This window comes from Arvicanthis niloticus, chromosome 16, assembly GCF_011762505.2.
Source record: "Arvicanthis niloticus isolate mArvNil1 chromosome 16, mArvNil1.pat.X, whole genome shotgun sequence".
Taxonomy (NCBI): domain Eukaryota; kingdom Metazoa; phylum Chordata; class Mammalia; order Rodentia; family Muridae; genus Arvicanthis; species Arvicanthis niloticus.
In genome coordinates this window covers 31,554,422-31,626,510 of record NC_047673.1, presented here as the reverse complement: position 1 = coordinate 31,626,510, position 72,089 = coordinate 31,554,422, and the positions used below count along the sequence as shown (strand labels likewise).

At 41.2% G+C, this 72,089-nt stretch overlaps 2 protein-coding genes across 4 annotated transcripts in view; both read right to left on the bottom strand.

Annotated features, from left to right (window-relative positions):
• Positions 1-8,340, bottom strand: part of Pdgfrl (platelet derived growth factor receptor like) — a 59,338-nt gene extending 50,998 nt beyond the window's left edge. The window contains exon 1 of the mRNA XM_034519826.2: positions 8,138-8,340. Coding sequence (XP_034375717.1) covers positions 8,138-8,192 — 55 coding nt within the window. The 5' untranslated portion in view covers positions 8,193-8,340. The remainder of the gene's footprint in view (positions 1-8,137) is intronic.
• Positions 8,341-17,576: 9,236 nt separating this feature from the next.
• On the bottom strand, positions 17,577-71,782 carry Slc7a2 (solute carrier family 7 member 2). 3 transcript variants are annotated; one of them, XM_034520573.2, is made up of 12 exons: positions 71,598-71,782; positions 37,172-37,562; positions 36,016-36,171; positions 32,221-32,386; positions 31,099-31,232; positions 29,761-29,983; positions 27,298-27,437; positions 24,092-24,194; positions 22,543-22,748; positions 21,187-21,353; positions 20,243-20,351; positions 17,577-19,270 (listed from the first exon to the last, which is right to left on the bottom strand). In XM_034520573.2, exons 2-12 carry the CDS (start codon positions 37,545-37,547, stop codon positions 19,074-19,076), a joined length of 1,977 nt encoding a protein of 658 aa, XP_034376464.1. In that variant the 5' UTR covers positions 37,548-37,562; positions 71,598-71,782; the 3' UTR covers positions 17,577-19,073. The 3 variants fall into 3 exon arrangements, with proteins under 3 accessions (XP_034376464.1, XP_076770161.1, XP_076770163.1); XM_076914046.1 differs by lacking the exon at positions 27,298-27,437 and adding an exon at positions 26,960-27,096 and having other exon boundaries at positions 18,831-19,270; positions 71,598-71,733; XM_076914048.1 differs by lacking the exon at positions 71,598-71,782 and adding an exon at positions 71,087-71,222 and having other exon boundaries at positions 18,831-19,270.
• Between the last annotated feature and the right edge of the window lie 307 nt (positions 71,783-72,089).

Genomic DNA, 72,089 nt, shown 5'->3' with positions numbered 1-72,089 from the left:
CTATTCATTACTCTCTTAAACATATACAAACCAAATTCAGGAGCTTCAAATTTCATTTAAAAAAAATCAACTACCATATTTAAAGACAACGATTAACATCAATCCACAAATAGCAGTTGATTTCAATATCTCACTTTCTCCAATGGACAGGAAATCTGATAAACAGAAACATCAGTTTTAACTGACACCATACATCCAATGTACTTAACAGATGTCTACAGAATAATACATCCAAATACCAAAGAATACATATTCTGCTTAGCAGCACATGGAAGCTTTTCTAAAATAGATCACATCCTGGGACACTAAACAAATCCTTAGTAATTCAAAAAGATTGAAGTCACCCTTTGTGTTCTATCTGACCACAATGCAATAAAACTTTGAATCAATAGTGAACAAACACCTAGAAAATATAGTCTCATGGAGAGCAAACAACTCATTATTGAATGGCGAATGGGTCAAAGCAGATCTCAAAATAAGAAATTGCTAGAAGAAAATAGGCACTATAGGTGTAGAAAAGGACTTTCAGAAAAAAAAAAAAAGAGGTCATAAATTTGAAAGAGCAAGGAGGGGTATATGATAGGTTTGGGAGTGAGGGAAAGGAAAGGGAGAAATGTAATTATCTTATAATCTCAAAGACAGAAAAGGGTATGACTTCTGATGACCTATGTAAATAGTTATATTCCAAATGCCTTAAAGATGTAAGAATTTATATTTTTACATCTGGAAACATGGCTCAGTGGTTAAGAGAACTGGGTGCTCTTCCAGAGGTCCTGAGTTCAATTTCCAGCAACTACATGGTGGCTCACAACCATCTGGAATGGGATCTGATGCCCTCTTCTGGTGTGTCTGAAGATAGCAATGATATATAAAATAGATAAATAAATCTTTAAAAAATAGAATTTATATTTTAAGTAATTGAAGTGGAATTCATCACCATTGCATTATAGAGGTTGTTATAGAATATACCGTATAGAAAAATGGGTGGTAAATACTTCAGACTATGACATATTATTGCCACCAGATACCACTTAGTAGCTGACCAGCCCTGGGGAGTCATTCATGTGTCTTACTTAGTTTTCTTATACACATGTAGTGTGACAGTGATGGTAATAACCATTCATGGGCTTAAAGATACTTGTTTTTATTCCATGTGTACAAGTGCTTTGCCTGCATGTATGGAAGTGTATGTGAATATAAGTGCACTGTATACATGCCTGATGCCTGTGGAGGCTGTTAGTCACCATGCGGGTGCCGTGAACTGAACCCAGGTCTTCTGCAAGAGCAGCAAGTGCTTTTAACTGCCGAGCCATCTTTCCAGCCCCCATCTCATGGGTTTCTGTGGTAATTGAGTTAACATACTTTACATGTTGAGAGCAGCGTCTGAACACCCATGAAGTGCCCACTAAGTGCCCCTTATTTTATACATATCTCATGTACTCCGTATGAACTGCTGACGGAGGCAAAGCAGGCTAATCCCCCCCACCCCCGCCCCCCAATGCCATGTAGCTCACTCCAGGTTATCAGGAAGATGGGAAAACAGCTCCATCCTGTGCCTCCAAATCCAAAGTTTTTTTCTGCTCCACACCATTGTCCCTCCTCTCACTTAGAGATTAGCATAGTTGATGGTTAAAAACCTCTAATCCTGTAGAGGCATTGATGCCCCAGGGAAAGGGGATGCCTGGGTGAGGTGGGGTGTCGGGTGGGAGAGCATCTTCTCAGAGACAAAGGGGAAGGGGATGAAGAACTCTGGGAGGGGGGGTTGGGGGCAACATTTGGAATGTAAATAAATAAAATAATTAATTTAAAAACTCTTTATTCTCTTCACCTTCCCCTGTCTCCCCAGGGCACTGTACTGTTTTGGGTCTTCTAGTTCCTGACAACTCTATAGTCTCCTCAGGAGCTTTCCCTTTTCTTCTCAAGCCTTTTCTGAGCTCCAGGGCCTTAGGCCTGTTCTACCAAAATTTGGCTTTATCAAATTTGTGTGCCCAAAGCTGCCTCACTTCCACCCTGCCCTTGCCTCAAAATTCCTGGTCGGAATATTCTGTTTCTCAGAATACTCAGCCAGGTCACTCGGAAGACTAGCAGGCATCTTAAATTTAATGGTCCAAAAGTGAACTCTGAAAGCCACTCAGACCTCTTCCTCCCCCAGAGTCCCCCCTCTCTAAAAGCAGAAAGTTCCTCCACCTGGTTGCTCAAGACAGACATCCCAATCTCGATTCCTAGGCAGCAGCGAACCCCTTTGGTTCCATCTTTACAGTCCATTCTGAAGGCAGTCTCCCTCCATCTACTGTCACTACACATGCCTACCTGCTTTCTTCTAGATTATTAATGTCTCCCTAAGTAGGCAGTTGGCTTTCACTCTGGTGCTTTTAATTAAAAAAAAAAAAATGTAAGTCAGATCAGGGGTTCTTCTCTATTCAGAACCATTCGTTGATCTTCATTTAACTTGAAAGAAAGCATTGTCCTCCCATGCTCTATGAGGACCTGCACCCCCCTGGGTCACATTTAGGGTATCCAAGCTTCCTAGGTACTGGAAAAAGCTCTCGGGCAGCCTTAACTCTTCCTTAAGGCACCTGTAGGTGTAGCCTCTGTATCTCAGGCAGGCTTCTAACTCTTTATCCAGCAAACACCCTCAATCCACTTTCATATCCCACCCTGAGCTGTTTGTGGGTTTGTGTTCCTCAAGGAGATACATTGAAGTCCTGTCCTAGGTACTTGTAAATAATCCTCTTTACAGATATAATCCTGTTGAGATGAGGAGAAATGTCCCCAGGAAAAGAGTCCCACAGACAGAGAGAGAAAAATGCCATATAGAGAGACACACAGAAGACAAACCGACATGTGACGGCAAAAGCAGAGACTGGAGTTATGCTGTTTGGGTCACAGGTCTTAGTTAGGGTTGATATTGCTATGACAAAACCCCATGATCAAAAGCAACTTGGGGAGGGAAGGGTCTTTTGGAGGTACTTTCTTGATTGATGCTCCTTTAGGTGACACTAGCTTGTATCAAGTTGACATAAAAACTAGCCAGGACAATTGATCCCCTGTCAGCTCGACATACCAAATACAGCACTATTTAACAATAAATAACCTTTCCATTGTTTGCTCAGCCTCAAGATTTCATCTTAATAAATATTACGAGATAAAACATATTACAGAGCCTTTATAAATTTGACCACTTCAAAAGTTCAGTCTCTCTGTCTCCTTTAAAAAATATATAAGACTCCAAAATCTCTTTAAAACTTCAAAGTCTCTCAACTGCGGGCTCCTGTAAAATAAAAAGTAAGTTAAATGCTTTCTTACTTCAAGAGGGAAGAAGCCAGGCACAATCACCATCTGAGCAAGGCCAAAGCACACTCCAACAGTGTAAACAAATCAATGTCCGATGTCTGGGCTTCTGCGAGACTCCTTCAGATAGCTAGCCACACTCCATGGCTTTTCTCCTAGGCTCAGGCCCACATTCCAAGGCTGCCCCTATCCTTAGTGGCCCTTGTATGATACTGGTGTCTCCAAAATCTTTCAGTCTCTTGCTGTAACTGGGCAGCACTTTCACCAATAGCTTCTCCTGGGCTCTCTTCAGGGACTCCAGCTCAGCTGCAAAATGCCAGGCCTCAGGTGTTCTCCATGACTCCTTACTGCCTTCAAAACTAGCACCACCTGGGTGACTCCTACACTGTTTAGCTGACAGCACAAAGAACAACTGTGGCTGCTTCTGGGAACTTAATGACAGTGGCATCTTTTTAATCGCTGATTTCTCAGCTCTATTGGACCAGCATCAATCGTGTGGACCAATCGGTGGTTTTACCTCAGAAATGCTCACTTCTTATAAATCACACTTGATTCTTCAGCCCCAGCTGACCACAACCATAGATTCTTAATTCAAAACAGCAAATAGTTCAAAGATACCCCGATAGGATCTTTAAACTTCCCTTTGGACTTTGTAAGCCAGGCTTCCATCATCTGCACGGCTCTCAGCACTGTCTTCCAAGATGCAGAGAACAGCCCACTGAGCTGTCAAAACTCAACGCTTTTCTAGCTCCAAGTTCTAAAGTCCTTCCACCCTGACTTTGAGAAAGAAAAAAAAAAAAAAGTTTGCTCAACCTGCTTTCTTATAGAATACAAGACCAATAGACAGGATGGCCACGCCCACAATGAGCTAAGCCCACCCACAACAATCACTAATTAAGAAAATGCCCTCAGCTGGATATTATGGAGGCATTTCCTCAGCTGAGGTTCCCTTCTCTTAGGTAACACTAGCTTGGGCCAACTTGATATAAAAACTAGTCAAGATACCAAGGAATACCAGAGTATCTAGGACAGTTACAAAAACTAACAAGAGGCTGTAGAGTTCTTTCTAGAGCCTTTGAGACAGCAAGGCCCTAATGACTCCTTAATTTGTAGGTTTTTGACCTACAGAACTGTAAAGAATAGACTTTCATTGCTTTAAGCCACCTTATTTCTAGTGTAGATTGAATATTCCTAATCTGGGGAAACAACAACAACAACAAGAACAAAAGCTTTCAAATGCAAAACATTTCGAATACCCCACAAGTGGAAAATGCCACAGCCAACTGTGGGTGCACAAAAATATTGTCTAAAATCACCTTCAGATTATATATGCATAGGAGATTCACAAAACGTACACGAGATTCATGCTTAGACTCCAGTCCCACATCCAAGAAACTTGGTTATGCTTATGCAAATTTGCCAAAAATCTGAAAAAAAAAAAATGCTGGCCTGGCAACACGTCTGTTCCCAAGAATTTTTGAGAGTGATTGTCAGCTTGTTCTTGGTCACAGCCGCTCTAGGAAGCTGACATGCTTTGGCTAATGAAATCCATGTTGTCTTCACACTTGTTTGTTGCCTGTCCCCTCCTAGTCTTGGCCACAGAAAACCACCCTCTCTCTGGACTTTCCTCATCCCTCTGACAGCTCTCTCTCTCTCTCTCTCTCTCTCTCTCTCTCTCTCTCTGTCTGTCTGTCTTGCCCTCAGACTTGATTGGCACTAAGTGTAGAAGACAGTTTTACATGTTAAACACACAGGCCAAGACCCTACATGCTCTGAAACATCTAGTAATTGCACTTGTAAGCAAGATGTATTTTATGATTATTTATTTATGTATATACAGGTTTCTGGTCTACTGTCTGTTTCCAAAGAGTAAACAAACACAAAAAAGTGATACATGGTTCTTGCTGGAGGGTCACGGTCACTGTCTCATTCTCCTAATCTTCTTTCAGACCCAGTTTTTGACTCTAATGTCTTGATAGATCTTTTTTGAGTTTTAGAAGCTTTCAGATTATCTAAATCTAAATTCTCTGAAGACTTTAATGGGGCTTGTGTAGGTAAATGAAGAAGCATTAATGGATCAATATGCATACGTCAGCACTTGCTTGTCACATTAAATATACATATACAGGTGATAAGAAGTCAGTAGTGACTGTAGTTTTATACTTTCAAGTGTGAAAGTGGCAGTGCACCATTGCACAGAGGTGCTGGGGAACAGGTCCTGGGAGCAGTTCCTCACTAACTGGGATCTTGGCCTATTTATTCACTGTTTTCAAGCCTTCATTTCATGAAATGGGGAGACAACATGGTCTTCCAGCTTTTCTCATTATAAAGAGAAATAGCATTGTTTCTAAAAAAAACTTTACGATTGGGCAAGACAAATGCCACTGCTTAGGACAAATGTCCACTCCACAGATGCTTCCAGGGAAGGCTCTTCCTCTGAGGCTGTCTCCCAAATGTGATCACAAAATGGACAGGCTCAGGGACAGTTATAGTCACAGCTTGTGCCTGTAGTTGGTGCTGGGGGAGGGGTAGCAACCTGACCTGCCAATCAGATTGCAGCACCAAAAGAACTATGAATATTTGAGGCCTTCGGTTGTTCCTGTGCCCTTCCTGTCACCATGTCAGGATTCAAAACAAATGACAAAAATTCTTGATAGGGCTAGGAAAACAGTTAAATAACTTAATGAAGTAAGTTTACTTTTCAGAAGGTATGTTTAACATTTTGTCAGTGGCATATTAGATCATATATATAATATATATATCATAAATATAATATATCTCATATATGAGATATATCATATATACACACATATACACACACACATATATATATGATATATATATCTCATATATATGAGATATATCATATATCATATATGTCTGTAAGTATAAAGGCAAGACCCACAGTTTACCCATTATTATTATATTATGTTATATATATTATATTATATGTAATATATATTATATAATATATATTATATTATATATCATATATATGATATATATCATATATATCATATATGTCTGTAAGTATAAAGGCAAGACCCACAGTTTACCCATTATTAATTATTAAATACTTGACCTGCATTCCACTTTCTCTGTCTTAAAAATGTTTCTTGCTTGTAGTAGGCGTTTATTTAAATAGATGCTAATTCAGTTAGACCGATGTCTGCTGTACTTCACACACTCTGATCTATGTTGGCTCTTCAACTGGCATTGTAGGCATTCACAAAGTGAACTCCTATTTAGAGTTATTTTGTCTGGCTGTCTCTGCCCTATTCAAAAATGACACCAAACACTGCATCTCCACCATTTTAGCAGTCAGATACAAGGGCCTGCCAGGAACATTTGAATACTGTGCTGTGCAAACTGAGCTCAGGGCAGCTTCCTCAGGGCCAAGGGGAATTGCTGTCCCTTCCCCCAGAGGCTTTTTATTTACTAAGTCGGGGTCTCTCCTTTAGGAGTCTCATGCACAGTGCCATGAGCCACCATCCTGAACTTCTTCCAACTTGAGGCAGATGACTGTAGCTTTAGGGAATGGAGGATGGGTCAGGACTGATGAGTGATGAGTAGATCAATCACAAGCCAGGTTGAGCCAGCTCCAGCATGGGATTGCATAACAGCAAAAGACACTTTTCAACCAAATCTAAGGAGCACGGCTGTGGCTGTGACTGAGGAATTTTAAGGAAGCCTTGAAGTCCGTCGCCAGAAGAAAGATGTACTATGCAAACATCAATGATTAAATAACTGATGCAGGAAATAAAATAATTAGCAGTGATATATATATATATATATATATATATATATATATATATATATCTTGTAAATGTATAGTGTATAAAACCACAAACACACACACACACACACACACACTATAATAATAATAAAGCCTGATTCTACAGTCATGTCTACACAACAGGATGGACCTAGGGCAGGTATACATCTAAAAAAAACATTTTAAAAAGTGATTCAATGGCTGGTGAAATCGCTCACACAGTAAGAATTCCAGTCCCTGGAATTAGCATAGCACAAGGAGGAAGCCCACCCCTGCACGGTGCCTTTTGATCTCAATATGTCTGCTGTAGCATACACAAGCCCAAACACAGACAAACACAATAAATACAGTTTAAAAAAATTAAATGAATCAAGGCCTTCCTCTGTGGTACAAAAAAAAAAGTAGGTTTTTTTTTTCTATCCATCCTCTCATTTCTATGGAAAATATAACTGCGGTCTAGTTTAAAAATTTTTTTTCTTTTTTGGTTTAGTGCAGCAATTTTTTGTTGTTGTTGTTGTTAAAGACCTAGGCTAATCTAGCAGGATTTTAGTTCAGATTGGTATACAATAACAACAACAACAACAACAACAACAACAACAACAACAACAAGAAGCAAACAAAACAGGACTGTAACAGGGAAGGAAGACCCAGGGAGTTTTCCGCAAGAATCGTTTTGCTTAGGTGGCACCGGCTGCAGTAGTCCTGGGCGAGGACCCGCGGTATGAAGGTGGAAGCGAGCCATTGCGGGCGGGCGCGCCATCAGACCGACACGTTGACATAGGGGGTTGGACCAGGCTCTGATTGGGATGATGGGTTTGATAGCCTGTGGTTTTCTGATAAGGCTAGAGAAGTCTTGGTGGGCTCTTAAGGTCACCGTAACCGCTGCTTTCCCAGGAGTTCTTCAGGGAGATGGAGGAAAGGAAGAAAGGGGACCCTTCTAGGAGGGGCCAGGTACACCGGATGGTGATCGGCGCCAGGGACTATCCCTAAGGCCAAAAGTTAGAGGAGTAGCTGGGAGAATCTCGGGGACTGCGTCCTGGGCGAAGGTGGTCAGAGGCCAGAGTCACTCACCATCTTCCAGCGCTTCGTGTAGCAACAGAAGTCCGAGCAGCAGACAAAACTTCATCTTCAGGGCTGCTGACCTGCAGAACAGTTCAGGACTGCAGACGGCGCGACAGGCTGCTCAGGGCCCGGCAGGGGCACAGAGGGAGGCGGCGCCTGGGACACCACAGCTGGAGGATTCGGTTTCACTGGAGAAAACACAATTTGGGGGGAAAAAAGTAGACGATTAAGGAAAAAAAAAAAAAAAAAGAAAAGAAAAAAATTCCTGAGTAAGATGATCTCTCCTGCCCCCTGGTGGACTGGTGAAGAATAGCGCTATTACTATGCACCGGGGAGACGAAATGACTAACTAGGAAGGCCTAAGGTGACCCTGATGATGCAGCCATAGGACTCAGACCACCTGCTCTGGTAGGGTCTTGCTTCTCAGCAAAAAGTGTGCCTTAAGTTTCTCTTGATCGCCAGGGCTTCTCTCACACTAAAAAAAATTGAGTCTGTTGTTGCATTAAAAAAATATTGGTGGTTGTGGCTGCTCCTTTAGGTCTGGTCAGAGATGAGGTAAGTAAGCATCTAGGCCCAGACCTGAGGAACCTGTGCATCTTACTGCAGGTGAAGGAGCTGTCGTAGTGGTGGAGGGACGGGGCTGCCTGTTTGCAGTCAGAGGGGCTCACAGCCTGCCTGTTCCCTCCATCCCCCATTTGCTTTCCACAGATTCTCTAGATCCATGAGATGAACAACCAGGGGAGCATACCTCACACCTCACAGGATCCAGCTCCTTCCGAGTGTCCACACACACGGAGGGAGCTTGTAGCAACTGTCAGGGAGCCACCAGTACTCTTGAGGAGACATGGTTATTCACCTGAATGGGTTCATATTTCTCAGAAGAGCAGTACAGTGACTTCTTCTTTTCATTTATTCTTCTCATACAATATTTCCCAACTGCAGCTGCCCCCCCCCACTCCTCCCAGTTCTTCCCCATACCTCCCTTCTCTCCCAGATCCACTCCTCCTCTGTTTCCTTTCAGAAAAGAGCAGGCCTCCCAAGGATATCAACCGAAGATGGCGTAACAAGTTATGAGGAGACTGGGCACAAACCCTTGTATCAACCTGGGATTAAAGGCGTGCGCCACCATTGCCCGGCAGCATTTTTTTTTTTTAAAAGAATCTAAATATTGTGCATCTTTTGCCTGTTCCCTAAATAGATATTTAACTTTTCTTTTCTTTTTTTTCTTATAAGGACAGACCGAGGCAACCCTGTAGGAGGGAAAGGGTCCTGAGATCAGGCAAAAGAGTCAGAGACATTCCCTACTTCCACTGTTGTGAGTCTCACAAAAACCCCAAGCGACAAAACCACAGTATGTATGCAGAAGACCTAGCACAGACTCATGCATGCTCTGTGATTGTTACTTGAGTCTCGGTGAACCTTTATGGACCCCCATTAATTGATTGTGTGGGCCCTGTTTTCATGGTGTCCTGGACCCCTCCAGCTCCTACAATCCTTCCCTCTCCTCTTCTGTGTGTTTACCGGAGCTCCACCTAATGTTTGTGGGTGTGGTCTCTGCATCTTCCCATCAGCTGCCAGAGAAACCTATCTGGGGGACCACAGCAACTGCCTATGAGCTTAACAAATGAAGAGCTAGAGAGAAGAGAGAAGGGAGGAATGAAGAGGCATAGAGCGGAAACAGTACCGGGAAAGAACCGGACGTGGGGCTGCGGTAGAGGGGCTGTCTTCCCTGTCAGAACCCCTCAGATTACACTGGGAGGAAGTAAGTGCCCAGTGGAGGGGAAGCCGTACTATCAGCAGTCCTGGGCCATCAACGGTCATAGTGAATCTTCAGTCTTTCTCTTATCTGCATTTTGGCCTATGGATTGTTTTCCACACAGTATTTTAATTATATATCTTAGTGTTTTCTATGGCTAAGATTCTCATTGCTCCTTTTGGCCTTACTTTAAAAAAGAAAAAATCCCTTCAAAGTAGTGCACACCATTAAGAATTTGCTTAGAAAAATAAGCATTTTTTTTTAAAGAATCTAAATATTGTGCATCTTTTGCCTGTTCCCTAAATAGATATTTAACTTTTCTTTTCTTTTTTTTTTTTCTTATAAGGACAACATTTAATTGGGGCTGGCTTACAGGTTCAGAGGTTCAGTACATTATCTTCAAGTCGGGAACATTGCAGCATGCAGGCAGGCATGGTGCAGGAGGAGCTGAGAGTTCTACATCTTCATCTGAAGGCTGTTAGCAGAATAGTGGCTTCCAGGCAGCTAGGATGAGGGTATTAAAGCCCATACCCACAGTGACACACCTACTCCAACAGGGTCACACCTTCTTTTTTTTATTGGATATTTTGTTTAATTACAATACAGATATCATCCCCTTTCCCCATTTCCCCTCCCTAGAACCCCCTATTCTATACCCCCTCCTCCTTTATGCTTTTATACCTTTTGATTACATGCATGTATTAAGGTCAGTTCTAGGTTGAGGGTCTAGCAATACAATAGATGTGAATAGTTGAGGAACAAGCAATACAATAAACACAAATAGTCAAAGAAAAAGCAAGGCATTAAACCCAGTTATATGAACACTCCCGTGATCACTGTTTCTAAAGGCTTATCAGGATGACCAAAGTATCTGAGCTTACGATATTTAACTTTTCAAAACAGTCTTCCATCTAAATAGAATCAAGATGGATGTTTACAAAAATTACAAAATTATTTTTGTTTAAAGTCAGACATTTCTTCTTTGTTTGAGGTCTCTCTACAGTGCCCTTGCTGTCCTTGAACTCACCCATATAGAGGCCTCCAACTCACAGAGATCCACCTGCCTTTGCCCTCGCAACCCCCACAAGTGCTGGAACTAAAGGTGGGTGCCGCCATGCCTGTCAAAACAGACATCTTTGACATTTCCCAACCCTAGTCATCTAAGGTAACAGATGGTCAGACAGAGATCCCAGCTACATGACTTCCTTGAGGCAAAAAGAAATGACTGTCTCAACGCCAGGAAGCATCAGATGATAAAGATGCACCGTTATCTGCTGTGCACTGTTACTTGCAGCAAAAGCCTTACAATGCAAGGGAAAGAAAAAAAATCTGGTTTAAGATTGCCTGTCACTGCCTCTCCTACCTTTGCTCCAGAGTGTCTTTGATTTGTGTTCTCCTGCTTATCCAAAGAGTGCCCCTTAGGAGTTGTTTATATACCTTCATGCCAATGTAAGCCAACTCAGAAACATTCGAGCAAACCTGATTTCTCTTGGGCCGTGAAACTCATGGTGCTTACATGGGAGGAGGTTGGGGAAGATTCTGGCACCTTGGAGAATCACCAGTTAGAGAATAATAGAATCCTGAACCATGACAATTTCTCTTTGATTTGGACCAAGAGGTAGCCCTGGGTTTGCCTGGATAGCCTTTGTCTTCCAGGTGGCTGCTCCTGTCTTAAGTACAACAAAATGTTTTGGTATCTGAAAGTATTGATATAGTGTCTATAAGTTTCTAAAAGTATTGACATAGTATCTATAAGCTATTACTAGAAAGCTTCACATAGCGAGACAGTGTTTCTGAATACTTCTCTACTTTGACCTACTTTAAAAGACAAATGGAGGTAGTGGGAAGATGGGGAGTTATTTCTGTGCATTTTGGAGAAATTTTTAAGTTACTTTATGGGGAGTTATTTCTGTGCATTTTGGAGAAATTTTTAAGTTACTTTATGAAATATGTCCTCTCAAATGGAGATGTAGCAGAATCCCCCAGCAATGCAGTCTTTGAGGCCTTAGACACAGAAGGACACACATCTACAGATTATTCAGGAGGCGGGAGATAAAAGGGTCTCTTGGGCCCAAGTTCAAGACCACCCTTGGCGACACAGTGAGACCATCATGAACAAAACAAAGCCCCGCTGAAGAGACTTGATCTCTAGCTGTATAACGTCTCTAGGATATTTTGAGGGATATTTGATAACCAGTTGTTGTACTCCTCCCTGGGGGAGACTCAGTAGGAACTCGTGAGCTACACAAAGGAACTTCACAATTAAACAAGGCGTCCCAAAAGTCCTATCATTTAGATGACTTAGAACCATGTTAAGAAGCTCTTGGAGCATTCCCTTCCCTTTTGTTCCGCGCACCTCCCGAGCCCCTTTTCGCCCGCGAAAAAGGACACGAGAGACAGTAATCGGGTATTACTGCAGATGAGGATTTACTTCGTGTAACAGTAAAGCGGAAAGACGGGAAAGCCGGAAGAGGCACCACTTAAATACGCCCTAGAGTGACATGTTCACTTCTGATTGACTGTTCACTCATCACCCAATATTACGCCTCGGGATTGGCCAGTGACTTGGTGGGCTTTCTGCCTTTGCAGCTGCGCAGTTAATTGTTTACCAGTGGGAAGACACGAGGCCAGCGCCATCTTGGAATGGAACCACTAACTGCGGCTTCCTACACCCTTTGATAGGTAGAATTATTATTGGGAAATGTTTATCTACTAGGTTGAAAGAAATTAATTAATTTTTCCATTTCCATACTAACCATCAATTATTGTAAGCTGTTACTCTTTGGGTATTGCATGGCCCCAAATGTTCATGCACTCAAGGCTTGGCCTCTAAGTATGGGTACTATTAAGACTGACTGGATCACCAGGGTACTGACTTTAGCAACGGGTTAATCCATTGAGAAGTTAATAACCGAACAGGCTATAGGAGATGGAGCCTGGTTAAGGAAGTGGGTCACTGTGGATGTCTTTGCTTGTCTCTGCCCCTTGCTCTGTCTCTTAGCTTCCTGGCTGCCTGTAACAGCTTTTCCTCCTCCGCAACTTTCTTCCATGATGTACAGACCCAGAAATGTGGCCAAGAGAGCATGGTTTGAAACCTCAGAAACCATGGGCCAAAATGAGTCTCTTTTCCTATTGCATACATTGTGTGCATGTGCATGTATTCTGTAGAAGGGCACACACCTGTGCACTGCATTTGAAAGGCAGATGAACATATGAGTGCTTTCTTCCGTCTCCTCACCGTATTTCTGAGATAGTTTCTCATGGAACCCAAGATTACCATTTAGGTTAGATTAGTGACTTCCTAAGATCTGCCTGTCTTCACCCAGAACACTACGTCCAGTTCTGAGATTACAAGCACATGTGGCCACGATTAGCCACATGGGTGCTGGAAATTACTACTTAGGGCCTCACGGAAGTGCTCGTACCCACCAAGCTATCTCCACATTTGCTTATCAAGTATTTTCTAGTGATAAGACATACAGAGGAACTTTATGAAGATCAATGTCAAAGTGACTCGTCTATATACTAGCAGTTGAAATGATATTCTGAGACGTGGGATGTTGTGGTGGCATGCTTCACAAACAGCTGATTATTTTCGTTATGTGTCAGGAGGACTAAAGTTTTGTGTATATTTCTCTTCTATCTCATAAGACTTGGTAGCCACAATATTGGCCCTCCGAGTATAATAAAATAACAGGGAAGTAGACTGCATTGTGATTCTGAGCTTTGAAAGGCCCTTAGATTCAGAAAACAAAGACACACAAAAGCTCCCCAAATTTAAGTAAGTATGAAATGTGTCTTTGTTTTGTGTGATACATATGCACACTAAATTATTATAAGTTATAATAAGGTTTATTTAAAAACGCGTGGTTACATTATAAAGCATATATTACAACAGTTAAAGCAGCAAAAGTTTTTATTTACAAAGTCTAAAAAAAGAGTCCAACTTTGCATATAAAAAGGAACACCAATTGTCATTAAAAACATCAAAATTAGCTACTAAACAACACATTTTTTTACATTTGCACAAATACTTGCAATAGTGCACTTACAATGCTTGCAATACAAAATACTTGCAATAGTGTAGGGTTTTGTAGACATAGAAGTTCTAGATGGTTTTAGGTCTCGATGCACAACTGCTATTAAATATAACAATAACAAAAACAAAAAAAGCAACGAAGCAATTTGGCACTGCCAGTGGACATGAAAGGGAGGGGCCTATCGACGAGGTGTGGGTACAGGAGCCCGCCCTGCAGGCAGCACAAGGCTTTTTGCCGTCAGGGTCTTGGTGATGTACTTTTTACCTTGAGCCTATGTACTTGCAGGAAATACAGCAGGCCAGGCCCTGCCACATCAGTCCCAAGACATAGCCACCCCCTTCATGAGTCACAGATATTCCTTGGTCCTTATTCATCTTAACACACTCAGGTGCTATTTGCAACTCAAGTTAAGGATCTCAGATGACTTTATCCTCATTACTTCCTACTCTACCTTACTATGTAAGACACCAACAGAGTGTGACAGCAGATGCCCACATACCGCAGGCTGCCTGGCCGTGGCATCAAATGGGGTCCTAGGTAATCTCTATGGGTCTGTCAGTGGTCAGAAAGGCTGTTTGGAGTTCAGCAATCGTGGCAGTGGCTTCAGCTATGGGTCAAAATAGGCAGGTATAGAGCTCCTGGCCAGTAGTTGTAAAATTAGTTATGCTTACATAACAGAATACATCTGAAACCAGTAAGACCAAACTGTAAATATAAAGAATCACAAATACTACAAAAGCCAGCACCTACACCAGGAAAACAACAGTAGAAGCAGGCCTCTTAAAAATCCACAAAGCTATCTTAAATTCTTTAAATATAAGTATACAAGGAAAACAAAGTCTTAGTTAAACAATAAAGTTTAGAAGCCTTATTTTCACATCTAGAGCTAAGATGATCTTTGCTGGCATTACTGACTACATGAATTTCAGCACTTTTCCTTGATATATAAAATAGAAAATGTACAGAAGGCACTTCCTGTAGAAGGCACTACTTTGGTACGAGAAAAAGGACAGTTAACGTCACTTATCTAACCAGCCCCAAGCCCTGCACTTTAGGTGAACGTGAATCATTTATGAAGAACACTCTAAACCCAACCTTTTAAAGTGCTGTTGACAGTGTATTTTGAAGACTATCACTTGAAGTGTATCTGGAGAAATCCTTAGCAGTGTTGCCAGAAAGCAAGAGCTGGGGTTTCAGTGCAACTTCATCATCTAGGTGGCAATTTGGGGATACACTCTGATTTATTTTTACACCATCACACCTCTCTCTCTCTCTCTCTCTCTCTCTCTCTCTCTCTCTCTCTCTCTCTCTCTAGAGATATAAGAAGGGAGAAGGGAAGGTGCTGGTATTCCTTCTGAATCCTTAGCACTGTAAGGTAAGCCAATCACATTCCTTCTTCACCTGTGCTAAATGTTTAATCTTACAAAGCAATTTAGTGACAATTCCAACTCACAGTGTTTTATCAGAGAACATTTTTAAACAACTACCTGCAAACATTCAGGGCTTAGCAAAAAGTTTGGATGACATAAATACTTTGTAAAAGCTAAAATTAGATAACCTTTTATTCTTTAGGAAGATGATTCAGAAGCTGGGGTTGTTTTTAAATCAATTTCAGTTAGTACTAAAGTTAACATCAACAGTAGTTTCCATGTTGATTTTACATATTAATGCTGATATATACATTTATAGTATTTTGGTTATTTAGTTTTATTGACATTTTTTATCACTAAGGAAAACAAGATGAAGGTATTCGAGAACACCTTACAGGTTCTAGTAAGTTTTTCTCAGGAATTTCTAAACTTGAGTTCTCATAACCACCCTTTTAAATGTGTGGCTGGCATGAACATTATGTGCTAGCTCACAGGCCAGTTTCTTTTGTAAAGACTAGAAAGTTAAAGATCTGTTATGAGACACTCTCACTGAACGTACCAATAGCACAGCTTGTAGTGTAAGAAAAAGAAAGAAAAGAAGGAAGGAAGGAAGAAATCCAAGTTGCTTGTGCTCATCCTGATAAATAAATGTAACCATCTGAGATTCTGGGTATTCACTCAACTAGTCAAATCTACACAAAATATTTAGGTAATTCCAAGACACAGACTAGGACATTTTGTACAAAGTGTACTGGACTCAAGTGTAGCAGGACAGGGTTGGCAAAGAGCTGGTTGTGCTGGCATTCATGTGTGTCAGAAACAGTGCTACAGAAACAAACAAACAAGAACATCTCAAGGCCTCGGCTCCTGCTCCACTCAGATTCCAAAGCACCTGTCATAATATACTAGAGTTTAGTGACTTCATATTAGAAACATGATAAATAGGTCTTAAAGAATCTATCTATAGAAAATGTATAATATAAAACTGTATATCTTAAAATAGCTTAAATCTAAATTATCTATCAGTATAAAACATTAATCTCTCCCCACATCAATTGGGCTTTTTCTTAATCTATGTAACAATATCATATCCAAAGCTCATCATAAACTCAACTTACTTACACACTGATAACCAATCTCCCCCAACACATACATATAGACATCACACATACATATGTTAATGTGTTTCTCAACATTATACACACACAGACATGCTGTCATTTCGGTTCTTCACAGGAAAGAAAGGGCACATGTCACTGAGAAAGCATCTCTTCACAGACATTCATGTTTCCAACGTGTTCTGGTGTGAACATTGTGAACTAGATTCTGCCCCTGATTGAAGACAGTGGGCACAATAATTCAGGTTTGCCTTTCACCGTCTGAACGAATCTGTTTCTGTTACAGTAAGAAATCCAGGGGATTCATACATGAAACTGCTCACATTCCCTGTGTGAAGGGCACTGCTGTTAACTGTAAGGATTTTTAATTTAAATTAATTTTTTTGAGAATATTATACATGAATAAAGTATTCTGATAATTTCTACCTTCGCCTTTCCCCTCCAACCCCCCACTCCTTATGAAATCCATAACCTCTTTTATTATTATTATTATTGTTATATAGTGTCTGTGTGTACGTAACCTGTTGGGTCCATTTAGTACTGCTTGTATGTACAAGTGTTTAATGTTTACTATTTGGGATTAGATAACCTATCATGGGGCTCATCTCCGACTCTCCCTCTCTGAGCATCGATTAATGACATCAAGAATTTCTGATCATGCCTGCATTCCTTCCCAAACTATTTTAGCTCTTGTTTATCCCCTTCCTCCTCTGTAAAGCAAGCAGTTAGAAAGAGTGTCTGGCCTTCAGATTTTATCACATGCACCCTAGAAATTTTGGAATGTCAGTACTAAGTTCTGGGTCAGGGATGCATCCCTGAAAACCAGGAACACAGAACCTTTGTCTGCTTGTCTGAGAGCCAATCACAACGAACTCTTGCTTACATCGGAAGGACGACAGCTTGTTTTTAAACAGCACCAGGAAGATAAATGATCTCTTAGACAACCATGGGAAAGCAACCATCTTCCTTGTCTGTGGTTTTTGCAGGGCAACTAGCATCCGTGGTCTCCTGGGAGGCCACACCTGTATAAGGGTCTAGCTCTAGATTTATCCAACAAACTATTTAATTATTCATACAAAGTTTTCATGAGGAAAAGAATGGCAGGAGGTTTATAATCCACGATCAGAGAGCCCTATAAAGTAAAAGTGTAGCAATCAGAGAATCTTAAATTTAAAAGTTTATTTAATCATATACAAAGGTCACTGTGCTTTTAATTCAGTTTGCTTATTTAGCTCAAATTTTTATATAATCGTGTTCTGAAAGTAGTTGATGATTTATTGTTAAGAGGCTTGTGTGGTCCTTTAAAAGCAAATGAAATAAAAACTGCTAAATGGTCAGGCAGTGGTGGCACATGCCTTAAATCCCAGCACTTGGGAGGCAGAGCCAGGTGGATTTCTGTGAGTTCAAGGTTCAAGGCTAGCCTGGTCTACAGAGTAAGTTCCAGGGCTACATAGAAAGACCCTATCTTGAAAAACAAACAAACTAACAAATGGAGAAAACAAAATTAAAAAGTGCTAAACAATGGGATAGGGTGGGAGGTGGAAGAATCTCTAAACATTTCTAAAAGAAATTATCAGGGTAAATTAGGTCTAAAATCCTTAAACTGGGCTCCAATGCCCTGTGATACTGGACTAAGGGTATTTTCCTATACCCCTTCATCTGTGTCTTTTTTGTACACTGTAAAAATAGAATTTGCTACCACATTCATTGCCATCCAGATCAGAGGAAATATGAGAAGTAAAAACCGAGTTCTGCAGTTGATAAAGGAGCTGGCATTGAGCTATGATCAGGTATAAAGTAATGGGAAATAGCCGGGACCATTCTACCAAATGAGTGACATGGAGGCCTCGTCTGTCTTCAGTGTCTTTTGAAAACAGGAAACCTATCCAGGCAACTATGCTGATCTTTGGAGGCCATGGGACAACTTCCATTCTCTGGCTTAAAGGGTCCCAAGTAGGCCATGGTACCTTTGCTGAGACCTTCACAGGGTTGAGGGGTTTACCACTTACAGCAGGTGGAGGTGTTATATTTAAGGACCAAGGCTCTCAAAACCACGATTGGCCATCTCATCTCACAGACTACCTCTTCATCTTGTCATACAGAGGAAACAAACTCTCCCTGGTCATTTTAGAAAAATGTCTTAGCAAGTAGGAGAAGAATACATGTGTTATAGTATATAGAAAAGGCCCATTCCTTATCCCTTCCCATCCCTGACCTCTGATGGCATTTTCAGTATGTCCAAACTGACGGTCATATACCTAATAAGGAAAACCACCACTATGTCTCCAACCACATAGGGCATGTACAGGATACATCTGTATTCAGCAATATACTGTTTACTAGTATGAGCAGAACGTGCCACCAATTACCACACTGGAATTATGTCACAGAGTAATAACCAACAACATCGGACACTAACATTCCCAAACATACATGTACACACACGGACATACTGTTCGGGAATGCTCATCACTGAGGAGTGCTCTCAGGCAGTCTCCCCAGACACGTAATCCACCATCTGAAGAGAAGCTGTCTGGAGGAGGAAGTATTAAGTTAGGCGAGCCATGTCCGCAGCAGACCCATGACAACCCAGCATGATGGTGGCATCCTACCATAGTGTGCTCATTGTTAAGGTACGTGTGGTAAGACCGTAGGCCGGCATCAGCATTCACTTGTCTTTTCATGAAGTATGAAAGGTAAGCTGAGGTTTCTTTGGTGCTGGTCATTTGCTTGCATGGCAGATTTTTCTTCTGTTGCCGCGTTGATGTTGTCTGAATAAACATCTTCATCGTCTTCCTCATCCCTGGGGTTACCCTCCAAGCTGTGTCTAATGCCATAGGCGAAGTAAATCAGGAAGCCTATGGGGAGAGAAAGCGCATCAGTGCGTTAGGAGATGTTTTAATGTGGACAATTTAATACAGTAAGTCTTCCCCTTTCTTTCTGTGCGACCTGAGAAAACCAGAATGTGTGCATATAGAATATATAAATACAACCTGCTCAGCCTGCTTTTGTTGCCCATGCGGAGATGGTTTCAGGGCCGACGACTCTGCACTGGACAACCAATAAGGGGGCTCATCCCTGGGAGAGGCTAAGTCTCTTCCCAGCAGCCACTAGTTGTTGCCTATAATTGTAGAGGCTATCAACTTGAGAGGCAGAGGCTCACACTGCACATGAAACGCTAGCACTGGATTATCACAGTCATGGTCAGGTAGTCTGGAAAGCACACCCTGTGTTCACAGTGGACACAGAGATCCTTCTATCTGTTACTGTCAAATGGAGCCCTGAGGCCTGAGCACAAAGGACTCAATAGCCATGCTAACAGTGGGGCAAAGGAGGCAATGTTTCAAATGTCCTTACAAGATAATCACTTATAAATATGTATTTTTTCCCCACGCTTTGGTTTCATTTTTGAACGCCAGGTAAAACTTTGGCATTGTTACGGTGACTTCTTGAGGGCGTCCTTTTCTCATTCCTTAAGTTGGAGAAAATAAAATCTGCATGAACCCCAGGGTTACTGAGAGATCTGAAACAAAAACAGCATCTGGAGGGCTGTGGCCCAGTGGGATTCCATTAGCTCAGAGGCCTGAGATAGCATGTGTAGGGCCTGGGTTGAGTCCTCAACACAAAAGCAAAGAAGAAAGGAGAGAAAAATAAAGACAAGCTGTTGGAAAACATAAAGAAACAAAACACAGAGATGTTCTTGGTAGTCGGGATGAAAGGAAATTAACAGAGCATTTAGTTTTAGGGAAGGAGATGTCACACTCCTGTATCCACAGCCCACAAAGCAAGATGAACTGAAGTCCAAGAGTATAAGACACTGCAAGACCTACCAAGCACCATCCAGATGCTGAATCTGACCCAAGTGTCTGCACTTAACTGGACCATCAAGTAAATGTTGACCAGGATGCTGAAGGCCGGCAGAAACGGTAAGAACGGGACCTATGGGAAGAAACATCCTTTGAATACAGAGTTACAGAGTGTATTCTCCAAGTTATTTCGGGGCAGTGACAATATCTGACCTATAGTCATACTGTGTCACTAAGCGTACAGTCTCATAAAAAGGACAACCTGAATAAACACCATTCCTGTAGAAATTAGTGAAAGAAAAATCACTTTCATAGTACTTGCTGAAGCTGACAGAAACATGGACACCTGCAGATGCCATCAAGACAGCCCAGGGCTTAGGGATCAGTGTAGCTCAGAGTTCACTGGTCTCTTTTGTCCATCAGCAGCAAGTGCCTCTGGAACTCTAGGTACATATAGCATCCTGGGGACCCTTTGAGGAAGTGCTGTTCACATTCAAGCCTCCTCCTAGTTTCAGTGGGGGAGGGTACTTTAGTTTTCCAAGGGAGATACTTGGTGGGAATAAATCCTCATGAGAAGGCTCCAGTTTTCTGAAAGTAAATCCTCAAATTATCTGCCTTCATTCTATTATTTAATTTTAATATTTAGTACTTGGGAATAACCCAGAATTTCATAAATCATTTTCCTAGTACTATAGACTGTTCAACAGAAAATCTATTCACTCTATGTATATGTGTGTATGTATGCATGCATGTATGTATTATGTATGTATATGTGTATGCATGCTCAAGTTTTTGATAAGGGGAGTAAGACAGTTCATGTACTGTGACTAAAAGGAATTCATCAAAGAACTCTGACGCTTGTTCACTGCTTGGTCTTGTTTAGACAAATAAAACACAGAGAGAAAATGTACAGAAGAAGTATACATAGCAATTAGGATTTTAATTATTATTATTATTATTTCACATACCATGAAGGCCACTTTTTGCTGATTCTGTGGTTGCTTCCAAATGGTCAGAATGACAGCAGCACAGAGGACAAGAAACAGGGTGAGAAGAGCCAGGCTCCAGGCTTCTAGTCTGGCAATGGCCTGGACTCCATATGTAGTTAGAATACTCAAACCCAAGATGAGGAAAGCTGTGGTGGTCAGAACAGAAAGCACAGTGGGTACACATTCTTTCCTTCTGTTTCTCAGTTCTAGTGGGTTGTCCTAGTAAACCACAAGCTCTTCATAATCTTCTTTGCCATACAGAAGCCCCATTTCTTTTTCCATTGAGAAACAGAGATAGTCCACCACCCATCTAAGGATCACATACATGTTCCCATTACTGATTTCTATGAAGGCAACCTCCCCATTTGGCACTAAGGCCTTGCTTTATCTGTCATGTGACCAGGGCTCCTCATGTCCTATTCACAGACTATATGGATAGGACATTCTTGGTGGTGTACAGCTTCCAGTTTTATCAAATGAGAAATAGCAACTTTACTTATGTTAAGCTATTATAAAGATTATTTGTTAATGCAAGCAAATGATACCACATGATCTGAATCTTTCTCACATTCTAGGCTTCTTCTGACCATCAACTATGCAATGAAAACCCCTGCTACTCACTCTCAGAGAAACCTTCGCTGGCCTGCCATCAACTTACTGTAGAATCCTGAAGAACAAGGGGAGTCTCCCGCTACCCTGGGTGTTCAGAATAGCAATAGGCACACAGATAACATCCGGTAGATGTCATTCAACATATGGGTAATTAGGCAATTTCAGCTGACAAATCTTTCCTATTCTGCTTCCCAACACCATCTGGATTCAGTTTTGTTTCTTGGCTTGATTCTTTAACAAAAGGAATACCCTAAGCCAATGAAATGTGTCAGTTTGTAATTCTGCCACTTTTACTGTAGGGATTTCTTGCTCTCGTATGCATATGTGGGACTGTGTGCCACAGTATGTATGTATGGATCCAAAGATAACCTCAGATGCTGGCTTCCACCTTCCACCTTGTTTGAGGTAGAGTCCCTTATTTGTCACCGTCTATAGCAAGCTTGCTGGCATGCAAGCTAGTGGGGGGATTCTTTTCCTACCTCCCATCTGGCTAGAGCCTCACAGGCATGCCCTTCCTCGTGCAGTTTCACATGGGCCTTGGAGATCTTAACCTAGAGCCTCACATTTGAACAGCACATGCTTTACCCACAGAGCCATCTCTCCAATTCACAGATCAATTCACAGATCTTCCTACGTAATATAACATGATCCCAGGGCAATGGGAGGCCAGGCCCTTCTCCCTCTGCAAGGACTGGCTGTCCACATCCACATCTGAAGACTTACCCAGGAATCCCACCAGAAAGCTCACGAGGGATGCCGACTGTCTTGTGGGCAGAGCGGAGGGGTTGAAGAGGGTTCGCAGGCTGAAACCCTGTCCTTGCAGCATGGTGACCTGGGACTCGCTCTTCGAAGTTGCATTGGTACATGATTCCAAAATTTCTTTCTCAGGGGTGTATTTGGGCTGCTCATAACACAAGCCAGGTTGGTACCTATCCCCAAATAAATGTTGGTTGGTATTTTTAATTTCATCGGCCCAAATGAACCTATCACTTAAAAGTCTCCAGTGAGACAGTTTACAAAGTCACCATGTGTACTGTTGGGGGTGACACTTCTCATGACTCCAACACATGGTGTGCTGAACCAGGCTGCAAACCTCTTCCATAAAATACCCACAGCAACTCTGAACTCATTCTCATTGCTACTTAATTAGAAAGTTGTACATTAGATGGCAAAAAATAATAAAGAAATTAAAGGTGAGGCAATTATGGCAATAGGATGGTATTGGAAGGCGCTGATGCCCAGTGGAATTATGATTCATGGGAAGAGCACAGAGACAGCCACTGGCAACGGTGTCATGTCAGTCCCTCTGGCCATGTTTCTTTATTTCCAGCCTGATTTATCTAGCTTATTTATAAGCTCACACAGCTACTTGGCCACCTAACTATCCCGGGGAACCAGTTTCCTCTGTTATTTGCCCTGTTCCTCTACAGCTCACCAGCGTATCGCCTGCTTCACTTCCTAGTACCTTCGCCCCTTGCTTACTTCCTAAACACTTCCCCTCCACGTACAGGAGTACATTCACTAAGGAAAATGCACAAAGGGATACAGAAGGAAGTAACCACCACCCAACAGCACCTTCCTTAAGTCTTAGCATTTGAGTACGAGTTCATCCTGGATTGTATGCATACATAAACATTTATCATTTCTGAATGCAGATTTATAATGCTATTTAAACAAATTCAAATGCTACAGCTTTGTATCTTAAACGTTTACTGTCAAAGAAGCCACTGAATGAATGTCCCTTCATGTGTGTCACTGTTCGCCTATTGATACTCAAGCCAGCTGTGCTTTCTTCACACTTGGCAATCTACCTTTTTACGAGCATCCCTTACATCTATTTGTTGGTGTCTCCTTGAGAGGGTCTTTATCACACATATTTGGGAATAAGTACACACACATTAAGTAGATGTACACTTACTGACTCGGAAGAACATTCAGGATATTTTGCTAATACAACAAAGACTATCATGTAGTAGTCAAGAATGGGGCTCTATTGGTCAGTCTGCTAGCATTTGGAATTCTAAAAATAGAAAATGTTTCTGTAGCTGCACATACTTTAATAAACTCCTTTGTAGACGGGCCAACCTCTTGTAGGAATCAAACTGTACTTGATTCTTTGCTAAAGGACAAGTGTGCTCCCATACTCCATATTACTGATGGATTAATGGCATGGCCTCCGACTTTGGTGAAACTGCTGCCTTTTGGAGTTCTCACTGTCTCTCCTCCCCTCATCCCACCTGGTACACACTCTTTAGAACCAACAGAGACTCACCTGAGTATAAGCACACAGGCTGCGACCAGAGAGTAGGCCATGAGGGTTCCAATAGACATCATGTCCACGAGAGCCTTCAGGTCAAAAAGAAAGGCCATCACAGCTATTGGGAAACAGAAAGGAAGTGAAACCAAGGCCTCTGGTGACATTTCTTACAGTTGTTCATTTAGTCAGGGACAACTGACTGACACTTTTCTGTTTTGGTACCAATGACAGATCATGTTACATGATGAGATGTTTTCTGGGATATACAAACTGCTAACACTAAGACTTCAAAGCCCCTACCTAGTTCTTTAGGAAACACTAAACATGTCAGCTTTGATTATTTAAAACCTGGCTTGACCAAGAGTGAAAATATTATACGACAGAACACTGTGTTTTGAGGTCTCTCAAGGTAAACAAACACTGCCAAGAAATGCTAGAAACTGCTGTTTCCATCATAAGGAAAGTTAGGCTGCTGTATACAAGTTATGTAAGTCCTGTACCATGTCATCTATAACTCAAAATATTTTAAATAGTCTTTATAAAATAATACTCATTTTCAATGAAATTGCATCTTGGACCTAGAATAAACTCTAATCAAGTTAAAGCCACAAAATCTGGAAGGCTGATTAGATGTGATGGAGCAACTTATGACCCTGCACACAAAATCTCAGCAATGCCACAAAATAAAAATACCTTAATATTATGGAATTTACCACACAGTACTCCCGATCTTTGTAAACAGATAACACCACACTCAATATATATGATGTTCTAGATCTATTTACAAGTTTTATAGTCTAGAGTCATTTTAACTTCAAGTCAAGGATCCTAGGAGGCAGAGGACTTTTAGTTACATAAAATGGATAGTATTTGACTACTTCTTTTCTTTTCTCTTCTTTTCTTTTCTTTTCTTTTCTTTTCTTTTCTTTTCTTTTCTTTTCCTTCCTTCCTTCCTTCCTTCCTTTCTTTCTTTCTTTCTTTTTTTTTTTTTTTTTTTTTTTTTAGACAGGGTTTCTCTGTGTAGTCCTGGCTGTCCTGGAACTCACTCTGTAGACCAGGCTAGCCTCGAACTCAGAAATCCACCTGCCTCTGCCTCCCAAGTGCTGGGATTAAAGGCGTGCACCACCACCGCCCGGCTATACTTATTTCTTTATTATTTTTACCAAATCCAGCAACTTCTCATGGTTTGCCTTGATAGAATTATTCCTGTCTTACAGACAGATTGACTTAAGGTTTTAATAGTTAGAGCTTTCTTGGCCCTACAACCCTATAGTATCTCATTCTCTCTCTGACTCTGCAAACACTTCATCACTAACGTACTTATATAATGGATTACCAAAACTTCAGCATGTTTGTAATGACCACAGATAGCCAAATACTAATTCTTCATATAAACTCTCTGGCCTAAGTTTAAAAATGCAAATATGGGTGCGAGAATGTAAAATATAAAACATAATACTTTAGAAAGCATTCTACTATTGAAATACTTTTAATTATTACCTTCATTTTGTACTATACTGCTAAATTACATTTTTGCAAATGAAGGAGAAAGTTAAATTGTCTTTAAAATTCTAGACTCAAAGTAGAATCATTAATGGGAAAGACTGTTTCTTTATGAGGAAGTATTTATTATGGCATGAGTTATATTTACTGTCATAGCGAATGGTATAAAATGGACTTTAGAGCACCTACAGTAGGGGTTCTCACACTTTCTGTGACTCATTAATGTCGTGGTGATTCCTAGTCATGAAATCATTTCATTGCTACATCATAACTGTAATTTTGCTATTGTTATGAATCATATGTTCTGCAGGATATGTGATACGTGACCCCTGTGGGGTTGCAACCCTCATGTTGAGAACTGCTGCCCTAGAAAAATCTCATTTTTATGGGGGCAAACATTTAAGCCTAAGAAAAACAAGTAATTTGACCTTCCAACGCATGTCTCAAGTGTCAGATTTAGAAGATGCCTGCCAGGTGAAATACTTTGGCAAACGCTTCCTTACCTGAAAGAAAAACTAACTGGATATTTAATAAAACATGGTTGATCCCAACTTCCCAGCACTTTAGAGTCTCAACAAAGTCAAAATGTTCATTTGACCATCTATTTCCAGGACAGTTCTTCATCTAGCTATAAAGCTTGCTACATTCTTTCTCTTACTTCCTGTGTCAGGGACCTTAAGATCATTTTCTCAGTCTATACCACCCCTAGAAATTTCCACATGCTCTAAGAATCTGGCCAGAGGTAGTTGACATGGACATCATGGCATGTCAAAATGTAGGCAATCTGGATTCTAGGAGCAAAATGTACCTGTCCAAACTACTTAAAGACAAGTAGGTTCTGCATGAGGGCTGAGCAGGTGCAAGTCTCAACGCGTGGGCAGCCCACTGCACTGTGGGTAGTGGGGACAATGAACCACTTCAGATCATCTTGACATTTCTTAGATTAAGAATTGGTAACATCTAGCTTTCCAAAAGCCTTGCAATCATTATTTTACAATTAGTACTTCCAAAATTAGGCAATTATTTAGTTTAGGCATTTTTTTTCTGTGCCCAAACAACAATTTTATGTGCTCATTTGTCAATTAGAAGAGTAATACCTAGAACATGATGGAGAATCATTAACAACACTTTGCACATTTGTTAGAGGCCGGAATGGTTAACATAGTAAAATAATAAAATACCCAATGATTAGTTAAGAATGAATTTAGTGTTTCACCATCACCATAATTATAAGATGTTAATCCCAATATTCATATACAAATTTATCCATGATTTTGTCTTTAACTTACATGCACAGCATGCAGACCCTTTTTAAAGTCCACACATGCGCACAGCACGTTTTAGTCCAATGATGGAGAAACCCTTGTTTGTAAAGCTTACCAGAACTGACCCCTGCAGTCATCGTGGCAGCAACTGGTGACTGCCTCTTACTCACTCTTGAAAGAAATCTAAACAGTAAGCCATCCCGGGCCATGGCAAACAGAATGCGGGGTAAGGGGAACATAGAACCCAGAAGACTAGAACAGAAAAATTCATAATCCAACGTGAGTTGAGTATTATTCTCCAAGGGTACTTATAGGTACACAAACACATAAAAATAGGAAAGGCACAAAGATATTGAACTTCATGTTAATCAAAATGGAAAACCACCTGTCCACATTTTCAGAGTTCTTGATGAAAACATGATCCCCCTTTTCTTAGTAAAAGTCAACTCTCACCTGCCACTGCACCCGATGACAGAGTAGCAATTATTGGTGTCTTCGTTTTGGAATTGATTTGAGCTAGACATTTGAAAAGCAACCCATCCTCCGCCATAGCATAGATTACACGAGGCATTGGGAAAATGGATCCAAGAAGACTGAGTAAAAAGCAAAGACATGCAGTATGGCAAACACATTCATGCAAGACCACGCCCAGAATAGAGACACAGAGATCATATAACACGCCGCATGACAGGTGGGACTCACATGGTCTTAAATGGCACTACCGTTGGGCATGTAAACGTATCTGCCAGTAATGGGCACCGTGTTACTCTTTACACTGGCAGATGTTTGCCCAACTAAATTATAAGACCAAAGATAACACTGCAAGTCATTTGTTTCTATCCATGATTGTTACTGAATTAAAAACGAATTAGACTTTGCGAAATTAAATGAAGTGTCAACCACTAGAATGTCTTAGGGTTAATAATTGAGAAAACAGAACTCCCAAATTAACAGGAAATTAAAAAGATCAGTCAGTTTTATGCCACAGTAAGCCACCAATTTATGCAGTGATTACATACTTCCATATTATCATGATTTTGCATCCTGTAGATTGATCTTTTTGATAGATCTCTGATTTGATATATGTAATAGTTTTAAGCATCAAAATTATTAAGGTAAAGAATGGCTTAAAAATTGAACATATTATAGGTTTAGTATGTAGAAGGAGTGACAATTAAGTGTTAGTAACAGTGAGGTTCAGCGTACAATTTTTTGCTTAAGATAAACTGAATTATGTATGTTTCTTGTTTGTGTCATTCTATATAATATTCAGTTGCTAGAGTAACTAAGAAAAAGAGGTAATGTATTTGATTTTAAAAAGCCTATTGGGGGTTGTGGGGCAAGCATGTTGGCTCATGCCTGAAAACCCCATCAATTGAGAGGCTGAGCCAGATGACTGCTGAATGTTTGAGGCTAGCCTGGCCTTCATAGTCAACTGTGGCTACACAGCAAGACCTTGTCTCCAAAAATATCCCTTTTTCTTTATCCTTTTTTTCATTACTTCATTAGTTTTTGTCATTGAACCTACATAGATAAGACCATACATGTTTAATTCAGAGTGTTATGCTTGCACGAAAGGAAAAAAAAAAATAAGGTCAACATTTCTAGACCAATATGGCTGTTGGTCTCTGTACAATGCCAACTCAACAGAGTTAACTTAGAAACTTTTTTTTCCAAAATTGAGAGCATAAGTACAGTTTCTGAAATTCAAATTATATATGTGTACGGACCAACCATATTTGCATGCTATACATCAGCGATTGATGTAGCAACAGGGGCATCTTTTCACCCCTTCAAAGATCATGGTGGCATAGTAGCTTTACAGTTTGGACTAAAACTATTCAGAATTCTTCTTAATGGACCTCATCAACAGCAGATAACTAAAAAACCCAAATAAGTAATTCCCAGACTCACTTAGTATTATTGGGACTAGAAACGGGAAACATTTTTGAAAGAAAAAAATAAAACCCATGTTGATAAATTATATTGAAAAAAATTTTCTAGCTTAAAAATTTTGAAAATTATTTTCAATTTTTAAAAAAGGAAAAAAAATAATAAAAAAAAAGGAATGTTCAGACAAAAAAAAGCTTTTCTTTTTGTGAGAATATTCTGTTATGATGTGTGGCCTGAACGGAATATTCTGCTTCAGTTATGTTAACTAAACATGCGAGATGCTCTGGGAACCTGGGACAAGAGCAGTGACATATTAAGTAAGTAGCTACTGAAAATCAGAACATCTGACATTCACATTCCCTTGCCTTTTTACATAAGGAATTTCCACTGGCAATTTCAGAATGGTAATTTCTGTTTTTTAAAATACACCCACTCTGATCAACACTTAAGGAAGAAGGGCTCAGCTTGCCACAGTGAGAAGCACATTTACGTTTAAAAACGACACGGCATACACATGGCTTCTAGTCCCAGACACACTATTGCTTTATGGAGAATTGTCCAAAGTGTCAAGTCTGTGTATAGTCTCTGACTGACCCAAACAATGCAGGCAAGACTGATGTCAGTAGCATGGCCACCCCAAAGGTGTCTACCATTATATGTGATTATGTGTGACACAGATATTTATATGCCCCAGTGCTTTGCATATTACTACTACCATCATTATCCTGGGGGGAAAAACGGCCGACAATGATTACGTTTTTTGTAATCACTCAAGGTTTTTAGACAGCAATTCTGGGCAAATTGAGTACACAGTCGTTAATGTGTTCCTCATGCTAGGATATTTTTAGAATATACAAAATCAATCTTGCGGTTGCAGTGGCTGGGGCGCCCAAAGACTTCATAGCGCTAGTCAAACATTCTACCACTGAACTATCCTCACACCCCACAAAGGCAAATTTGAAGACATTGACTACACTTTGCAAGACCCCTAAGAGCCCAAGTCCTAAGGACAGTACAATGTACCTTGTTGATAAGGCGCAGAGGGAACCTGCCGCGACAACGTATTTGGCAGGACCCCATCCGACGTATTCAAATGCAACAGGGAGTGGGCTTTTCTCATCCAGGAGGTAGTAAGGCATCATAAGTGTTAACGCTGCCGAGACCCCAAAATAGGCCATAAAGCAAACAAGTAAGGAAGTTACTATTCCGATGGGAATAGCCTTTTGGGGATTCCGGACCTCCTCACCTAAGGAAACACAGAGATTTGCTCGGTCGGTAAAGAGTTAGACACAGGGACTTTCTGTGGTCAGAGTCTCCCTCTCCTCTGTGGTCTACTCTGCTTTTGTCCCTTGGGCCTTCTCAGCAGGTTCTTTATTTCATATAAAAGTTCCCTTCTGTTCTTGACAATACTTTGCTATTAGCAAAAACAATCCAGCCATCAGGAGAAATGGACAGGTCAGGTTTCCTAGCTGTAGAAACGGGGAAGACACGTGAGCATTCTTAAGAATTTAAGTCTAGAATGACAGTTGATGTCATTTGGAAAACAGCTGCACTGGTACTCTGTAAGCTTTTGAATTTGAGGGCTTCGCATAAACTTATTTCATCTATTTATATGAAACTTCAGATTCCATTTAAAACATCAGAATACCCTTCTTGCAAGACTGACCTTTAAAGCTCTCCAAATAGCTATGCAAGTGGAAAACTAGAAAGACTCTGACATGAGGATTTTGTCATTTGGAATACAAAGGGAAGACTTGGTATTATCTTCCTGGTAAATGATAGTATTAGAGGTTATATCTAGGGTTTCACACATTAGGTAAACATCCTAGCACTCCTTTTATTTTTTTTTTTTTAAGAATTATTTATTTGCTTTATGTATATGAGTAAACTGTTGCTGTCTTCAGACACACCAGAAGAGGGCATCTGATCCCATTACAGATAGTTGTGAACAACTATGTGGGTGTTGAGAATTGAACTCAGGACCTCTGGGAGAGGAGTCAGTGCTCTTAACCACTGAGCCATCTCTCCTGCCCCCTCCTAGTAAATGAAAAGATAATTTAAGGTGATAACTATTTGGAGGATACAGAATCTTTAGCTAAGAGGTTAAAGATAGAATTGTATGCAGCATTTAAGATTCTCATCAGATGAGCCAGGGTAGGTGCTGCTCTTGACCACACAGAAGCTAGCCTTCTGAGTATTTTAGGCAAGTGGCTTTTGTATCGTAGGCAGCACGGGTTGCAGGTGAATGAGAAGTTAGCATCCTTCCCACCCCACACCCTGACCTCTTCCCTTGATCCTCTGTTGTACCTGTGGCTACCCCTGTGCTGCTTTTTGCTTCTACCGAGGAGTCATTGCCCTTACCGGTTGTTGCAATGCAGTCAAAACCCACAAAGGCATAAAAGCACGTCGCAGCACCAGCCAACGTCCCTGTAAAGCCATAGGGCATAAAGCCGCCAGCCCCGTAGATGCTTGTTCCGTTTTCAGCAGGTGGCTCTCTGAAGACAAGGACATACATTGTCAGCCATTTCAGGGAAACTGCACCTTCCGGTGATGTCTCTCAAGCTTTCCAATCCTAGGGAGGCTGTTGTTGCTCATCGGCTTCTTGAAGCTAAGGTATATAAAACTAAAACTTTATTTCCTCATCTGGTTCTGGAGAATATGGTAGACTCCCTCACAATGGCAAATCCAAAAGACCTGGTCCGAACTCTCCCTCTCCCTCCCCCCTCTGTGTCTCTGTCTCTCTCTCTCTGATACAGGGTCTCACTATGAGTCCATATTAACCTGGAATCTGCAATATAGCTCAGGCTAGACTTAAATTTTTGTCAATCCTCTTGCCTTGGCCTCCTGCGTACACAACTGTGCTGATTTGCATAGACCTGCGCTAGATGAAACACACAGGCAAGCAGGATTTTGACATCAAAAATCTCATGTGTGAGCCATGCTCTACAATAAAGGCAAGAAGCTTTATCTTCATTTCCCCCTCATATGAATCAATTTTTAATATGAAGCAAAAAGAAAGGCAGACTGTACCTCTTTAAAATTTATTTAGGGGCTGGTGACATGACTCAGGATGTAAAAGCATCTGTCACCAAAACTAGCAACCAGAGTTTGATTCTCAGGACCAGAAGAATATCTCAGAAGAAGGCAATCAACTCTTACAAAGTGTCTTCCAACAACCACATACTCATCTCATCTCATCTCATCTCATCTCATCTCATCTCATCTCATCACACACACACACACACACACACACACACACACAGAAAGAGAGAGAGAGAGAGAGAGAGAGACAGACAGACAGACAGAGAGACAGAGAGAGAGGCAGAGAGAGATAGAGAGAGTGACAGAGAGAGGGAGAGAGAGAGAAAGGGAAGGAGGGAGGAAGGGAGACTAAACATTCAGAGATACATACACGCAGATACATAGTTATACATAGAGAGACACACAGATACAGATATACACAAGAGGGACCAAATATTTTACCTGGCACTTGCTGATATATTTTTGAGAAACTCTTCACTGATCTTCCAGTTAGCCACATTTCCTTTCACAAATCCAGCCACCATGACAAAGAGAAGGACCAGGATATTAATAGCTGTAAAGAATTTATTCACCCAAGCAGACTCTTTTACTCCAAAAGATAAAAGACCTGTGGGAAAAGAGAAGGCATCAGTGTAGGCTCTTTGCTCACAGAAAAGGCAATGCTATCCTTTTGCCAACACACACATTGGATATTATTCTATTCATACATTCACCTTACATTTCTTCAATCATATCACTAGCTCAGTAATTAGTCACTTCACTGTGAAGCAATGCCTTTGGGCACAGAACTGATTTTGATGTCTGGAAGCATACTGTATTGTGCTCACCCTGAAGAGATTCCACACCATCTGTGTAAGCCCAGTTAACTATGGTTATGATTACTATGGTAGGCGCAGACAGAAGACTTACATTTGAAAGGCTGTCTTTAAAAGCTATCTAGGGCTAATATAAAATGTCCAATCATAAGTCTGCCATGTACCTTCTGACCATATCACCAGAAAATAATTTTTCTAAGTGCCATGCCAACAAAGGTTTTTTTTGTTAAATCTATTCTTACCTGGATACATTTACTTTATATGAGGAATATAAATACCCCATTCAAGTAGTTGGATGAAACCAAGCAATATAAAGAATAAAGATCAATTCTGATATCTCTGCAGAATTCTACACATGCACACATATATATTTCTGCACCAACAAATTTATCATCAGGTTTGCAGCTGTATGACATACTATGTGGAAATACTTGAATCCCTTATTTATAGACAATTAGGTCACTCTTGGTTTTATATTCTATCAGCACTGATGTCATTGTCATTTTATAAATATCCTTCTGCATTTTATAACATTTTCCATGCAATTAGTCTTCTATAAATTAAGAGTGTATGGGAAGATTCTTCCCTTGAAGCTCGGGGAATCCCATGGAAGATGAGGAGGAAGAACTATAGGAACCAGAGGGGCTGAGGACACAGGAGAACATAGCCCACAAAACCAACTAAGAAGGGGTCATAGAGGCTCACAGAGACTGAAGCAGCAACCCCAGAGCCTGTATAGGTCTGCACAAGGTCCTCTGCATCTATGTTAGAGTTGTGTAGCTTGGTATCTTTGTGGGAATCCTAAAATTGGCAGCGGGGTATCTCTGACTCTTTTGCCTGATCTTGGAACCCCTTTCCTCCTACTGGGTTGTCTCATCCAGCCTTGTGCCTAGTCTCACTGTATCTTGTTATGCTGTGTTCAGTTGATATCTCCAGGAGGCCTGTTCTTCTCTGAAGAGGAAGAGAAGAGTAGATCTGGGGGAGAGAGGAGGTTGGGTTGGAGGAGACTGGGAGGAACTGGAGGAAGGAGAAACTGCAGTCAGGAGGTACTGAAAATGAAAAAGTAAAGGGTGTATGGAAGGGCATGAATTCATGTGTGTGCATGTGTGTGTGTGTGTGTGTACCACGTGTGCAGGTGCAGATGTGTCCACATGTGCATGAGTGTACGTATGGAGGTCAGAGGTTGATGTGGCTGTCTGCCTTGATTCTGTGAACTTCATTTTTGAGACAGTCTCCCACTGTAACTGGAGCTCCTCAGTTTGAGTAGGCTAATAAGACTCTAGGGATCCAGGGATCCACCTGCCTTGGTTTTCCCCATCTCCAGTGCTGGGGTTACAAATGTGTATCACCAGTCCCAGTCTTTAGATGAGTTCTGGGGATCCAGATGCACATTGTCATGGCAGGCAATTTATCCACTAAGCCATCTTCTGAGCCCCAGGCACGCATTTTTTTTATTCAAAGCAAAATTTGGCCTCATCTACATTGCACAAGTTTTAAGTCAGAGTATTTTATTCATATTGATTTATAAGAGGTATTTATAATATTAATATTATTAGCTGTCTACCAGTCATACATGGATTATATTTTTTATCTCTATCATTTAAAAAATTACTTCATTTGGTTTATTTCAAGGTTTCAAGCATACCAGAGCAGTCTCTACCTACGTTCTTATCTTCCACCCATAGATTAGACCCAAATATATTCTTCATCTGAATGCTATACATGCTTCCCTGGTAGCTTTTTTTTTTTTTTTTTTCCTGCATCTTTTTTTTTTTTATTTTTTATTTTTTTATTTTTATTTTTTATTAGATATTTTATTTACACTTCAGATGCCATCCCCTTTCCCCATTCCCCCCCCCTTAGAAAACCCCTATCCCATGCCCCCTTTTCCTTTCTGCATTTATACATTTTTTTTTAAATAATGTTAATCATAAGCATTATAAGTTTGGAATTGTTCAATCAGAGGTGTAACCCACTGACCAACCTAGATATAACAACTATCTTTGACTGGTGGAGATACATGAATATCTGCCTCCCTGTCTCCCCCCTCTTTCTCTCTTTCATCACCTAGCTTCTCCTCTCCTCCTTCTCCTCTTCTTACTCCTTTTCTTCCTCTCAGTACTCCTCCTACCTTAACTCCTCCTACACATCACCCTTCCTGTTAAAATGAAACTTTTCTCTCAAAATACAATTAGAGCATAATTATGCCAATTTGTACCAGTGAGGTACAAGATAGTCCTAATACCCCATCCATCCCCTGGTAGCTTTAATAAAACAAGTTTCAGCTAACATATGGCATTGCAGTTTGAGTGAATACATATAGAGATTTTAATTTTTAAACAGTCTAGGAACAAAATTCTAACTTAAGTTTAGAGAACATTAAAGAAAAGACTGGAGGTCAGTGAACAAAGGACAAAGGTTCAGGCTACAGCTGAGGTCTTGTATGGAATTTAACAGTTCTGAACACGAGTCATAGCTATCAGCATCTCATCATTAAGAGATTAAAGCTGAATATTTTAATTTTAATGGAGCCATCTATAAATAAACATGTCAATATTAACTAGGCTGCTTATTATATATTAGTATGTTATTTTATATATTAAAATGTTATATATCACATATTAGATGATATATAATGCTATATATAATAATGTTATTATTACGTAATATTAACTAGAAATATCTGCATTAGGTATCTGCATTAGAAAATGGCAGGTGATATCAATGGGAGGGGAGGCCCTTGGTCCTGTGAAGGCTTGATGTCCCACTGCAGGGGAATGTCAGGGCAGTGAGGCGGGAGATGCTGGGTGGGTGGGGGAACACCCTCATTGAAGCAGGGTAAGGGGGGATGAGATCAGAGGGTTTGCAGAAGAGAAACCGGGAAAGGGGATAACATTTGAGACAGAAATAAATCAAATATCCAATTAAAAAAATGTCAGGTGAGCTGAATGCTTCCTTTGTAAAGAGATGTCTATAGTGGATACATGGCAGAAAAACACCTTTTTTTTTTCTAGAAATAATATGTTTGCTAATGATCCTGGTTACATTTAACAGGATGAAACAATACCAAGGAATTCTACATTGTGTTTAACAGAAATGCCCTTCCCGTTCTTGTTCATCTAAGATTAGTTATTAAGAAATCTATGCTCTCAAAACAGAGACTGATGTCTTCATCCTATGACTTAGTGTTCCAGGTGCCTTTTCCTCAGACATGAGGTCTCACCCTTTCATATACATGGATGTAATCCTCTTGTGAAACACAGGGAAAATGAAGCTTACAGCGATTCGACACTGACTCTATGGGCATCGATACAAACGCTGACCTCACTTAGAGAACTCAGGCTCCAAAGCCTATGCAACCTACTCTTCCCGGCCCATTAGTGGGTTCAGTCCAGGGAGTGGCTTATGAATGTTTCCTTACCCGCCAGAAGTAATACAAGGCACACGGCAAAGAAGTCTGGATACTCTGCCAGACCAGTGTAATTCATTTTGAAGTATGTCTTGAAAAACTGGCCAATCTGTTTGTTAAGAAGTTCGTCGAAGGTGCCACTCCATGCTCTTGCGACGCTGGATGTACCTACCCAACACAGAATGTTAGGAGAATAAAAGGCTTCAGGTAAAAAATTAACGTAATATCTGCCCAGTCGATTCCCAGAGAAACCTGGCTTAGTTCACACCAGCTGAAAATTTTAACCACATTATAAAACCAAATTAATATTATAATAATAAAATCACAAAACACTTTCTTCCCTTCCCTTCCCTTCTTCCCTTTCCTTCCCTTCCTTTCCCTTCCCTTCCCTTCCCTTCCCTTCCCTTCCCTTCCCTTCCCTTCCCTTCTCCTTCCTTCCTTCCTTCTTTTTTTTAAAGGTAGGTTCCTGCTATGCAGTCCAGCCAGACATCATACAGGTGTGTATCCTCATACTCAGCTACAGCAGCAATTAAATGCTCACATCAGGCAACTTTATTTGAAATAAAGAGCTATTTAAGGGTTGGGGAGATGCTGAGCAGTTAAATGTTTGCTGCACTATGCAAGATGTCAGTTCAGACCCTTAAGTTAGTAGCACCGGGTGGCACAGCCTGTAAGTCTAGCCTTAGAAGGCAGAGACTAATACCCTACAGCAAGCCGGCCAGGGCTACCTGGCATGTAACCACAGGGCTCAACCGAGAGATCCTGCTTCAAAGAATCTGGTAGAAGAGCCAAAGAGGAGAAGTTGTGACATTATTCTCTGACCTTTCCATGCAGGAAGAAAGAAGCTGTACACCACCAGCATGCATGTGAACACACACACACACACACACACACACACACACACACACTCATGAAAAGAAAAAAAAAGTATTTTCAAAACTTTATACAGTTTTCAAAGCCGTTGAGAATCATGAATTCAAAGAGGAAGCAAAATCAGACTTTTGCGATAAAGATCTATTTTAGTAGATATGACAAAGTGAGACAGGGAACAAATGACTTCCTCCGGACCACCCCCCAGCTGAGAAGTGCAGGTTTGTTCCTAGTGCCGGGGCCCTCTGGAGAGCTATTTTTACCCTGTACGCTACTAATATTTGTTTTTGAAACATACCTATGACATATGACAGGATGAGATTCCAGCCAGTGATGAAGGCCCACAGCTCTCCGACCGTGACGTATGTGTACAGATACGCAGATCCAGTCTTCGGTACCCGGGCCCCAAATTCAGCATAGCAAAGGCCAGCCATCACCGAGGCCAGCGCAGCGATGAGGAAAGACACCACAATGCTCGGGCCAGAATCTGCTTTGGCGACTTCCCCAGCAAGGACGTAAACACCAGCACCCAGAGTGCTTCCAACCCCCAGGGCGATGAGGTCCATGGTGGTTAAGCAGCGGCAGAGTTTGGAATCTTCTAGGCTGTCCAGTGTGACAATTTTTCTCCGGATCAGACATCTCGCGAAAGTCAGCACTGCTCTGCAGGGAATCATGGTGAAGAGAGCAACCTATAGGAGAGAGGAGAGGAGGGGTCTGAGGCCATCTCCCCTCCCACTGAGCAAGAAGGACAGTGAGCCCTTTTATTTAATAGATACTTGGTTCAGAGCATCCAGGAGGGTTAAGATTTGATGGTGAGTTAATTTTTTTACTTCTATGTATTTCATCAATACTTATTATTATCTCTACATTAATTCCAAGAACTGTGTACAATCTATGTTCAAAAGAAATACTGCAATTTAAATGGTCTGTTTGGTGTTATCTACAGGGACATGTAGTTCAGCAGACTGAAGGCAGCAGGGGAGGAGGGGTACAGTGTGTTATGTGCCAGTCTGTGTAACTGTAGACATTAAGTCCTGTCAGCTTGTACTTCACGGGCTGCGCACCTGCACAATAATCTGCTGACCTGGGGTGCTGCTCCCTTCAACTTCCTCATACTCATCAACAGTAAGACAAACCCATGAGATGGCTGCTTGCAACCCTTGCCCTCTGACCTTGGTCTTAGGACACCTGGGCTCTAACATCTCTGTGGAATCAGGAATTCTGGTGATAGTAGGAATAGGTACATATCCCTTTTCAACAAATGATTATTTTTTTTAATTGCTAAAACAATGGTTTCCTTTGAAGAAGAAAAATACACGTTAGCTGAGACCGAAGAAAGATAATTAGACAACGGAGGCCCGAGGGATTCACACTATGTGCGTGCTTCAGCAAGGTTTTATTGAGGGTAATGATACATTTGAATCTTCCTTAGTCCACACTCAACCCAAAGAATGGCAGTTTCTAAGCACTTATACTTTGATGAACTACTTAATTTTTGCCCCAAAGCAGATTCCTTCTTTAGCAACCTGGAGATATAACTTATAAAACCTCCTCAATCCAGGTCAATATGACAGCAAAGAATTCTGGGTCTAGTAAACCCTCATACCTGACGGTATCATCATCAGGTTAGCACCTGGGGAGCAGACATCTCTCTCCCCCCTGGTCCCCATATGTACCATTTGAAATCTGCTAATTAGAGAAACATGTCTATCCTTGATTATAGCTTTACTTCCATATTTGAGACAAAAGTCACAGAAACAGATCTTTCTTTCCACTGCTACCCTATGTCAAGACTCATCTGACAAGCTTAGTCCCTGCATCATGACCACAGGGTCTCCCAAAAATACTACCGGAAGAACAAGAGGAGGCAGCCCCTAGGGCCTGCAACCAATTAGCTTGTCCCGGTTAAAACCCAGGTTTTTCTATCTCCTTCCTCTACCATTTTTGCAGTGAGCCACGTGCACTGCGCATTTCTGGACTGATGCAGAGAAATCCAGTTGCAGAGATCTTTGCCTGCCCCCTTTTCTCCCTCCAGGTTAGATATTGTGATTTTGTGATCTTTGAACATCAATTACATGCCTACAATTTTAACATCCCAATACAAAGTTTTAACAACAGGTGAGACAAGGTGGCAAAGGGGAAAATGCCACAGGGGCATGGATTACTGTTGGTAAGTCTTTTTACTTACCTTTGAGAGATGATTTTCTCAAAACAAAATATTATCCAATCAGAAAGGGTAACTGTTGAACCTGGACTAGACAACCACAACCAACACATGCCTTTGCATTGAAACCTGAAATCACTTTTTCTGAAAAACACCTTTCTGCACATATTTCTCCTAACAGCTTACCCGGTCTTTTCTCTATGTCAAATTTTCTGCACAACTTTTTGTCCTCTAAGGGAAGATAGGTGAATGGCAAAGTCCAGATATGTAAAAATTAAAGACCCAATTGAGCCTATTACAAATGAACAACCATAGTAGTAATAATGATATATATTTTCTTTCCTTTTAAAGTACCGAACCAGTATGGCCAGAAAGTTAAAGTAAAAAAAAATGTTACTATTTCAAATTTTCCCATGGGCAAGCAACTCTCCCATGGTTATACAACAGATGAACAGCTGATGCAGGATTTTGGAACGTTCCTAAAGACAACTGGTGGTTTGTAACACGTGGGTACACTCACCTCCATAAAAGCAAAACCATGGTTACCGTACAGATACAGCGGTTTCACTGAGATAGATGGACATGAGATTTTTAAAAAGCACGTTATCTTTGTTCCCAGGGCAAGGGAAAGCAGGATGAAGCAAAAAGGGAAATAAAGAAAGCAAAGCCTTAGGCGCTGGGTAACCAGAGTAGCTGCCCAGTCAGCACTCGGCCCTGGCTTGGTCGCAGCATAGGCACCAAGCAGGCGCCCGTTCTCCTCAGCAATGGCTGGCCAATAAATCACCCTAAATGCCACCGGGTACCACCTGTTCCCCTTTCCCAGGCTGCTAGCGCCAGTTACTCTCCACACACCACCGCAAACATCGCAAGATACCCTTCCCTAAATTATTTCAAACCTAACTCACAAGTGTTACTGTTAAAATGCCAAAGATCCGTGGTACTTATTTATTACATGCCTGGTACTACCTGACACCCTTTATTTTATTGTCTCTTTTATTTTTAATAATATTTTATTATTATATTTTGTTTTATAATATATTTTATTTTATAATATTTATAATATTTTATTATGACTTTCTCAATGTTCCTGTATAGATGGGGCCTATTATAAATTCCATTGTAGAGATAAACAAACTGAGGTACAGTATAGTTAGTCCACTTCACAGTCCACCTATGGTGGAATTATAACGAAACCCACTGCATGTGACTCTGGAACAGTAGTTCTCAAATCTGGAACAGTAGTTCTCAAATCAGGGGTCCCACGTCAGATGTCCTGTATAGCAGATATTTACATTATGATTCATAACAGCACAAAATCACAGTTTGGAAGTAGCAATGAAATGATTTTATGGTTGGGGCTCATGCAGCATAAGGAAGGTTGAGTAACAGCTGCTCTGGAGCCTTTCTTTGCAGGCACTGTGCAGTATCACCAGTTTGCTGATGTCCCCATCACTGGTCACATGTTCTTCCATCACTACAGCACTGTCCCTCTCCCCTAAGCCACAGGTAGCTGGGCTGGAAACAGATAGGCGGACTCTGATGCCCCCCAAACTCTAAAGAAAATGACAGAGCACACAAGCCAATGGTTTATGCTCAAACAGTGTCTAGGGAGGTGATTGGATGTGCTCCCCACGCCAGACATAGCCAGCGGGGGTGTCAGCTACATTTTCTCTTCCTCCAGCCCTGCTGAGCTTGCAGCCTTAGACACTTCTCTCTACTTTGTTTCAATTAACTCCCTGGTCATCCAAGCTGTGCTAAGCTGTCTGGTCACTAAAACCAGAAGTTACCAATGGAGGTCTGGGGTGCTGCAGGGGGCCACTCTACAGCCTCTGCGTTCATTCAACCCTGAACTATTTATCTCTTACCATGTGTGCTCCACTTCTTGCTAATTCATCTTCCTTCTGACCTCTGGCTTCTAGCTGGAATACCTTGAGGACATCCATATTATCCCAGTAAGGTATTCGGGAGTTTAGTACCCATTAGGCATTTATATATATTCTTTATATTACATCCTTTACACATATCCACCAACAGCTATGTTTGCTGTGGACTTTTTAAGGAAGAAGGTATTTCACAGGTGTGGGTTTTCTACATTTCAGAAGCTCAAAGCCCTAAATCTTTAGCTGTCGTTCACCGACTATTGCCACAGTCTGATCTTCCGTGCAAGCTGTCATTTTATGCTGGCCAGATGTTGGGGTGTCCAAATTGCCCCTCTCTGCAAGAAGGAGGCTCAGGCTGGGTGCAGTAGCACACCCCTGTAATGGCAGGTCTCAGGAGGCTGAGGCAGGACGATCAGCAAATGATGCCTAGGCCAACCTGGGCTACATGGGAAAGGTGCTGTCTCAGACCAAATAGAACCAAAGTAAATCAAAACAGTAAAATAAAGCAAAACGGGGGTGGGGGTCATTTAATATTGTTTCTCAAGGAGACTATAAAAAGTGACCATGATTGTTTTAAAAACAATCCATATGATCTTAACTCAACATTTAATGCTCTATTAATTCTAGGATGCTAAGAGAATTCGGATGATCTGAAGGAACCTGTGCACTTAACACTGTTTGAAGCAGCCACTGCTTTAATCGAACTGATTTATTTATTTCTGGGTCAGTCACCAAATTCTGGATTCCAGATGCTGTAGTATGGGCCTGGACTAGGATGGAGGCTGGAGAACAGCAGAGATCTTTTGTCTGAAGGCAGAGAACTGAGAAATGCATTAGGACACTCTAGTTTCCTCTATTCATTCTCCCCAGAAGTCAAACACTCCTTTTCAAACCCTGCACTTCCCCCAAAGCTACTTAGCCTAACCAGCTGCTAAAATTCTACCACTTTTGTTTCAGTGCTAGGCAAAAATTCCTCCCATCAAACTGTGGTGGGAAAGGAATTTGACAAGAATTCACACCCATTTTTAGCTCAAAAAAAAAAAAAAATGTAGCTGGATACCTAGTTTTGCTGTTTCGCTACAGAGTTTTTCTTGGAAAAAAAAAAAAAGGTCACTTTTGACACTACATTTCCAGTTTTGAAAAGAATGCTCTGATTTGGCACCTCTTAAATTCCAGGAACAATGAAGCAGAGACTGTTATCTCTGGCATCCTGGGAAGATCCTTGAAACACTGCTATTGATTATGGGAACTTTGAAAGTTCCTTTGGCTTCAGCTACTTCAGAATAAAACACTCCTATTGTGTGCTCGGAGGAAGCAAGGAAACTGATGCCAGCTCATCTTGGTGGCGCAGAACTACAAGTTAGATTTAGAATATGCAAATGAAGGACGATGTTAGAAATGAGCCCAACTTGAAACAACAGAGTTCTTAACCACAAGCCGAGCAGTATTGACACATTTTTAAAAGTGAAATTTGTCTTTATTTTCCCTATTTCTGTAAAGACTGAATTCAGCCTATCCAACTGCTCAACGCAACAGCGAGTCCTCTCAAAGGTCAAGCCTTGGAAATTTCAAAAATTCAAACTTTTTTTTTTTTTTTTTTTTTTTTTTTTTTTTGTAAGTGGAAATCCTTTAAAACCATTATAGAGAGCACAGAGACAGAAACCAGAGACAGGCAGGCAGACTGGTTATCACTGTAGCCTGTGTTAAAGGAGTTCCTGCACTACCAGAATGCACAGCAGGGGGCACACTGGTCAGACTCCAGCTGGAGCTGAAGACACTGAAGTCTTCAAGAGATGAAGAAAAGGAAAACAAAGAAACAAACAAGGCTAAGTGTGGTAATGAATTTCACTCATAGTCCCATCACTCTGAAGGTGGAAAGAAGATGATCAAGAGCTCTAGGCCAGCCTGGATCATATAAGCAGACTTTGTCTCAAAAACCTAAATAAATAGTAAATAAAGCAAGGCTGCCAACAACATAGTCTCTAAAGCAAAAACATTAATGGGAAAAACCATTTAGCATTCTCCTAACAATGAAGCAATGTCCACACTCTTCAAATTCATTTTGAAACTTTGATGAACTCATATCCTCCGCTACTTCTGAAACTGGAAGTTAAAGAATCTTTATTTTATCTGAAACAACCCTTTTCTTGGAAAAAGAACCTAAATTTTGCAAACTAGTAACAGTTGTTTCTATAATAAACAATAAGAGAAAAATTCTTAAAAGTCACTAATATATAAAATCTTTACCAAAAGTTCCTCCACCCATTGATTTAACTTAAACTGCAGCAGTTTACATTACTATGTGATTTAAAATTTAAATTATCTTATAACCTAAAACGTATCTGATAAGAATTCATCAATAAAACTTTTAAGGTATTTAAATAATGTGGGAAGAGTAGGTTTTATTAAAAAAATGACTCTCAAAAACAAAATGAGGGCTGGTCAGATGGCTCGGTAGGCAAGCACACCCAGTCTGCAAGTTTGAGAACCTAGTTTGAATCCCCAGCAACCACATAGAAAGGTGGGTATGCTCTGTAGGCCACCAACCCAACACTAGGTGGGAGGGAAAAGAAAGGTGACCCCAGAGCTTACTGGCTTGCTAGCAAAGCCCAAACAGAGAGGTTCCAATTCACTGAGAAAGTCACTCTCAAGGCCATATGACAGAGTGATAGACAAAGACATCTGTTATTCAACTATGGTTCCACCTATGTGTACCCCAAAATGTGCCCCCCCATACACACCATGCTCACATACATTCAAACCATACACTCACACGCAAGTGCACAAAAAAGTATTCAACACCCAATGTAAAGTATTTTAAAGCCAACAACTTACATTATAAGCACATATTTATAATGTGTTTATAGTGTTCAGTTAAGAAGACTGTAGGAAGGAAGATAAAAACTCTCTTTGACTCCAAACTCCTGCTGCTGTTTCACAAAACACCATTTGATTTGACTCCCAGGAGCTTTAGCACTAACATGCTGGGGGCGGGAGGGGGGGATATGAATGAATTACATTACGTTCTGAGTCCTGGAAACCAACACTGCTGTTCCCCAGCTCTCTGTTTAAATGATGCTTGAGAGAAGTAACAAAGACTTGAGACCATGCTGCCCAAAGGTTTGTAAATGAATTATTTGAAGAAAGGGGAATTTAGTTTCCCTAATTTTAAGAATGCTTGGGTATCTATCCAACTGCATGTACATCGGAACACTGATCTAAGAATTGTGAAGTACTACTAGTAACTTTTAATTTTAATGCTTTGAATCTTATTTACACTGGACTCTCATCTGCCCTTAGCCTGAGTTTCCAAGTCCCTCCTCTGTGCTCTTTCTCCAGCCTACTCTTGTAGCCTTGAGTTCTGCTCTCCGAGTGAATGTTGTGGTCTGACCTGCCCACAAACTATCCTTGGAACATTTGCTTTCTCGCCCACACACGTGAAGAGAGATATTGACCTGTGTGTTCCTGGCTGCTCCTGGCTTGTTTCCTGGCCCTCTCTTTCTGTCCCCATGCCAGGGCATCTGAGCCACTGAAGTCAATAAGACGTGTCTCTGCCTTCTCTACCAGCTCCTGACTCCTTTTCACTCAAAAGAAGAGTCAACAGTCTGAAGGATGAATACCTTTAGGTTATCTACCTACCAAGAGAACTGGGAGGAAGGGAGATTTTGAGAATAGGATCTCATTCAGATCCCCTCCAAGAGATGGGGTGAAGGCTGAACTTCCTCTTAAATATCTTGGGGAAATGTACTGTTATATTTGCTATGTGCTCTCTGGTTCCTTCCTCCCCAAAGAGGGTAACGAACGCTGCTTGTTTGGTATGAAACAAAATGTACATATTCACATGCCATCATTTCTACATAAGACAAATACTAGGCTTAACATAAATGTATTGCAGTAGTCTCTATAATCATGCTTGATAGAATGAGTGGATTACATAGCAGCAGCTGAAGGAATAGACAAGGAAGGGCAGAGAGAGATGCACCAAAGACTTGAGCTTAAAGGACTGTCATGAAGACTGCTATAGTGTGCCAGAAATGGAGGGCCTGGGTATGAAGGTATCTGTTTCCCTCTGTGCAATGCTCACTGCTAGAAAACCTTTCACCTCCTGAATGGGTTTCTTTACTTCTGTCCCTGGGTTTAATTCTGTCTTAAACAACAAATACAGATAAACCCCATTCAAATAAATTGAAATGGCTACCACCCAAACACAGCCTCAGGTACACACATCGATTCAAGTTCAACAAACACACTGAAAATCCCTGACAGAAGGCATTACACACCCCGCAAGGCAGAGAGTTCCAGATGTGGCCGAACACATACATTCTCATTTGCTTACAGCCCACTTCCACCCTACATAGCCCTATTAATTTGCTGTTTTTATAACCACCCTGACCCGAGAATCATGGTGTACAGGCTTTGGATCTGCTCCTATCTCCTTAGCCCATCTTCTGCTTCCTCCTCTCTGCCTTGAGTAACATTGGGTTTCCTTTTAACTTCCTCAGAACACAAAGTCTGGGGCTTTATGCTTGGTGTTTCTTCTTGGAAAATTACTTTTTCCTTTTTACCTGGACAGGTCCCTTTAAGTTAAATTAGGTCACTCTTGCTCTCCCAGTACTGGGTTTATTTTTGTTGTTGTGGTTGTTGTTGTTGTTTTCTTTCACTTTTTCTTTTGCTTTCTTGGTGCTTGGGATCCAAGCTACAACCTCACATATTCTCAAAAGTTTCCACGCCACCCCCCTAGCTTACTCTGTACTTTTATGTCACTTTGGTCTTTATAATAATTATAGGCAACCACGTGGATAAACACACTTTACTCCTTATTACAAGCCGAGTTGTGTTTCTCGAACATCTGTGAAGGTCTGGACTCTAGTATCCAGCTTGGTGGGACTGTGTGGCTAGAAGGACTTGTAGGCTTTAAGTCCATCAGGGCAAGCCCTATCAGAATATGACTTGTGCTCACATAGAAAAAGGAAACTGACACATGACACACAGGCCATGTGGCAACAGAGGCACAAGTCGGTGATACATCTCTTAACCAACAAATAGCAAAGGTTGAGGACCACCCACAACAAGAGGATAGGGAAATGGAAAGGGGAGAGTCCCTCGAGAGTCCTGGGGAACTGTGCCCCAGATGTCATTCTGATTTCTGGACTTGTGACTTCAGAACTGTAACACAGTTCATTTCTGGTAAGTTGCCTGATCTTTGATACCTTTGTAGAGCAAGCTCTAGAAATCAACAGATTCCTATAGGCTGTTAAGTTTCTTGAAACAACAGCCTATATTTTACTTTTTGTTGTATTTCTCATGCCCTCTCGGAGATTTTGAAATATAGATAGGCATCCATCAGCTCAGCAAAGAAGTGACTGATTCTTACCGGGTTTGAAGTCAACTCAAACACTGGTTTCTATCAAAGATATCTATGAGTGGATACTTCAGTGCTACAGTGTTTTACCATACCACTCCAAAACTGAAACAGTATTTCCAGTGTCCTAATTGAGACCGTTGTAATACAGATCCATCAGTCAAGTCATTAAAGAACCTGCCTATGTTTGTGTCACTGCCATTTAGACGAGTTTGTTCTCCATCTTTAGTAAGTTATAATAAAAACGTTAAGTCTGACAAAGACGAGAGCAATGGTATCATGTCATATCACCAAGAATGTCCTTCCCACAGGAAACTGGCCTTCTGACAAAACTCTGGGTACACCATACAGCTAATATCTAATCTATAATTCTCTCTAGTCTATTTCTTGATCTATATAGCCAAAGCTGCCACAATAAAAGAAGTTAAAAGCTTTGGAAAATCCTGATCTATTATTTTGGCTTCCCCCCTGCTTTTTATTGAGATAGGATCATATATATATATATATATATATATATATATATATATATATATATATATATCCTACAACCTATGATCCTCCAACCTCAACCTATGATCCGCCAACCTCAACCACCTTTTGAATGCTGGAATCACAGCTATGCACCACTATGTGCAGCATACATTATCTCTATACTTCCCATACCCACTGGTCTAATAACCACATAAAAAAAAGCTGTGGAGCTTCTGATGCATAACTTGCTCATAGGGAGCCCATGATGCCTTCTGGGGATCTGGTCCTTCTTTTCCGAGCACATACTAGAAGTCTTTGAACCTTTACTGGTGAATAGTGTGCAAGTGTCTGATTTGTGATTCCCAGTAGTCTCCAGTTTGAAAATAAGGGTAACTGGTTGGTCTCTCTCTCTCTCTCTCTCTCTCTCTCTCTCTCTCTCTCTTCTCTCTCTCTCTTTCTCTCTCTCCTTCATTTCATCAGGTAAAAGTTACACCTTAAAGAGTAATTCACCTGGACCTGAAATCACGAAGCAGGTTTAAGTGTTCCCTTTCTCTCCACCTTCGGCTTCAGGTTCCCCCTGGGTGATGTATTCTATCCTAGTCAGACTGCATTATTGTACAGACTCCTCAAAGGGGGATTTCACTGGTTGTTCTCTTTCAGTCACCTACTGCTTCCATTCTGGGTCATTCCATTCTTGGTCATTTATACGGTGAACCATTTCACAAAACTTCAATTCTCATATTATGTTGCCATTTTTCAAAAGTTCACACCACTTACTTTACTCTTGCATGTTTTAATATCAAACCGCTCAAATGAATTGCCAAGGCAGCCACAGTCTTTCTGGTATCTAGCTACCTGTCTTGTTCCCCCTTAGACTGAGGAATCATTATCTGACAGGATTCTCATATTTGATTTTTCTTATTAACAAACAACATTGCTATTTAGGCCTATACTCTATGAAGTCATAGCCAGATTTTTCTCTGAATACTTAAAGAAAACACTTTAAAGGGATTTTGTGGGGTGGGATACAGACTGAGTACACTGGCTAGTCATTACAGAATGTTATCAGGTACAAGCAAAATATTTCCCTGTCACCAAGAGACATTTTATGAATATTACCAAAAAGTATTTACTGCAAACTATACTTCTCAAACTCACACTGGTTAACTCTATTTCTTTTATTTCATGTCAACAAAGAATACATTTAAGAATCTTTTAAAGGAGGCTTAAAAACAAACAAATAAACAAACAAAAAAAAAACCCTGCTCACAGGAATGTTCTTGTTAGCAAACAGCAAAAATGATATTTCCACATCTGCAGCTCTAGAACCTTCTAGTTGGTTAATGTCCCTGAGTGGAAATCCATCTACAGCCCATCACTAAGGAGACAAACAGGGTTCCAACTTGGTCATTCAAAAGTAAACAGATGATTGTCAAATTAAGACCCGAACAAACAAATCCTTCCCGGTTGTCACTGTGCTTCCATCAGGACCAGCCCCTCTTTTACTTCACATGTTCCACACTGTTATCCATGGTGTCCCATTGTCTGGACATCCTTCTGTGGATGCACATACAATCCATGGAGAGACAAGAAGCAAATACAGAAAACACTAATAATTATAACTAAAATTTCCAGGTCCTTTTTTTGTATTATATTCTGGGCTTGAATAATTTTTGCTTGTTCTTATTGTATGCATTTCAGGTAGACAGTGTAGTGTTTATACTTCTTCATACTGGACTGGTTACTTTGGTTATGGCCAATCAAATTAACATACACACCAAATCAGTTACCCTTTAAAAAGAAGAAGTCCTTTACAATTGTTTCCCTACAAACAAAAAAATATCCCCAATGAAAAATATCCCTCTTTTAGTGATGTAGATAAACATCCTAGCCCATGTAAGACATAAGCAGAGGCACACCTCACCTACAGAGTCAAGGCAAACCTTATGGACTAAAAGGCTATTTTTAAAATCATACAATAAAGAGAAAACAGGGACAATATTTCACATTCATCCTTATCTACACACAGGGACACAGCTGACTCTGTGTCACCCTTGACTGTTGTCCCAATCAATACTTTTTGGTAATTTCCTCACTTCTGAATGGCGAAAGGGGACAGTGGGGGGACAGATTGTTTTGTTTTATTTTGTTCTGACCCTTTACAGAGGTAACAATAACAAAGCTCTTCTTCCAGGGGCCGCTCATGGGAAACCAAACATTTTAAAAGCTGGCAATAATCAGATGGCATTCTATTAGCATGTGTGTTCATTTGGTCTAACAAGTGACCAAAACAGCCCATAAAAGCAGTACCCAATGTGAACACAGCACGGGATTGCAGCTGAGATAGATTTTTTAATGCTGATATCTGCTTTTTTGACTGGCTAGACACTGTTCTTATCAGGCTGCTGTAAAGATCCTACAAGACACCCATGTTAAGTGTCTACTACAGACCAGGCACTCCATGGATGGTGGGTGGTTCGGGGGGAAAGGGGCTATTATTAATTTAATTATGTAACACACACTAAAGATAGATGTTTAGAAATTTTTATTTTGGAACACTAAAATTACTCCATTTATATGAACTTCCTACTTTTATTTAGAAAGAATGTAGTTACATAGAAATTAGGATCTCTGATGAAAGAGAGAGCTGATAACCCTTAAAGGAGAAAGATAAGACCCAAGGATTTCCCACCAGCCTCCCACTACCGTTTCTCTCCCTTCTCTGATGACAGCTGATGAGATAGATGACAGTTGATTCTTCCCAGTCAACCTCTATCTGGGGAGTTCTAAGGAATGCCCAAAGGTATTGCAGGGGACCTGGAGGGAGAGCACAGGGACACACTCTGCTTCCCTCTAGCTCACCTCTTCTTCTATCCCTGAAAGTCCTTTAATAGACATTAGCATCTTCACTGGATAAGGTAATTTAGTACCAGCTAAGTATCTGACACACTTGACACCAGAAAGTGTCTCACATTAAACAAGTTTGGAGAATTTGGAGTATTTATTGACTTTTATCCCTCCAGTATGAATATTTGAAATCTGAAATTTTTGAGCTCAATAAATTATAGATTGAGAGGATTTGGGATTTCAGAGTTTGAGATTACAGAGGGTCAACATGTATTTCAAATATCAGGAGACTTGAGAGTTTAGAGGCTCTAGCCTATCGACATTTGTCATTGTTGAATGTCACAGGTTGTCAGACCACCTTTCCCGTATCACAAGTGTATGTATGAAGCATCCACAGACTATTCATTCTTGGCAACTAAGTAGGGAATCCAATTTCCAGAGCTAGGGTGGGCTGGCTGCGCAGGAGACTGCTTACAAACCTCGGCTGAATTCTGAGGCAATCGAAGAGCAGTTTAGTGGCATTCAGCAAAAGGCAATGGAAGGTCCACAAGGAGGGGAGGGAACAGAGGAGGAAGGGAGAAAAGAAAGGGGAGGAAATCTGGGAGAGAGGGAGGGAGAGAATATGAATGAGGCAGAAGCAGAACAGTGAAAGTGCAGCTAATAAGGAGTCAGATGTCTGTGAAAGTGCAAGATCAGAGGGCAGAAACCAGAGTGTCAGTCCCCAGCATGAGAACAGGGCTGAGTGGCCAAGGTCAGTAGCACTTTTGTGTACCTAATAAAACAGACTCATGGCCTGTATTCTGCATGAATGCAAATCCTCCTGGGAGGAAAGCCTGCTCAGTTTAGGGCTTCAACATTTCCACAGATTCAATTAAGCAAATTAAGGGCTTACAACCAAAATTTTCCAAGCACACAACAAAATAAGCCAGGATGCTATAAACTAAACAATGGCATATAAAAGTGACTCTTCTAAAGCTTCAGATAATGGGAAATCACAGCTGAGTATAAAAATGTAAAAGATCAAACTACTGTTTAAAAATATGAATCAAGGCAGAGAAGTAATCAGGTAGATTAAAATCAAAAAAGTGCCAAACAGTCCTCTTGAAAAACATTGATTACAACCTAGACAGTATATGGTGACTTGCAGCTCTCAGCATTAAAAGAAATGGAACTTAGCACAAGTTAATTCACACAGGTGGAGGGGGAGAAATGGAACAGCAAATAGACACCCAATAATGCAAGGACCTAACATGTCAGAAACACGACACACAATAGTGACTAGTTAAGGCACAACCACCTGAAAGTACCAAAAATCATATTAACATGACTGAAAAAAATTCCCTTTAACAACAGTGATTATCCTCTGGATTTTTAATTTTCTGGTTTTATGTGTCATTAATGATTCTTCACATTAAAAAAAAAAAAACATGAGCCGGGTGGTGGTGGCACACACCTTTAATCCCAGCACTTGGGAGGCAGAGGCAGGTGGATTTCTGAGTTCGAGGCCAGCCTGGTCTACAGAGTGAGTTCCAGGACAGCCAGGACTACACAGAGAAACCTTGTCTCGAAAAACCAAAAAAAAAAAAAAAAAAAAAAAAAAAAAAAAAAAAATGAAAATTTTGGAGATAGATGGAAAAGGATCAGTCAATGTTATAACCAAACACATGATGGCAAAACAACCAGGCATATGACAATAATATCCCCCCAAAAAAGAAAAAAAGTAATTAAAACAACAGTAGCTTATGAGATAAATTCTAAGGCTAAAAGACTCATTATAGAATAGAATAAATACAACTTATTAGGGATAAATTATTCTTAAAATATATACATATGCCTATTTTGTGACTATAACAAAATGGTTGAAGCTGGGTACTTCCCACATGAAGGTATTAACTCAATTAACAAGAGATTCAGGAGCATTGTGTTAGCTTCATCATGAATGGCATCACGTGGGGAACATGAGGAGAGATCACATGACAAAATAAGCCATATTCATACTATTAGCACCAACATTCTTGTGAGAGCTAGTTTAGAACTGACAAGGACTACCCTTCAGAGGGTCATGACTCCAATGACATAACCAACTCCAGCCGGGCACCACTCTTAAATGTCTTATAGCCTCTCAACTTTGCCACACTGAGGACCAAGCTTCTCCCACAGAACATCACATTGAAGAGTCACGTCTAACATAAAGGACTAGTAAAACAGCTTCAACATACATGAAGTAAGAACAAAGAACCACAGAGACAAAGTGACAAATGCATGTCCATAAGGACAGGCTTCAACTTTAGTTATTGACATTAAAAATAAAAGTTGTAAATCTCGAACACACATAAGGCCATCAATACTACAAATCATGCAGACAGTTCACTTGATTAGATCCATTTCTAAACTGTCATTGTCCTGGGCACTGAGAAAGGAACATGAATGTCTTAGTTAGGGTTTTAGTGTTGTGAACAGACACTATGACCAAGGCAACCTTTATAAAGAACAGCATTTAACTGGGGCTGGCTTAGGTTCAGAGGTTCGGTCCATTATCATGGTGGGAGCATAGCAGTGTCCAGACTGACATGGGACTGGAGGAACTGAGAGTTCTACCTCTTGTTCAAAGGCAGCTAGGAGAAGACTGGCTTCTAGGCAGTTGGGATGAGGGTCTTAAAGTCATGCCCAGAATGACACTCTTCCTCTAACAAGGCTACACCTACTCCAAAAGGCCACACCTCCTAATAGTGCCACTTCCTGGGTCAAAGCATATACAAAACACCACAATGAATAACACAAAGTTTTTACCCTTACGGAAATAAAAACACAACTGTGGGCAGAAGCAATAAACAAATGTACCAATCAACATGTTTTGACATTTCATCTGGAACTAGAGAATCCACACACATCTCCAGCCCAGGATAAACGTGTAAAAACTTATACAACTTTGAAGCTGGAAAGGAAATTATTTATCAGGCAACTCTGACAATGGCCAGTAGCCAATTAGTTACTTTACTTACAAATTTACTTTAAAAACTCAAACATTTGGAAGCTTATGCATATACTCAAAAACTTCAGAATACAGTTCATAGGTTTCATAGAATTTCAGACCTCAAAAAAAAATTGCTCCAAGCTTTCAAATGTTCTGCTTTTATACAAAAATAACAAATATAAACTCCTAGAAACTATGTTCCGAGTGTCTTAATCCTTCATCCAAGAGCTTGCCAATACATTCTGGTCTTAACATTGTTCACTATCTTAAAAACTCTCCTATATTGAAAACTGAAACCTCTTTTTTTTTTTTTTTTTTTTTTTTTTTTTTGTCTTTATTTTGACCACAAAGTCCTTGTGTTAGAATTATGGTCCAATATCAATGTCAGAAAATCCAGAAAGCAGCAGTCTGAACCAGGGCCTCATTTCCCTGTCATGTTAGGCAGGTCTTAAGGCCATCTGCCTTCTGTCTACAGACCAGAGACATGAGATTCTTACAGCTTGCCTGCTGTTAGCCTGCTATACAGCCTTAAATTAAACTGGTGATTGGAAGAGCTCTTTAAACTCCAGCCCTTGTATCTGAATTCCCATCAGTTTGATATTGATGGGGGTGAGAAGAACCCCTCCTAGAAGTCACGAAGGCCACTGTGCCTCACAGAACATTAGCTAGAATTAGTCCATATGCAACAGTACCCTTAGAGGGTACTCTGCTCTTTTCTTCAGGTGTTCGTGAGCATGCCAGGGTTAAAACAGGGAATCAGACAGTGGGGACAAGCAGAACTCTCTTATTACATCACCCAAGGTAACATGATAAAATATAACAAACATCCTACCCAATCTCTCTTTTCAGTCACTTACCTAGGTAATACAGCACAGGGCACATGATCTTGCAAGCTCCAAGCCACGTTTGTGCAGATATATAGATACAGATTACATATATAGATATAGATAGATATAGATATAGATATAGATATAGATGTCTCCAAGATAGTTTCCAGATTATAAAGCAGATAATTTCCTTCTTTGTTTGAAGTTGAGTTTCTGCAGCCACTATAGTCATTAATGCATTCCCACGGATTTGTAAGTCTTTGTAATCTCCATTTAAATGTAATTGATTGACTGTATTTGTACACACCATGGCACACAAGTAAAGGGAGAGCTGGGAGGAGTTGGTTCTCTCCTTCTACCGAGTGGATTGAACTCAGGCTGTGAGTCTCTGCACCGAGGGCCTTTATCAGCTGAGCTGTCTCACTGGCCCCTATAGGCTCAGTTTAAAAACCATTCCAAACACAGTTTTTTAAGCTTTGCCTTTGGGCAACACTTCACTACGAGAGGTGCATAACAGAACACTTTAAACAGGAAAATGAAAGCAGCTTGCCTCCACATTTGGGTTTGATTTCTTCCTTGTACGACTAGATGGGCGCCAGGAACACATCACCCTGGGCATGGATACAAGAGCTGGTTTTTCTGGAGTTTTCCTCCTGAGCCAAGCATATCCCAGCACCCCATGCTAATGAGACAGTCACTGCCAGAAAGCTGAAAGAAGGCCAGAGCCCAGAGCCACAACTCCTCATGAAGAACCTCTTTCTGGGGCTACTGGCTCACACAGAGCCCAGTCCTGGCATGGCTGCCTTCACTGTGTGCTCTGACAGGGAAGTTTCTGAGGCAGTACATGGTGGTAGACAGGAGCTAATGTGGGTAGAAGGGCAGAGTCTACCAATGCACACAGGAGTGTCAAACTACCAGACCAGAAATGCGCCCTAAAAGGGCTATCAGCATCCTGCCAAATTAATCTGATGTAAATTTTTACAGCCACACACTCTGTTCCCTTACCATGAATCACAAAGAACAAGAACGGGTCATTTACAAGCTTTTTTTCTTTGTTTATTTATATGAGAAAAACACAAAGTGCACCAAACATTGCCTAAGTCCTACAAGTATTTCCCTCCATTTTCTCTTGAAATATAAATATTTCTTTGTCCCCCTTCTAGCAAAATATACAATTTCATATTTTAAGTGTATTTTTTTTTTAAGGCAAGTGTCTTAAGAGGGCTCAAGGGCAAAAGGAGGAAGAGAGTAGAATCAGCAAAAGAATTACAGTTACCTCGCATATGTTAGCTCAATCAATAATATCAACAAGTCTAGGAGCAAATACCATGATGGCATTATGTGTTTTCTTTCAAAATAAAAATCTAAAAAATGCTCAGCCCAACACAGGTTTACAAAAGGTCATTTCAGCCTCAAATATTTCAGCAACTTAAATACCTTAGAGCATATAGCCAGAAGGACAGGCTTTTCTGCATACTTTAGGAATGTTAAACAGTAGTTCTGCACTCACAGAGCAACAATAGAGTAGTAAGACAGTGATATATAAATACATTGTTTAATAAATATATGCATAATAATAAAATGAATATGATAAAATATTATATCCTCTTTATTAAAGATGAAGAGATTTATACATAGGATAATGTCACTACCACTGCTCATAGGAACCTCTGGCACTGCAGCCCTTCAATCTGGGGTTCTGAGCTCCCAGAACCTCTCCAGTTGTTCACTGATGTGATTCAGACACTCAGGTAAGCACCCACACATAAACTTGGCCAGCATTCAAAGTCTCGTCTATTCTGTATGTCTGGCATTAATCTCACTTAGGATTAAGTCAGTTAACACTCCTCTACCCCTTTTCTTCCTCCTCTGTATTTCTCAAATTTTGATTTCTCCATGAAGCTTTCTTGGTGCTCTGAAGAGGTAGCCAGCAGCACCAAAATAACATTAAAGACCTTAAATAGAATATACATTTAGTGTCTGTGTTTTGTGATGGCAATCACAAATTGTTTAAAAAACAAAACTACATTGTCTCTGAATTCATGGTTGGGCGATAGATATTTCATCCCATGCCTATAACTATTTAGCTTTTTCTATGCCTGCCCCAGTTCAAAAATGACCACACAGAGACTTATTTAAAATGAACCAGGGTTCACAGACGAGTTGGAGTGCTGTTCTTCAGTCATTTTCGAAGGCTTTATGGGGAAGATATTGTAGAGACTAAGCAAGCTGGGCCATCCGGGGAAGAAGAGAATATGTGTTTGGTGTGAGTAACTGCCTGTCCTGGCTCAGAAGACCTGAAGAGACGCCTTTTCTCTTCCCATTTCTAAAAACATACATCATCTTGAAGTAGATAGGTGAGACAAGATGGAGTAGCAAAGACAAAAAAGGAGTCTGTCAGCAATCCCACATCCGGGGTGAAGGCTGGCCTGAACAGACAGAGCTGGGAGGAATTGGTCAGGAATATAGAAGACAGACTTTGACAAGACTACAGAGAATTTAACCATCACTCTATAACTTAAGAGTTCTAGTAAATTCCTGGAATGAGATGGGTTTATAATATATATATCCACAGACTAGTGTGTCTATGTGAGCAACCTTCATCGGGGAGCATGAACTTGAGACTCCTAAGGGCAACACAACTACTCAGTGCTGTGGTTGCTATTATCACCTCTAGTTTATAGGTGACAAAACCAGAAAGACTGAGCACCAGCTAAGTGTATGGACTGTATCTCCCCGCAATTCACCTGAATGTTTTAACTCTGTGATGGTGTTTGGAGATAGACGCTTTGGGAGGGAATGAGGGTTCTGTGAAACCATGTGGGTGGGTTTCTCCCATCCTCCATGACGCAAGCGTGTCTTTAATAAACCCTGGAGCTGGCAGTCTTCCTCCACCATGTCAAGACAGAACAAAGGTACCGTCTACAAGCCAAGCGAGCCACGACCAGAGTTCCTGCCAGGCTGCCTCCCAGATCGTTTGCCTCCAGAATTATACCAACTTAATGCCCATGGTTTAAGCCCCCAATCTATGATTATTTCTTATGGCACCTTGAATAGACAAAGACACTGGGCACACCAAGTTAGGACACAGAACCAATTCTGTCTGACTGTTCACAATAGGCTGTAATGTGCACGTGATATGTATTAGCAGTTTAGAAAGAATGCAGGGGATCAATAGTGAATATAACCTCTCCCTTTTTTACCCTTTTGCTACCCTTGTATTTTGCTACAGTGGGTGAAGTTTTGGGGTGCACTATCTGAAAAGGTAAGCTTGAAGTCTGTACTTCTATCAGAGCTCAGTTTCCCCATAATGGGCACTAGCTTGAACAAACAGTGCTCAGAATGACCAAAGTGTTAGTTACCACAGTCCAGAAAGTAAGGCATGGGCAGTTCTCTACGAATAAATAGTCCTGTTATGAAGCAGGCCTTCTAAACTGAGATGAAATACTACCCGGAGCATGCCTTCAGGAAAGAAACTTGTCGCCATAGCTTGGTGAGGGGCCAATGTTAGCTAATGGTTACATCATCCAGCTGAGTATAGTAGCAGCAGAGAAACCGCAAGTCCACAGGGCTGACGGATATAGTGTTTTCTTTAGTTCTGATCCATGGGGATGAGGCAGGGGGATGAAGAAAAAGGAAAATAAAAGGAACAAATATCTCAGAGTATCATATGGGGAGAAGAGCGTGATTGAAGAAGGACTCCACTTTCTTTTCTTTTCTTTTCTTTCTTTCTTTCTTTCTTTCTTTCTTTCTTTCTTTCTTTTTCTTTCTTTCTTTCTTTCTTTCTTTTTTGTTTTTTCACAGCTGAGGACCAAACCCAGAGCCTGGTGCTTGTTAGGCAAGCGCTCTACCACTGAGCCAAATCCCCAGACCCAGGACTCCACTTTTAAGTAAGGCTGTCCTACACCAGACTTTGGGATAGAACTCTGGAAATAGCAGAGGCTCTTCACTCTTCTTACCCATTAAGGCTCCTGACGTGTGTACATTACTGTCTCCTCAGCACCTCAGCCTGTCTTCAGAGGATGAAACTCAAACTCAGCAATATTAAAGTACTCAAAACTATAGACATCTGCACTCAAGGTCTATATGGCCAGCAAGCCTCTACTGTTTGCTCTGCCCCCAAATAAACCTAGAAGCAATGGGAAAATGCCAAATTCTTCCTGTTCCCGGGCTCTTGGCAGCCCACCTAACACTTAGCCGATAGATAAAAAGGCATTTGGAGGTCATTGCAATGTTACCAACATATATATCTGAAAAGCTTTGAAATTTTAAAATTTCATCTGCATGACATTTTAACCTTTCAATGTTAAAATACCCAAAGCCACTACGGGCTGAAGGAGAATGCAGAATTTTGTCAGGCAAGCATTATAGAAAATCAGTCTTTAAAGATAAAAAAAAAATTTCTAGATAAGCACTGTGTCAAGAATGCTACTGTATATTGAAAGCCTGTTTCTTGTGGCTGTAAAATCCTTCAGTGATTTAAACTGAGGCTATTTGCAATAAGAAGCTGAAGATTTTTGTGCGATCACATCGTGCTTTCAAAAACCCTGTACACACGTCACAATCTTAATCTAACTTCTGGCTTCTCAAATATCGACTGTTCTGAACTCTTCACATATTTCTGAGTTACTGTTTGAGAGCAAAGTGTCTTGACCCTTCAAGGTTTATCTTTTATAGTTTTGCTTTGTTAAGAATGTCCCCTTTCTCTTGTCCAAAGGTTATGCTGGGGCTTTATTCCATTCCTGAAAGTAAATCAGTGTAATTCAGTTACAGTTAACATAATTTTCTTATTCCACAGAAGGAATGTGTTTGAAGTAATGGGGATCATTATTTGAAGTTTTCACATAGAATTATCACCGCTACTTCTTAACAGCCGTTGTGGGGTGTGGAGAACGCAGAAAGCTCTGCATGGGCGAAGTCCTTAGTATGTGCTGTGGACATGGGCACAGCCATGTTACAGATCCTATTAGGGTCAGGCTCAAAGGTTGGCAAAGTCTTCCTCTGGGAACAAAGTGAGAGTGCTGGCAGTGTGTGCCTAAAATGTCTATCATAGCTTTTCTCCATGTGATGTCTGCCACCTCAAGACTGCTCCCTACAGAACCTGGTCTTACAGAGGTCAACAAAACCAGTCTCCTCAATCCCACAGTGCACCACAATCCCTGTCTCCTTGTTTATCAGTATGGAGAACCCCACCTTGTTCAGCTGAATGTAGTAACACTGCCTCTCTTTTCAACCCTCCCTAATAAACATACAGAGCTCCCAGGATGCTGTGCTGTCTCCAGTGGAGAGCCCAGTTTACTCAGTCCCAGACATTTCTGTCAGCATCTACTTGAGCTTATCTTTCTTTCATTCCATTGTTGCTCCATATGGCCCTTCCCTGGAGGACAAGAAAGTGTGGCTAGGCCTGATGACACAGTATAAAGACCCTTAGAATGTAAGCTATACACAGGTAGGGACTTTGGGTACTGGCATATAGCAGGAACTCAAAATTATCCTGAATAGATACCTTGCTCTAGACCCATCTCCTTAAATCCTAATGAAGCATTCCAATACAGAGTTACCAAGATAGGTGGGAAAGCTGGGTCTGGAGACCATGCCCTTACTTAAAGATCAATGAGAGAAGGCAGGAGTTCAGTAACGACAAGCAGGGACATCCATCGTGTGGCTACAGGATGGGTGATCCTGGCAGGTATCAGAAGCTAGGGCTGCTGCTGGACAATAGTTCTTTTTGCGGCTGAATACAATATTGTTCAGCCCCTGGTCCCCTCTGCATACAGGCAAACCCACAGTCGGGTTGCATAGCAAGCGTTCTATTCTAAAGTACATAGTGCACCAAACTACATACCCACTCACCATCCCCAATCTTTCATTCAGTAAGACCATGGGGACTAGAGAATTTAAAAAAAAAAAAAAAACAAAAACTAACAGCCATGCTCTCACGACTGATGACTCTGGGAAAGGGTCAAGGGTCATTCCACCAGAGCATAACACTTAGATCAAGTAAATATTGATTTGGTAAACCTTTCTTAAGTTTAAAGGTTCAACTGACGCAACAACCCTTCCAGCGTTCACTGTTTACCTGCAACTTCCCATTCCCTCCCTTTCCCCTTTATCTCAGGGCGGCATGTAATTCAAAAGAGCAGGCACTGCTTTTACTTAGAGTTCTGACATGGTACCTACCAGCAAGGCAGAAAAACATTTATCCAAAGATTAGAGGAGAGTGCTCTACCCTTTACTCACTTGGTCCAGTCCATGTAGCCTCTGACGCTGGGATACCATCTGAACACACTCTTACTTTTTTTGCTTGGTGTTTATTTTCTTTTAAGACAGTCTTGCTAGGTATCCAAGGCTCTTGTGGAATGTGTAACCTGCCTGCTTCAGTCTCTTGCCCTGGTTTATGAAGTGCTGGGAATCAGACCTGGGTCTTTGTGCATGTCACACAACTTGTCCATTTTATCTTGAGACAGGATTTCACTAAGTTGCCCCGGCTGACCCTGAACTCAGTCCTCCTGTCCCAAGCACTCCATTTGCTAGCCTCACAGGCCTGTACCATCGGGCCTAGCACTACGAGTCCTTTACAAGTGTTTATCAGCCACTGTTCCCAGCATGCAATGTGTGCTTTTAGGACACAGTATTTTCTGAGTTGATTGGTCTCTGACTCACCTTAGTTGCACAAATTCCTTACTATTTTGCATTACAGTATCATTCACTTATATTCCTTTCTGGATCAATTTGAATTGGGGCCAAATTAGTAGTAGACCCTGGGATAAAGGAAGCAAGCATCACAGATATACAAAGGTGTTTCTGCTACCAAGCAATTCTACAAGGGATAAACAGATAACACATGTGGATAAAAATGAACATTACAGAATATTTAATGTTTATATGCTACTTATATGTTGAAGCAATCCTAGGAACCCCCCACCTCATGATATTCACTATTATTCAGACAAGATATCCTGAGAATAAGCATTTTAAATTTTGGAAAAATACCAGCAAGATATTAAATCTGTGTGTATGAATAGACATGAAAGGCTTGCTTTGTTTTTGTTTTTTTTTTTCAGACATTAGAGTAACTTTGTAATGATAAAATCCCTTCCAAAGACTGAGATGAGTCTGAGAGCCAAACAGCCTGCAAGCTGTTGTGGGAACGGGAAACAGTGCTGCCTCTCTGGAAAACAGAACTGTAAACTAAAAAAATCAAGACAGAACCACTACTGATGCTACTGATGCTACTGATGCAGCAGTTTTATTTCTAGGTATACAGCTAAAAGACAGCAGGGTCTCCAAGAGACAGCCACTTGTCTGTGCTCAGAGCAGCAGTATTCAGAACAGGCAGAGAGTGGAAGAACCCCTAATGTGAATGGCTGTATAACAGGATGAATAAGATGTGGGGTATTAGTAGTATAAAATAGTAATACTCAGCTATAAAAAGGAAGCAGATTCTGGAAGCTCAGTGGATACAGTGCTACCTTGAAAGTTTGAGGACCTGAGTTTGACCCCAAGAACCCTGGGGAGGGAGAGACAGGTGGATCCTCAGGGTTTCCTGGCTTCCCCTTCATAGTTAGCTTCAGGCCAGTCAGAGAGTCAAAAATAAAGTGGACAGCCCAAGGAATGACAGCAAAGGTTGACCTTTGACTTCCACATGAACATGCACAAGTCTGCAAGCACATACCCACAGATACATCACCACACAGAAAGGAAACAAATGCTGACACATAGTAAAACACAAATGAACCTTTAGGACACTACGCTAAATAAAATAACCCAGTTTCAAAAGGATAAAGAATAATATTCTTCTCACATACTCATAGAAACAGAAAATAGGGTGGTTGTTTCCAGGCTCTTGAGGGCAGGGATTGCTTATGGGTACAGTTTCAGTGTTTCAGGATTCAAAAGCATGGGAAAACTGTTTGAACTGGATACTTAGAGATTTAGACAGCAGAGTTTATGTTATATGTATAAAACTGTGGGATCACACAATTAAAGGCCAGGTATAATTAAAAGCCAGTGCATGTGCACGCACACACATATGCACACACATACATACATGCACATCCATTTTTAAAATTTACCTTTAAGCCAGCAAGCCAAAAATTCTTAAATGAGGGCATTTGCTCCACGGGCAGTAGATTATTTTGTGAAGTTAACAGGTGCACATGCCGTAGCTTCCATGAGGGAAGGACACCTTCCTTGCAGGAAGGACACAGCCTTTAGTGAACAGTATGAGTTCTCACTCTAAATTTGAGCTTTCAAAGGTCTAAACTGAAAATGAGCTCCTCTCGACTCCTCCCCAACCCACACCCCCAACCCCTGCAATGGGAGGTCTGATGTTTTAGATCAGTAGGTCTTCATGAAGCATCTATCTGCTGTTCTTGAAAGCCTTGGCAAAAAATAGGACCTGCTAGTAGACGCCATTGAATAATAATTCAGAGACAGAGTAGACAAAACAGAAAGGTAAGCCCATGAACTCCTTCTCTTCTGTAAATAACTACAACAATAATAAACACAGCAAGAGGAGAAAAGACTTCGACATGTGGTAACTGTTAGTCTAAGTCAGTGGTTCTCACCCTACCTAACACTGAGACCCTTTAATACAGTGCCTCATGTTCTGGTGACTCTCAACCATGGAATTATTTTTTGTTGCCAGTTCATCACTATATTTTTGCTACTGGTATGAATTAAAATGGAAATAACTGATATACCAAAGATCAGATAAATGACCCCCAGAGGGGTCATGACCCACATGTTGAGAACCCCTGCTCTAAGTGAATCCTTTACTTACAGAAGCAACCACTCAAACTGATAACCAAGAGGGAGCCAGGAAAATCCACCACTAACCCTTTTCTGAGTAACTGCAGACATCTGTCTCACACACTTAACATGATGGCATAAACTGATGGGATAAAAAGTTTCTAATGGGTTAACTTTTTCCTTCCTCCCATGTTCAGTTCAGCTTCTTTAGTTTTTATATGCTTTAAAAAGGGCTGTCAATGTATTAATATTGTAGTCAGAACTGAGAAAAAAGCAGTGGTGGTAACACAGAGGGAGGAAGGATAAGTATGTCATTCTTACGTTACAATAGATGGTAAGCTTAGAATCTTTACACAGCAACAAGACCCTTAGAGCCTGTGCCACCTTCATAGTCATAGAAAATACAATCTTCAGGCCAAGGACAACAGAGTCTTACTGAAGGGAACACCCCAGAGAGGGTGTACACAAGGTCTAGCATTGACAGAAGCTGGTTGTTCAGAAGCTGGTGAGGATTAGGCTTGGGTTTAGCTAGGCTACTCAGTAATTTGGGGAGAGGAGGAGAGGAAGAAGAGAACCACATGGGGTCTGGTGTCAGCACTCCACAGATCACAAACCGTGCAGCTGCACTGTGGTGTCTCTAATGCAAGAGTGGCATCAAGCACAATGTGGTCAGAAAGAACACCAGCAGAGAGGAAATCCTAAGGAACAATGAGCAGGGATGAGCCACTTGCTCCTTCAGAGAAGGAGCTTAACCACTCACTCTTCAGAGGTTCTAACTACCGCTGTTCCCCAGGCCCTGGAGGAAAAAGATGGAAAAAAAATCAACCATGCAGTGGTGAGCATTAAAACATTAAGGAGAAAATGTTGACCTTTTTCCAAAGATACAGCTACCCCCAACCATTCGTTATCTTTAAATATAAAAATGTTGCCATTTATAGTAGCAGTTTAGAAATATGATTTATTTTCCCAGATACATCTGCTCACATATATGATGGGCATTTCATGTTTACAGAGTATGTATACTTATGAAGAATGGTCAGGCATGATTCTACAATTGTGAATTATCTCATAATTCACCAATGCTAGCAAGCAATTGTCAAATATTTCATCTTTAAAGATGTACAAATTGCAGTCCAGGTTTTGTAAATGAAACTTAAAATATTGTTCTACATACACCATTTTATTGAAGGCAAAACCAGAGATGAATAAAAATTTTCCCATTCTGTTTTTCTCCCTTTACTTAATTCAACAAAATGAAAACTTTTTTTTTTTTTTTTTTTTTTTTTTTTACCAACTCTTGAAAAGAGCCTAAATTCTGATTCAAGCAAACTAGTGAGAAATGTGATCAGAGTTCATTTAACCATTCTGATTCTGTGGACCTAACATATAATACATTACAATCATACATGATGAAATAAAGTCCTATTCTTAAAATAGAAGATTAAAGACAAAGACGACAGTTGGTGTTTACACTGCCTTCTAGGGGAGCTACTCTACTTCAGGAACATCATTTGGTTTGGGGGACTCCGAGGCTTGCTATGTAGCCTAGGCTGGCCTTGGGTTCAAAATCCTCCTGCCTCAGCCTCCTCAATGCTGGTATTAGAGGACCATGCCACCATAGCCTGCACTTTGGAATATTTCTCATTCCACTCTCATGCACCTCCACCCTCTGCAGCTTTCAACACTGCACACCATGAAAGCTAAACACTATGAGAGGCTGGTCTGGTCATGCAAGAGATGAAAAAGACAAAGTCCTTTTAAGTTGTGTTAGGAGATGGGGGAATTGTAGCGTCTCCTACAGCTGGAGCTACTCTTGAACTCCTGACTCTCCCGTCTCCACATCCCAAGCACCAAGATTCTACAGGCACCCATCCTGTATTTACCACCACATCCAGCCTAAAAAAGAAAAATTAAATCTCTGCAAAAGGAATTTAGTACAATTTCTGGTAGTTCAGCGAGATAATTGACCACATTTTGCAGTAGAGACAGCAGGTACAAATACCTAGAGATGGGAACGTAGAAGAGCATTCTACATAATTTACAAGGATGTTTTTGAAGTGACAGTACTGGGTTGTTTGCTCTTCATATCTCCGCTGTGCTCTCTAGCGGGAACAATGAGATCCAGACAATGTGGCAAACGTGCCGCTCATTAAGCAGACAGTTCACAGGGTCCATTTCAGTGAGGCCAACATGCACTATCAACAGACATTTTATGCACAGTCTGCTCTTTTTTCTGTTTGGGTCACTGAACTAAGTGCAAACCAGCTGTTACCTAGGATAATCCGAAAAACATGAAAACTCACGCAGGTTTTTTTTTCTTTTATTCTGAACTAACACAAAACACTTACTTGCTCAAAAGTGCCATCTGTAGAGGTTTAACGCTTATTAACTTAATGCCTTAGAACACATACTTAAAAATGTTTTCTTTTTAAGTCTATATTGTTCATTTCCCTGTAAAGTGTGCCATTTATGAAAACTGTTCAAATCCTCAAATGCCACTCTACTAAAATATGCAAACATGTTAGGTTCTGATGTCCACTTGCAAAATTCCACATGAAGTGTACAATCTAACAATTTATGCTTTTCCTTCAGTAAACCAAATCAGTACTTTCTTCCACATCTAAATTATTATGTTCTGCTCTGGATCCAGTGTGTCAATTTTCTTTTCTTTTCTTTTTTTTAAAGATTTATTTATTTTATGTATGAGTACACTATAGCTGTCTTCAGACACACCAGAAGCGTTCACCAAATCCCATTGCAGATGGTTGTGAGCCACCATGTGATTGCTGGGAATTGAACTCAGGACTTCTGGAAGAGCAGTCAGTGCTCTTAACTGCTGAGCCATCTCTCCAGACCCAGTGTGTCAATTTTCAATGTCCTATTTCTCAAATCCTTGATTTTGGAACTATCAGGGCATTCTAAAATGTCATTCTCAGGTGTTTTCACGTTCCCTTCGAGATTTGTCTAGTTAGTGCTGTGTCTGAGACAGAAGTAAGTACCAGGAACTCAGCAACTGCCCATGGGGAAGAACTGAAGAAATGAACCCTGGGACACTTCTCACAAGACAGCTTTAAAGTTATGGGAGAGTTTGGAATGCAAAGCCAGCTACCACCATCCTGTCGTGCCTTGTTTTGTTTTATGTGATAAAACAAACTGAATCCCCAGGCAGCCAAGCCTTACACATGCCTGAATCCTGAGAATATGGTTGCTTTGGAGGTGAAATGGTCACTTTCACGAGTTTAACAAGGCACCAGCTTAGGATGTGTTTACACAAATAGTACTATAAATTGTATCAACACCCACCACTGTTCCTCAATGGCATGCAAATGCACTTTGTGCTCTTTGCTTGATGAATAGCACACATACAAGACTCCTTCCCCCCTATGTGAGCACTGGGCCACAAATGCAGTACATCAAACAGCCTTTTCTTTCTCTCCTCCACCCCCTTAACCAAATATTACAAATCCCAACCACACAAACTCTGCAAGAGATGGACTTCAGCAGAGAAACTGACTGTAAATATGGCTTTGGGGTTTACTGCCTTTGGTTCAGCACATTACTAAATAAATGTACCAAGTTACTGCTAAGAACTAGTCATTTGCTTCTTAGACACAGGAGAAGACATGGAGTGATGTATTCCTTCCTTGATAGTTGCATTTAGCCAGGCTCTGATTCAACTTAAGTTTGGGAGCTTCCAATGATTTCTACATTTGATGTACAACAAACCAGGAGAAAGGATCTCAATGTCATTTTAAAGACGGCCCAACATTACATACTATTCTTACCCTTTCTTGTTTGACCTGTTAATGGATATGATTATAAATCCTCAAATGAGATGATCATCAGATAAAACTGAGACAGATTCACTCCTTGATCCATAGGCACTGGCTGAAATCTGTGAATCTGGAAGTTGGCAAAAAGCCTATGACATTGGAGATTCAAGGGAGCTATAACGTTTTCACCATGACACAAAGAAGCCAGTCATCCTTAGGCTATTATGAAATCTCTTCTTGATAACTTGTATCAAGTTGAATATGATTTCCCCTGGGAAAAGTCTGTTACCAAAAACTCAGACTACTCTGTATTGTACTGTCTGCTTTGCTGATCACATCAATCACAGGGGATGGAAAAAAATGTTATCTTTCCACCAGTACATCTCTCAGTGAGTCCCCGACTGCTATACTTACCTTGGAAACTGAAGGGCATCTTAAACTAGCAAAGAGACAGAACCCCTGAGCAAAAACTGTCCCATGCACACTCAACAGAATCTCTCCAGGCACCTTCCTAAAGGCATTGGAGCAGCTTCTGTATTGTGGGATTCTTATCTCAATGTGTAGAAACTCTAGCTGTCTACTGGATGGAAATAGGGACCCTGAATGTCTTCTTTCTTCCACTGAATAAATGTTCCTTGAGTGGAAAGCAAGCCGGTCCACAAAGCAGGCAACACTGCTACAAAGAAAAACCTGAAGGTTCAGAATCAGGCTCTTCTCAGCGGAATTCATACTCAAGTTGTCCAAGTTGATACAAACTATCAGGATGAGTTTTTCACTTGGTTTTGCCTGTTTCTGCCTGACCAATTCTGGGAATGAAGATGGTCCACCATGCTCAGTCCTGATTTTTTTTCTTATGAAGACAACAGCTAGGGCAAATTACAAACATTCTGTGAACTCTTAGCCAAACATTAATGTGTGCGTGCACACACACACACACACACACACACACACACACACACACACACCAGGTATTAATGTGCAAAACATAAACTAATTTCTGACTATGGAAAACTCTACACATAATGTCTCAGGATATTTTGGGATCAAAGTTACAAAGCCTGATTTCCTATTCTAAGGGGATCCTGACTTAGGAAACTGCACTCAGTCATCTGGCTGAATATATCATTATTAAATAGCACAAGTGTAGAGGTAAATTTGGCATGTTAATTTCAGAAGCATATTAAGTTGCTTTCACCTGATGCAGACCTTCTATAAACTGGACAGCAGACATTGTGAGCAGGGAAGACAAACCCAGAAGCACGCATACTCTGATAAAGGAGGACATTTTGGGTGATACCCAGATGAGTTCTCAACCCCACTGCCCAAGAGGTTAAGTTTGTCTCTTGTTCTTATTTGCCTTTTAAAGAACTTGTACTGCATTTACAAAATCTGCCACAAGTTAATAATAAATAAATAAATACTGCTGAAAATTGAAAAGACACTCTCATTTTTCCTTTTGGTTCAATACAGAGCAGCCATTAATTCCACCAGTGATTACTGTTGTCAGCACTCTTTGCCAGGATGACAATAGCAGCTGTCCCAGCCAATGCAAGAAGCTCTCTCCCAATTATGACCAAGGTATCAACTCCAACACCATGTTTCCTTCCACAAAAAGTAAATAAGTAACAGGTGAGTTTTAAAGTTTATTACCTGATGCTATAGAAGAACACCTGTTTTTAATCTACAGTCGATCCAATTATCTTAAATATGAGCAGTCTGAGCAAAGTGCTAGAATAATGTGAGCATCTTGACTCTGGTAGTCTCAGTATCCCCTGGTAACAGGGCATCAAAATCCATATGCTGTGCCCACCAGGTGGACACTGGGAGGAAGGACATCTCCATGGCCCAGGAAGCACCATAGTAGACAAGATGGGATTAAAAACTAGAGTCTGAAAGCCAGCATGAGAAGAGGATTATCTCCCACAGCTGTGGGAACAACCAATAAGAACCAACATGGGCCATAAACTTTCTTTGCTATATATTGTTTAGCAAATATTTTTTTAAATAAAATTAATTCTTGGAGGGAAGGTCGTGGAGGTATTCCTTCATTCTCGGTGTTGCTGGTTCTCCCTGATCAGGGTCAGTTCTGAAAGAGAGGAGCCAGCACCCACAGCCTTGGTCTACTGCTCTAGCAGGTACCAGGCATGCTCTTCATTCTAAGCTCATTCCATGAATTCTACCTTTATCTTTACTCTTTTACAGGCAGGTGTGTTTTACGCATAAAGCATAAAAGAGAATACACAACAGCCTCAAGCTTGAAGGTGCTGCCTCAGATGAACAAAGCCCTTCCGTAAGAAAACCCAAGGTTTCCAACAACATAGAGCATCCACATCCAGCCAGTGAAATGAAGAACCACAGCTCTTTGTAAGGACAGAGATGCACACTGAAGGGTACAATAAAGAATGAAGACGCACAACCCATGCATTCAAAGTCGGTCTTTTAAACCAAAGCCACAGTAACTCAAATAGTTACTTTTTAAGTTGATACTAATCCTTTACCAGTAAGAATGTTGCCATAAGGGCAGGGGAAGTCTTCAGAAAGTGACACCTAGCATCTAAAAGTGTCCATAAGCATGTGAAAAATAGTACTCTGTGTGACCCCAGAGATTAGCACAGAACGGTTAGAAAAGAAAAGCACAGAGTTAGAAGAAAAAAAAACAAACAAACAAAAAAAAACGAACAGATGAAGTTGGAACTGGCTATTGCCTGTGCTGGGAATGAGTTCTCATTGTGTTCGGGTCTGAGAAAGTAGAGTTCACATTTTCATAGCCACGGCTACCACTTCCAAGACAAGAGCCAGAAAAGCACGTGAAAGGATGTCTGAGCATATTAACATACATTTGTAGCTATATATGAAACAAAGGTACCCAGCATACATGCTTTTGATAGCTAAATAGTAGCTTCATCTATGTAGGTCACAGCGCAGCCATCGCTTCGTTCCTGGACACAGCACTCAAGCTGTCCGCTAAGATTTGGCGTTACTTTCATATAGTAAACAACAACAAACTATTCTTAAAATCCATCAAGGAAGAGTTTCCTAAATGCAAAAAAAATAATAATAATAATTATAGAATCCCTCTATGATGTCAGTAATTAGTTTTCGGTCACCCAGCGTCTGGTGTACTGAAGGGACCCAATAAGTTTTCAGTGAAGGCATGAAAAACATTTAGAAGACAAGACAAAACACATTTTTTTCAAGTTGTTGGAACCATTATCAATTCTTTTACAATAAAAGTACACTGAACATGTGTTAGGTCACACAGGTGAGGGAACAGAACAAAATCTTATTGAAATGGAAGACCTGTGAGAAACATTTTGTTGGTTTTTATTGTTCAATGTTTGATCTATATAATTCTGAATATTTTCATAAAGGTTCAGAATTAGTTAGAGATTTGATAGTGCTAAGGTGTTTAGGGAAATGCAATGAGAGTGGAGACAATGTTCCCTTAGCTTTTAGTCTTGTGGAGAAATATTCCCTTGGCACACAGTACAAAACACAAAAGCCTAGAAACACATTCAACTAAAAAATTTCCTTTTGTTCTAAATATTTGGCATCTAAAAAGTCATCTATTAAGAAACCAGACCTCGAAATCATAGTCATACTACGTCTGGCAAAAAACAAAGCAAGGAACAGCATGAGATTGTTTCCAAAATTCTATTTTCTTCTGAAAGCTGGTCACTGACTGGCACCAAAATAAAACCAGGAGATGGCTCTGAACACACACACACACACACACACACACACACACAGAGAGAGAGAGAGAGAGAGAGAGAGAGAGAGAGAGAGAGAGAGAGAGAGAGAGAGAGAACACGAACTAGGTTAATGAAAACATTTAGGGAAAAATATTTTGGGAAAGGACAAGAACTGGCCAGTTAGGAGGAGAGTCCTGGCTCAAAGTGTCAGAAGAAATACCACCGACTTGAACTAGAAGGCAGGAGAAGACAATTGCTGAAGTAGAGCCACCTAGAAGGGAGAGGAGGCAAGTGGCCGGCAATAGCGAATGACTTGTAAAGAAACGCAAACTTTAAAATTCTGCAGACGTGTGTTCAAGTGAACCATAGACATGGAAATTCAGGTGAAAAAAAACTCGACAAATTCTCAGACTTTTTAAATGTCCAACGCTCCCAGACTGTCGTCCTCCCAGCTGCCACTCCTCTGTCCGGACTCTTAATCTAAGCCCAGAGAGAAAAACTGGAGACCGGAATCAAAAGAGCTTTGCTGACAAGGTGAAGGTCAGGGTTCTGAAAACTGAATCTCTGCAGTGACCAAGAAGCTTTAAATCTGATCTTCAGTTGGGACATATCCCAAAAGATTAAAATACCTTAATGTAAATGGTACTCACTCATCCAGAGACAAGGGAAAGGAGTGAGGAGCAAAGGAGCAAGCCTGAAAATGCAGATACATGTAAGGCTGCCTCCCGGATTCACTCCTGGACAGTTGCCAACCAGAAACTTTTTAGCATAAGGAACGGGAAAATGTTCTGTTGGGCGGATATATCATTTTACGCCACTTTGGTGTGATTAGAAGAAAAGATGTAATCGCACAAAAAGCATATTAAAAAAAACAGAGCGTTCTCCAACTTCACAGCTCCTAGCCAGAGACGACAAAGTGTTGCTCTTTACCGAGAATATAAATATTAATATGGAGGCAGAAAAGAAAAACACATTTTAAAAGCGTGCCTCAGGCAAGAATGAAGTTTCAGAACAGACACACTAAACCACACACAGCCCAAGCCCTAGATTCTGTTAACTCCATTCTAGAAAACCCCGTTCCACATGGATCTAATACTTTAGTCCCAAGGGAGTCATTACCTAAACGTCTTTGAAGACATTTTTTCATAGTTTTTGAAAGTTTGAATCGGGTTAACTCTTTTACTTCTGGCATCTGGGCAGTTTCTAGTTTGAGAGTCATCTATGACTGCTCGACTTTTATAAAGCCTATTTCTTTGAAATAACTACAGGATTACCTTACACTGCACACTGCACATATGGGAAGGCGGTGCAGACCAGTCCAATCCACGATCTGAAAAGGAAGGTACTCAAGGCTGAAGACTTCGTGAAATGAGATTAAAAGGAATACACAGAACAACTCAAGCGCTTAATACTGCACCCATTTACTTTAAAACACTCATACAGATCCCCCGCTCAGTGGGTCATTTTACCTGCTGTACCAAATCCAGAGCAGGATGGGAAAAGGCTTCGTGGCGATCCAAGTCTTGTTCCAAATTTAAACCAAGAACCCCAAGGGAGTAAAAGACAACTTCGGGGGACCACTTCTCCTGCAGGGTGTGGAGGCGGGCTGCCCTTCCAGAAAGAAATACCCAGGGTCCCCCAGAACTAAAGTGACTAGGAACACTCGGGGAGTCCCAGCGTCAGGCCCTATCCCCAAGTTCTGCGACCTGCGTGGCCGCTGGCGGGATCTGCACGCCTCCAGTGAGAGGAAGCCAGTGGCACCGGGGACCGACCAGAGGAGGAGGGTAGCAGCCCAAGATGCAGGCTGAAGGCCGAGGGTCCGAAGCTGCAGTCCCTGCCCGGGGCAGCCAGATACTCAGCTCAGCAGTCGCCAGAGCGCGGCCTCTGGGCAGCTGCACGCAGCTGGACGCGGCCTGGATCCCCGCGCCCCACCGCTCGCTTCCCTTCTGGGGGCCCCCCCGCGCACTCTCCGCAACTTACTGGGGCAGTGCCCTGGCCGCGCGACGGGGACGGGGACCGGCACGGGGACGGGCGAGCGAGCGGCTGCAGCGCTCTGCGGATGCCAAGCTCGCGAAGGCTAGAGGAGCGGCCGCCGCCTTCCAGGTCCGCGCAGACAGAAGCTCCCGCCGCCGAGCTGCAGAAGGCGGGCTGGGCACGTGGGCACCCCTCTGAGTAGCAGCGGAGGGGCGGGGCGAAGTGGGGCGGGGCGAAGGGCGGGGCGCCCAGGGGCGGGGCCGTTCCGTCCCTCCCTCGCGCTCGCGACCCCTGCCTGGAGCGCTCGCCCCTGACAGCCACACGGAGACTCTAGGAAGGCGGTGTCCAGCTCCGCGCCTCTGTAGGGGCAGGGGCAGGGCTCGCGCACATGTGAGTTACTAGCTTGCCCGTCCGGTGTGTGGGCGCGGGTTCGAGACGCAGGGCTTGGCAGAAGGAAAATGCCCTCTTTCCTTGGCAGAACCCTATCTCGGAGTGGGG

Coding starts and splice junctions, on each gene's coding strand:
- Slc7a2 (XM_034520573.2), bottom strand. CDS start 37,547: ATGATTCCCTGCAGAGCAGTGCTGACTTTCGCGAGATGTCTGATCCGG. Junction 27,438..29,760: donor CTCTGCGCCTTATCAACAAG/GTACATTGTACT, acceptor CTTTTTACTCAG/TCTTCTTGGATCCATTTTCC. Junction 22,749..24,091: donor GCCTGTGTGCTTATACTCAG/GTGAGTCTCTGT, acceptor ATTTGGGGATAG/GTACCAACCTGGCTTGTGTT.